Raw genomic sequence first — 72,089 nt, forward strand, 5'->3', positions numbered from 1 at the left:
CAATATCAGTGGTCAATTTGTACTAATGTAAATAAACATGGATGATGGAACATATTCCCTTTTGCTGATGTGATGAACCACTAAGGGGACATAAATATTTACCATCTAAACCATGTGTGACTTCTCACCTCTCTGGCTGTAGAAGTGTTCTTCCTAACCAGTCCCTCAACAGCTCTCTGACTGAGCTCCACCCTCACTGGGTCTTCAGACGAGAGGAAGGCTGAGGAGGGTTGAAAGGATGAATGGATCAGTCACTCAATAAAGTGTAGAGCTGCTGTCTGATAAAATCACAATTTTAGTAGTTCATTAAAATAAACAAGGCTTTATGACTGCTGAATACCAACTATCATTCACTTAGATTGTGTAATTTCAGGTAGCGAAACATCCTTGGGACGTCCCTAGCCCATTGAAGTTTACATTTAAAATGGTTAAGTTATGGATTAAGGTTAGGGTTTAGGGTAGGGATGTCCCAAGAATCCCAGATAGCATTGACCATTGTGCATTTGTAACCGATGTGAAATGGCTAGCTAGTTAACGTGCGCTAATAGCGATGGTAACGATGTTTCGTGGGAGGCAGTTGTTTATGTCCCTGGTTAGAGCCCAGGTAGGGGCGAGGAGAGGGACGGAAGCTATACTGTTACACATTCTTCAGTTTCTTTTACGTAGCAGGTGTAAAAGAAACACAGACAAGACAAGTAGGCGCTCAGGTCATTATGGTCATTGTAGTTTAAAAAAAAATTGCATCTGATTATGCGTAACTGTATGTGGGGTTGTTAGAGAAGAATGTGATTGTCAGCCCTAACAATCCATTCTAGCACCTCATCAGGCTCTGAAAAAGTCTTCATTAATGACGTGTTCCTTCTATTCCAAGGGACAGCAGAGGAACTTCATCGATTCCACTCCTTCATCAATACAGTACAAGCAGTGAACATCTGAAATTCACCCTCACCTTTGATGTGCATGAAACAAGTTACCCGATGGTTGGACGATACTTTTCTCATCAATCATCTTAAAAACTGGAAATCAACCAATCCTTACCTATGATGTTAACTACATCAGAAATAACTTAAAATGTATAACTTTAAATTAAACCAATCGTTTGCACTCATGACTTGAGTGATTAAAGTAAACCAACGTTTTGGAAATACATTATGCCATCTAACCAATCAAAAAATGTTAGCTATATGCAGTTATCTTAGCCAGCCAGCAAACGTTAGCTATTTAGCCAACTAGCTATTAGCCTAAACAGCATAACCAACCAGCGCGGTTGTGGTCAGCAGAGACCAACTACCGGAGACCAATTAGATCCCAACTAACAGTAAGCCAAGGTGGAAAAGGTTACAAAACTCCCGTAGTCTAATTCACAGAAAACATGCTGAAAAGTAGTGATGGGGAAACAAAGCTTCCTGAAGCATTGGCTCTTTCCAGATAATTGTTTTTTTTTAAAAATAGTTTCATTACTCAAGGCTTTGAGCGACACAGAATTTAGAACAGCCACATTTTGAAAGATGACGTCCCACACCGTAGCAGAGTAGCCTTCATGTCTTCTACGAAACCACTGGCCTTGATCGAGAGCATCAAGTCTATGCTGCATTGTGGGTAAACGGTGACTGGCTGACTGATTTATAAATAATAATGAGTAGTTATTTATGATGCAAGGTGATTTGTAAATTAGTGAGTCAGCAGCCACCTGCACTGTCGGCTGCAAAGTCGAACGAGCCCAATACCAAACCAATCAGGTGTTCGACGAAATGATTCTTCAGACGTCATTGATCACGTGCTGCTGATAAAGGGACACTGCTTTGAATTATACCGCTTAGCGACTTCAGTACATGCCTCATAGCTTCAGTCTCAAACTTAACCCCGTTCCTGCTGAAGAAGAGGAGGTCTGCTGGATGGAGAAGGAAGCTCTCGTGAAAGAGGAGGAGGCTGTTACAATATAAAAACAAGTAGAGGTTGAGGCTGTTACCGTGAAAGAATAAGAGAAAGACGTCTCAGTTAAAGAAGACTCGTTCAGAATGAAAGAGGGCGACGACGTTTCAGTGAAAGAAGTGGAGGGGGAGGTGACTGTGTCATCGAACAATGAAGAAGAGGAGGAAACTGGATATCTGGGCCCGGTTTCACAAACGCATCTTAAGGCGTCCGATGGATCTAACGATGAACAGGCCCTGATTAACACTAGTAAGTGCTGTCTTAAACAGAAGCACAAACTCTGCGGTTGTTGAACTGATGTGTGGTGTTAAAGGGGAAATTTGCAATTGCTACATCCATATTTTGACTTTCAATTATTTATTTATAGGCATTGATTCTTGAAGAATATAACTCATGCCTCATGAGCTTAGTTAAACTGTTTACCACATCAGAACCCCAAATAAGCTTTTTTTTAACTCCAATGTTTAGAAACAATGTAAACCAACACTGTATAGCCTCCACATGGTTAAAACTATACTGTTGATATCATGGATGGTCAGTCCTTGCATCCATAGGTCTGTCTATGAATTTGAGAGTAGTTACATTTCTCCAGCCCCATCCATCTTATTACCAAAATAGTGGTGTAATTACAGCTTTGTTATTGGTTGAACTGCAGATTGGTTGATTGAATGTTTGGCTTTTTTAAAGGGGCCACCTAGTTTTTAAACAATCAAAATGGCTGCCCAGAGACCTAAGCTGTGTTAGAATACTCATACTAACTGCACTATTTGTGATGTTAATTGAGTATATAGTTTGCTTATTATAGTATGATGTTAGTATGCCAAGTTCCCGGATGTCGTACTAAATTCGCCAAAATATGAAATATACACGCAGTACTTTACGGCCCATAATGCAATTCTTCAGGAAATGGGCGTGACTTCACATCGATTTCAGATTTTTAGAAAATGGAGGAAAATATTCAGCCAAAGTCCAACGAGAGCGGATACAAATGAACTGCTTTAAAAACCTGTTGGTACTAGGGGGCAGTATTTTCATTTTTGGAAAAATAACGTTCCCAAATTAAACGGGATATTTTGTCAGGACAAGATGCTACAATATGTATATAATTTACAGCTTAGGATAGAACACACTCTAAAGTTTCCAAAACTGTAAAAAATATTGTCTGTGAGTATAACATAACTGATGTTACAGGCGAAAGCCTGAGAAAAATCCAATCAAGAAGTGACTCATCTTTTGAAAGCCCTGCGTTCCGATGCGTCCCTATTGAGCTATGAATGCCCTATCAACCAGATTACGCTTTCTACGTATTCCTCAAGGTGTTTACAGCATTGTGACGTAGTTTTACGCATTTATGTTGAAAAATACCCGTAGGCGGCTTCATTGCGGAAGTGGTCACCTGATGCTCCCTGAGAAATTCTTGCATAAAATACAGAGGTAGCAATTATTCCAATCGCTTCTACTGAGAAACCAATTGTCCCGGTTGATATATTATCGAATAGATATTTGAAAAACACATTGAGGCTTGATTATTAACAACGTTTGCCATGTTTCTGTCGATATTATGAAGCTAATTTGGCGTTGTCGTGACCGCAATTTCCGGTCTATTTCTCAGCCAAACGTGAAGAACAAACAGAGCTATTTCGCCTACAAAAATAATATTTTGGGAAAAAATTAACTTTGGCTATCTATCTGGGAGTCTCGTGAGTGAAAACATCCGAAGTTCATCAAAGTTAAACGATTTGATTGCTTTTCTGATGTTTGTGACAAGGTTGCCTGCTGCTAGCAAGGCATAATGCTATGCTAGGCTATCGATAAACTTACACAAATGCTTGTCTAGTTTTGGCTGTAAAGCATATTTTGAAAATCTGAGATGACAGGGTTAACAAAAGGCTAAGCTGTGTTCCAATATATTTCACTTGTGATTTTCATGAATAGGAATATTTTCTTGGAAGATTTATGTCCGTTGTGTTATGCTAATTAGTGTCAGATGATGACAACTGTCCCGTTCACGGGATGGGGTGTCACTAGAGGTTAAATAATTATGACAAATGTTGAGCAATGTAATAAAGTAATGACTTTTCAAATAAGTTACGTTACACGTAATGTTAGCTACACTACCCTTACAAAACGCATAGCATATCTTTACAGCAGTATGTATCGGTATGTTAACTAGCTACCTAACGTTAGTTGGCTACTTATACTTCAAACATGCCAGTATAGTAACTATAAGTAAAATGGTAAGAGTGAGTGTTTCTCTGACTTGTGTCTAGCAAGCTATCCAACGTTAGCCAGTTAGCTTGGGTGCTTTACTGTCATTGTGAGGTCAGAACGCTTGGATCGACCCTACTCCTCAGCCATATAGTATTAGTTTACAAACAGTGGCGTTATACGAGCTTATGTTTTGGTTTCTGGTGGGGTAATACGGTTGAAACAGTTAAGGCATTTATAAGTTATATTCTTCAAGAATCAGTGGAATCAATGGTTATATAGTAAACGGGTCTTTCTATAATTGCCAGTGCAGATTTCCTGTTGGGGTCAAATTGTTAGAGCTGTTGATAAGTCATTGTATAATATTCTGGCAATTATTTTCATGCCATTACATTAAAAGCGAAAGATTGTCTTTTCTTAGCAAGGTGTTGCTCAAATAATGTTAGCTGCTAATCGCTAGTTATCAGGCTAGCTAGCTTGCTAAATGTATTAAGAGTCAGTGTAAACGTAGCTAGCTAATACTGCCTGGTAGACCTACTGAAAGGTGCCTATATTGGAGACCAAAAGTTGTCTGGCACACTGCTTAGGATTTCAACAACTTTAAAAATGTATTTTTTGCGTACAATCATCGATGTTACCACTAATGGGAAAACAAGACAAAATATGACTGTTCACTTGACTGTCTTAAGACGAATGTCAAATAATTAACATTCATTACAGATGTCATTGTTTGAACAACATAATGGCTACGCTGTTGGCATCACCTTTTTACAGTGTATTGTTGCTGTTGTGGGCCTTAAACCACCTGTCTGACTTTTTGTTCACACAGGAGAGAGACCTGACTATCGTGGATCCTCTGGGGGGCCTCAACAACCTCATGATGCTGACCGGGCAGAGAAGAGACTCTCCAAATCAAAACACCTCAAGAAACACCAGCAGAGACCCACAGGGAAGAAATCTCATTGCTGCTCTGACTGTGGGAAAGGTTGCAAATCTTCATCAGAACTTAAAATACACCAGAGAACACACACAGGAGAGAAACCTTATAGCTGTGATCAATGTGGGAGGAGTTTTGTTCAAGCTAGCCATCTGACTAAACACCAGAGAACACACACAGGAGAGAAACCTTATAGCTGTGATCAATGTGGGAGGAGTTTTAATACATCTAGCGGTCTGACAGTACACCAGAGAACACACACAGGAGAAAAACCTTATAGCTGTGGTCAATGTGGGAGGAGTTTTAATACATCTAGCGGTCTGACATTACACCAGAGAAAACACACAGGAGAGAAACCTTACATGTGTGATCAATGTGGGAGGAGTTTTGTTAAAGCTAGCCATCTGACTCAACACCAGAGAACACACACAGGAGAGAAATCTTATATGTGTGATCAATGTGGGAGGAGTTTTGTTCAAGCTAGCCATCTGACTCAACACCAGAGAACACACACAGGAGAAAAACCTTATAGCTGTGGTCAATGTGGTTGGAGTTTTACTACATCTAGCCAGCTAACTTCACACCAGAGAACACACACAGGAGAGAAACCTTTTAGCTGTGATCAATGTGACAAGAGATACTCTGATAAAAGATCTCTGATCAAACATCAGAAAATACATACATGAAGAAGTTGTTTCATGATATCTCTGAAATAATGTCACAATGTAAAATGTTTTAACATTGTAGTAGGAGTATTTTAATGATGTCACAATGTAGAATGTTTTAACATTGTAGTAGGAGTATTTTAATGATGTCACAATGTAGGATGTTTTAACATTGTAGTGGGAGTATTTTAATGATGTCACAATGTAGAATGTTTTAACATTGTAGTAGGAGTATTTTAATGATGTTCTACCTTATCGTTTACCCTGTTCAATTGATTGCAGCATGATATGGATATTAACCTCAGGGGGAAATCCAGGCTCTGAATTGAAAGAGTATTATTAAATAAAAAGTGACTAACAAAAAAAAACAGCTGTGTTACACTTACTGTGTTGGTGACCCACTTCAATCAACATGCAGCACTTCAATGTAGTGAGCTGTTTTCTTCAAGTGGAAAAAAAATGCATGTAATATGATAATTGTTGCAGATGTTTGTGTATATACACACATGAAAACACTATAATTGGTCTATAATCAATTTTATTAACAATCCGACATCACTCCAGTATTTCATGACAACATTTAAATTCTAATTGTCTTTATTCCCATACTGGGCAGTCAAATGTTTGCGTTTAGTCAGTGAGTTGCCATGGATCACAATTTATTTTGACTGCACGGTTTTCCTGTATTGGAGATTTAGTTTTGTTTGGGCTCGTTCCAAGGGCACGAGAGTTCTAGAAGCTAGTGAGTTTTAGGATTCTATAGAAAGAAAAATGAGAAAAGATACGATTGTATTTTACTATTTAGAAATACATAGCCAGACACGATGTTTATATTGGAGAAGGTGAAGCATTGTAGGTGATTATAATGTAAAATGGGAGTTGTTTTCTGGTGGTGAGCAAACTTGTCCAACACAAATATAGAATAGTAGTGGTGGAATGACAGATTTGTTATTGTTTGAACTGCAGATTGCTGGGTTGTGTGTTTTTTTTTAAACCGCAACAAAATGGCTGCCCAGAGGCTTGGTTTGGTTAACTGCTGAGGGATGGGGGAAGGAGAAGTGTTTCCGCTCTCACATTCTTATAGAAGGCTATTGTAGCAACCGTAACCCAACACCCAGCGACCTCGTCAAGAAGTTCAGAAATCTTGGCGTAACAGTTCTAAGGTGTTGGCTTGACAGTTGCTGGACCCAGGTTTGAGTTCAGCCCAGGGCTACCCCCTGAATTCACTACACTATGAATACAAGGACTGGCCATCCATGAGGTCAAAATTATTGTTTTGAACAGATTTTGAGGCTACATAATATGTTCTATAATTGCCAGTGTAGATTTCCTGTGAGGGCAAATTATTAGAGCTGTTGATAAGTCATTGTCAGCCATTGTTTTTCATGCCCTTACATTAAAGGCAAGACACCTAGATTCAATTACATTCATGAATTGGTTTGAAACCTTTGTTTTGGTGCCTTGAATGATTTGTAAAATATGGTTTGTCAATGAATAACTTTTAAAAAATGATTTAAATGTAACCTTTATTTAACTAGGCAGATCAGTTAAGAACAAAATCTTATTTACAATGACTGCGTTCCCTGGACGACGCTAGGCCAATTGTGCCCCGCCCTATGGGACTCCCAATCACGGCTGGTTATGATACAGCCTGGATTTGATCCACGGTCAACCAAGAGTCATCTGTAAATTCTATCAATCGCCCCACTTGTTTTTATAAAATCTATATGTACTGAACATATGATGCTTTAAGCTGTTTGATTAAATAAATAAGACACACTAGTGACTAGAGGGAGGCAGTCGCCAATATAATCTGACTAGGAGGGAGCCGGTCATCTACACAACCTGACTAGGAGGGAGCCGGTCGACGACACAACCTGACTAGGAGGGAGCCGGTCATCGACACAACCTGACTAGGAGGGAGCCGGTCATCGACACAACCTGACTAGAAGGGAGCCGGTCGACGACACAACCTGACTAGGAGGGAGCCGGTCGTCGACACAACCTGACTAGGAGGGAGCCGGTCGTCGACACAACCTGACTAGGAGGGAGCCGGTCGTCGACACAACCTGACTAGGAGGGAGCCGGTCATCGAGACACCCTGACTAGGAGGGAGCCGGTCGACGACACAACCTGACTAGGAAGGAGCCGGTCATCGACACAACCTGACTAGGAGGGAGCCGGTCTACGACACAACCTGACTAGGAGGGAGCCGGTCGTCGACACAACCTGACTAGGAGGGAGCCGGTCGTCGACACAACCTGACTAGGAGGGAGCGGGCCTTCGACACAACCTGACTAGGAGGGAGCCGGTCGTCAACACAATTTTTATATTTTATTTTTATTTGACTCGGCAAGGCAGTTAAGAACACATTCTTACTTTCAATGATGGCTTAGGAACAGTGGGTTAACTGCCTTGTTCAGGGGCAGGATGAACGATTTGTTCATCGGGGAACCGATCTTGCAACCTAAGGGTTTAGTATCCTGTTACCCTCTTCCTGTCAAACCAGAAGATGTAAGCATTGCAGAGGAGGATTGTCCAAAGTGGGGTATATATGTGGGGCATGCTGTCCGGTCCTCTGGCAGTCTCTATGGGGGTGCCACAGGGTTCAATTCTCGGACCGACTCTTTTCTCTGTATATATCAATGATGTTGCTCTTGCTGCGGGCGATTCCCTGATCCACCTCTACGCAGATGACACCATTCTATATACTTCTGGCCCGTCCTTGGACACTGTGCTATCTAACCTCCAAACGAGGTTCAATGCCATACAACACTCCTTCCGTGGCCTCCAACTGCTCTTAAACGCTAGTAAAACCAAATGCATGCTTTTCAACCGTTCGCTGCCTGCACCCGCACGCCTGACTAGCATCACCACCCTGGATGGTTCCGACCTTGAATATGTGGACATCTATAAGTACCTAGGTGTCTGGCTAGACTGTAAACTCTCCTTCCAGACTCATATCAAACATCTCCAATCTAAAATCAAATCTAGAGTCGGCTTTCTATTCTGCAACAAAGCCTCCTTCACTCACGCCGCCAAACTTACCCTAGTAAAACTGACTATCCTACCGATCCTTGACTTCGGCGATGTCATCTACAAAATTGCTTCCAACACTCTACTCAGCAAACTGGATGCAGTTTATCACAGTGCCATCCGTTTTGTCACTAAAGCACCTTATACCACCCACCACTGCGAACTGTATGCTCTAGTCGGCTGGCCCTCGCTACATATTCGTCGCCAGACCCACTGGCTCCAGGTCATCTACAAGTAAAATCAAATCAAATTTATTTATATAGCCCTTCGTACATCAGCTGATATCTCAAAGTGCTGTACAGAAACCCAGCCTAAAACCCCAAACAGCAAGCAATGCAGGTGTAGAAGCACGGTGGCTAGGAAAAACTCCCTAGAAAGGCCAAAACCTAGGAAGAAACCTAGAGAGGAACCAGGCTATGTGGGGTGGCCAGTCCTCTTCTGGCTGTGCCGGGTGGAGATTATAACAGAACATGGCCAAGATGTTCAAATGTTCATAAATGACCAGCATGTTTGAATAATAAGAAGGCAGAACAGTTGAAACTGGAGCAGCAGCACGGCCAGGTGGACTGGGGACAGCAAGGAGTCATCATGTCAGGTAATCCTGGGGCATGGTCCTAGGGCTCAGGACCTCCGAGAGAGAGAAAGAAAGAGAGAAGGAGAGAATTAGAGAACGCACACTTAGATTCACACAGGACACCGAATAGGACAGTAGAAGTACTCCAGATATAACAAACTGACCCTAGCCCCCCGACACATAAACTACTGCAGCATAAATACTGGAGGCTGAGACAGGAGGGGTCAGGAGACACTGTGGACCCATCCGAGGACTAACCCTGGACAGGGCCAAACAGGAAGGATATAACCCCACCCACGTTGCCAAAGCACAGCCCCCACACCACTAGAGGGATATCTTCAACCACCAACTTACCATCCTGAGACAGGGCCGAGTATAGCCCACAAAGATCTCCGCCATGGCACAACCCAAGGGGGGGCGCCAACCCAGACAGGATGACCACATCAGTGAATCAACCCACTCAGGTGACGCACCCCTTCCAGGGACGGCATGAGAGAGCCCCAGTAAGCCAGTGACTCAGCCCCTGTAATAGGGTTAGAGGCAGAGAATCCCAAGTCCATTATCTCCCTCACCAACTTCAAACATCTGCTATCTGAGCAGCTAACCGATCGCTGCCGCTGTACATAGTCTATCGGTAAATAGCCCACCCATTTTTACCTACCTCATCCCCATACTGTTTTTATTTATTTTATTTTATGCTCTTTTGCACACCAATATCTCTACCTGTACATGACCATCTGATCATTTATCACTCCAGTGTTAATCTGCAAAATTGTAATTATTCGCCTACCTCCTCATGCCTTTTGCACACAATGTATATAGACTCTCCTTTTTTCAACTGTATTATTGACTTGTTAATTGTTTGCTCCATGTGTAACTCTGTGTTGTCTGTTCACACTGCTATGCTTTATCTTGGCCGGGTCGCAGTTGCAAATGAGAACTTGTTCTCAACTAGCCTACCTGGTTAAATAAAGGTGAAATAAAAAAATAAAAGGAGGTGAAGCTTGAGTTAGATATCGACCTAGTGTGACCATCCTGGTCCCTCAAGTCAGTGAGTCAACACAGGAAGGAGCAATGAATGGATAGTTCATTTATTTCCAAAGCTGCAATGATGGGACACACACAGTATGGATGAATGATCAGTAGTGACAGGATATAAATACCACTCCCACAGCAATTCTACATTAATCTGCCCTGTAATTTACTAACAAAACTATTGAAATGTCTATCAAAGTCATTGTGATCGTATAGTGGATTTAACAATTCCTACTAATTCCTAATTTACTATAATAAAAATAAATACATTATTTCCATGTGTCTCATATTCACTACATCAGAATATCGCGTCATCCATTTTAGTATCAAAATATATCAAATTGACATGGAAAATTACTCAATGTCCCCCTCAGGTGGCGAAGAAGTATAATACACCTAAACTAACAAAACCGGGCTGATAAACTGGCTGGTGTTCATGAGTTTGTAAAACATATACTTTATACTTTTGTCATAAATGACCTGCATTGATGAGACACACAGTGTGGATGAATGATCAGTAGTCGACAGGGTAAAAATAGCACTCCAAAAGAAGATGCATTTTCCAGTTAGATACCAACTTGAAAGAGGGATCTTTAGCTTAAAACCCACATGGAAAACAGACATTTGGCAAATAACATATAAAGAGAGGCTGACTTGACGCCAAACCAACAACAGTAGTTACTAAAACATAAATTGCTAATGTATGATTTAAAACGTGGATTTTATGATGTAATGTCAATTTTATACATTTCTATCCCAGGACCACTCAATTTTCAAATTCTCTATAAATCTGCTGTGGATTACCCAGAATCCTATACCTTTATCACACGAGCGGGGCAGCGGTCTAAGGCACTGTTCTTAAATGAATTGCCTCGTTAAACCGTTACACTGGCAAACAAACTCAGCAGCACAGAGAAGATCATCCATATGACGTTGAGAAATACTGCATTGTGTGTAGTTTGGAAGAGTCACAAAATAAGTTAATGAATATGTAATAACGCAAAAACATTGTTTGTACTTATAGGTAACCATATCGTGATTACAATTAGCTTACTAAGTCTTTAACCACACTGTATTGTTACACTGGTGAGTTAAAACTCATGCTTCGTACACTTTAATTTGTTATCTGAAGATAAAATCTACATTTTACTCAACTGTGTTACCCACTCCAGTCAGCAGATGGCGGTCTGGGAATTTATGGTTATGCTGTAGGTGTGACGTATAATCTAGTGGACGGAACGCTTCTTTCAACAGCAGCAACAGTTAGTCAGGGAGCTTGATAGACAAATAGCCGAACCAATAAAGCTCTTTAGACGCTTTAGTGTATATTAGCCACTGTGTTTTAAACCCACTTCTGTCGTCTAGTTAGTTATCCGATTTAATTTAATATTTATGCTGTTGTTGTTATTATTCAGCTAGCGGGCTGGTTAAGTTAGCATTAGCCTAGCTAACATCTCCGACCATGAGTTCACCAAGCTACTCTCCTTCTAATGAAGAGAAGGATATCACAGTAAATCAAGAAGTAGGGAGTGGGGCCGTTACTGTGAAAGAAGAGGAGGACGCGTTCAGAGTGAAAGACGAGGAAGATATCACAGTAAAACAAGAAGTAGGGAGTGGGGCTGTTACTGTGAAAGAAGAGGAGGACGCGTTCAGAGTGAAAGAGGAGGCTGATGTCACAGTAAAAGGAGAGGAAGATGCAGTTTATGGCGTGAAAGAGGAGGGGGAGGAGATTACTTTTACATCGAAAAAGGAGGAGGAAGAAGAGGAGGAACCTGGGTATCTGGGCCCGGTTTCCCAAACGCATCTTAAGGCATCCAATGGTTCTAACGATGAATTTAGCCATAAGATGGTTTTTAGAAACCGTTCCCTGATTAACACTGGTAAGTACTGTCTTAACAACAGAGGCACAAACTCTGCAGTTGAACTGATGTTAGGTGTTAAGGTGGAAATCTGCAATTGCTACATCCATATTGTGACTTTTAAATTATTTATTTACAGCCATTGATTCTTGAAGAATATAACACATGCCTCATGAGTTGAGGTCAACTGTTGTACCCCATCAGAACCCCAAATAAGCTTTAATATAATGTTTAGAAACAATGTAAATCAACACTGTATAGCAGTTAAGAACAAATTCTTATTTTCAATAACGGACTAGGAACAGTGGGTAAATTGACAGATTTGTACCATGTCAGCTCGGGGATATGAACTTGCAACCTTCCGGTTACTAGTCCAACTCTCTAACCACTAGGCTACCCTGCCGCCTCAACATGGTTAAAACTATAATGTAGGTCTGTCTGTAGTTACATATCTCCAACCCCATAATCTTTTATTACCAAAATAGTGGTGGAATGACAGATTTGTTATTGTTTGAACTGCAGATGGCTGGGTTTTGTGTTTTTTTTAAACAGCAACAAAATGGCTGCCCAGAGACTTGGTTAACAGCTGAGGGATGGGGGAAGGAGAAGTGTAATCACTCTCAAATTCATAGAGAACGATATTGAAGAAACCTTAACCCAACACCTAGCGACCTCGTCAAGAAGTTCAGACATCTTGGCGTAACAGTTATAAGGTGTTGATTTGACAGTCGCTGGACCCAGGTTTGAGTTCAGCTCAGGGCTACCCCCTGAATTCAATACACTATGAATACAAGGACTGGCCATCCATGAGGTCATATTGATAATTTAACCAGTTTTCTAGGCTAAATAGTATATTCTAGAATTCATCCATGATGTCATAATGATAGTTTAACCAGGTTTCTAGGATATATAGTATATTCTAGAATTCATCCATGATGTCATAATGATAGTTTAACCAGGTTTCTAGGCTATATAGTATATTCTAGAATTCATCCATGATGTCATAATGATAGTTTAACCAGGTTTCTAGGATATATAGTATATTCTAGAATTCATCCATGATGTCATAATGATAGTTTAACCAGGTTTCTAGGCTATATAGTATATTCTAGAATTCATCCATGATGTCATAATGATAGTTTAACCAGGTTTCTAGGATATATAGTATATTCTAGAATTCATCTATGATGTCATAATGATAGTTTAACCAGGTTTCTAGGATATATAGTATATTCTAGAATTCATCCATGATGTCATAATGATAGTTTAACCAGGTTTCTAGGATATATAGTATATTCTAGAATTCATCCATGATGTCATAATGATAGTTTAACCAGGTTTCTAGGATGTACAGTGGGGCAAAAAAGTATTTAGTCAGCCACCAATTGTGCAAGTTCTCCCACTTAAAAAGATGAGGCCTGTAATTTTCATCATAGGTACACTTCAACTATGACAGACAAAATGAGAAAAAAAATCCAGAAAATCACATTGTATGATTTTTTTAATGAATTTATTTGCATATTATGGTGGATATGTATCTCCCTCATTTTTCAGAGTAAAAGCCTGAAACAATGCCTAAAGAATGACCACATGTAGAAGAAGCCATAGAGATCGTGACCTGGGTCCCTAGTCTTTGTATGGTGGATAGGCTTTCAATGGAAAAACAGCCTTTCAAAATAATAGTACTTCCTGGATGGATTTTCCTCAGGTTTTCGCCATATCAGTTCTGTTATACTCACAGACATTATTTTAACAGTTTTGGAAACTTTATATTTTCCATCCAAATCTACAAATTATATGCATGTCCTAGCTTCTCGGCCTGAGTAGCAGGTAGTTTAATTTAGGCACGCTTTTGATCCAAAATTCTGAATGCTGTCCCCTACCCTAGTGAAGTGAAGCATTCTATTTAATTAAATAATTAAGACACACAAATTACTCAACGTCATAACTAGAGGGAGCCGCTCGTCAACACAACCTGACCGGAGGGAGCCGCTCCTCAACATAACCTGACCGGAGGGGGCCGCTCGTCAACACAACCTGACCGGAGGGGGCCGCTCGTCAACACAACCTGACCGGAGGGGGCCGCTCGTCAACACAACCTGACCGGAGGGAGCCGCTCGTCAACATAACCTGACCGGAGGGAGCCGCTCGTCAACATAACCTGACCGGAGGGAGCCGCTCGTCAACATAACCTGACCGGAGGGAGCCGCTCGTCAACATAACCTGAACGGAGGGAGCCGCTCGTCAACATAACCTGACCGGAGGGAGCCGCTCGTCAACATAACCTGACCGGAGGGAGCCGCTCGTCAACATAACCTGACCGGAGGGGGCCGCTCGTCAACATAACCTGACCGGAGGGAGCCGCTCGTCAACATAACCTGACCGGAGGGGGCCGCTCGTCAACATAACCTGACCGGAGGGGGCCGCTCGTCAACATAACATTAAATTCAATTAAATATACCTTCCGGCAACCCGCCTCACCCAATGTGATACGGATCTGCTTTTTTTTTGGCCCTTATAGCTAGAACCTTCATCAGAAGCTAATTAGCTACTAGCTATTTAGTCATTGTTAGCCATTGCTAGCGGCCTTTACCTTTTTAGCTCAAACACCAGTCGCTTTTAGCCTGGATAATACCTGCCAGTCTGCACAGCGCGATATCAACCCTGAGCATACCTCTTTTGCCAATTGGCCTGGGCCCTTTGTCGACACGGAGCCCCGTTGTCGGGCTGATGGAAAAGCCAAAGAGCATTTTACTGGTTGAAGTGTTTTTTAAGTGCAAAGAGGTTGATTTGCGATGACGATACAAACATTATATTAAGTAGGACGTTCAAACGAGGCTTACAATTTTAATCCAAAGTAGTGTGACATGCTCTCATAAGCAACCTGGACATGGAGGTTACTCCCCTGAGGTTTCCCCCATTCACATTCAGAATACATTGTGAAAAAACAAAATCTTTGCTCACCATTTTTGCTCCAGGAAGATATACTACATCCAAAACTATCGGTTTCTTCATTAGGGGGAACGAGTTTCTACCAAATTGCATGTGCATCGCCCTCGTGCCGCAATTTTAGCAAACACAGAAAGGTGCCTATGTTGGAGACCAAAAGTCGTCTGGCACACTTCTTAGGATTTCAACAACTTTAATAACTTTTTTTCTAGCCTACAATCATCGATGTTACTACTAATGTGAAAACAAGACAAAATATGACTATTCTTGCTCATTTTTAAGACAATTGTCAAATAATCATTACAGACAACAATTGTTGTACAACATCATGGCTACGCTGTTGGCATCACCTTTTACAGTGGATTTCCGCTGTTGTGGGCCTTTAACCATCTGTCTGACTTTGTTGTTCACACAGGAGAGAGACGGGACTACCATGGGTCCTCTGGGGAGCCTCAACAACCTCATGATGCTGACGAGGCAGAGAAGAGTCTCTCCACATTAGAACACCCCAAGAAACACCTGCAGAGATCCACAGGGAAGATAACTCTCTGCTGCTCTGACTGTGGGAAGATATTCACCTCATCAGGCATTACAATTCATCAGCGAACACACACAGGAGAGAAATCTTATAGCTGTACTGAATGTGGGAAGAGTTTTACTACATTGAGCAATCTGACTCGTCACCAAAGAACACACACAGGAGAGAAACCTCATAGCTGTACTCAATGTCGGAAGAGTTTTACGCATTCATCAGGCCTGATATCACACCAGAGAACACACACAGGAGAGAAACCTTCTAGCTGTACTCAATGTGGGAAGAGCTTTACTCAACAGTGCAACCTGATATCACACCAGAGAACACACACAGGAGAGAAACCTTATAGCTGTACTCAATGTGGGAAGAGCTTTACTCAACAATGCAACCTGATATCACACCAGAGAACACACACAGGAGAGAAATCTCATAGCTGTGATCTGTGTAACAAGAGATACTCTGATAAAAGATCTCTGATCGAGCATCAGAAAATACATGGAGTTGTTTCATGATATCAATTAATTAATGTCACAATGTAGAATGTTTTAACATTGTAGAAGGAGTAATTTAATGATGTCACAATGTAGGACCCTAAATGTTTCTCCCCTGTTCTATTGATTTCAACATGACATGGATATTATCCTCAGGGGAAAGATCCAGGCTCTGAATTGAGAGAGTACTATTTATGTGATTTAACTAAAAGTGACCCACGTGAATCAAAGTGAAACACTTCAAAATGTAGCTAGCTGTTTTCTACAAATTGTCCTCTAACCAGGGATGTACACATTACTCCCAGATTCCGTGTGGTTTTTGAGCTGTTGGTTTTAACAGGACCTGCAACCACATCTCCCCTCTCTCGCTCAATTGATGTCAACGTGATATTGATGAGTGATGACAAATAAGTGCTGTTCCATTGTTTAGCGACCCCTAAATTTAAATGCAACAATCAAAAATGTAGCTGATTGTCTTCTGCAGGTTGTCCTCTAACCAGTGAGGTAAAATGTATCTCCCATTTCCATGTGTTTTTTGTTTTGTTTTACTTTCTAGAGCAGGTTCAACCTGATTTCCTCCCAAATCCATATGCGTTGCCATGGAACACAATTTATTTTGACTGCACGTTTTTCCGTATTGGAAATTAGTTTTGTTTGCGCTCGTTCCAAGGGGACGAGAGTTCTAGAAGCTAGTGGGTTTTAGGATTCTATTGAAAGAAAAATTAGAAAAAAATAATATGATTGTTTATTATTATTTAGGAATAGGTGTTTTTTCTTGTTTTTAATTGTTGACAGCCAGTAGACACCATGTTTATATTGGTGAAGGTGAAGCAGTGTAGTTGATTATAATGTGAAATTGAAGTTGTTTTCTGTTGGTGGTGAGCAAACTTGTCCAACAAAAATATAGGATAAATTTGTTGTCTTAAAGGGGAACAGGCTTTGGTTTTTCCATTTGTGTTTTGCGGTTGGACTTTAGCACGTATAGCTCGTTAGCATGTATAGCTCGTTAGCACGTTGGGCGCACAGATCGGTGTCACCTCGTTAGTCATTATGTGTTACACCTGTGCTGGCTTATTTCATCTCATTAGTGGTAAGCTGTTTCACCTGAGCTGGTCCAGGTTCTATTTAAGAGTGTCTGGCCCAGTCTTGTTACATGTGGAGAGTCAACACCTTTAGTTGCACCAACTTTTTGGTTTTTTGGTCTTTAAGTTTGGTGTGGGTTTTTCTTTTGTTTGCCTCTTCTTGGACAGAGTTAGTGGGTCTCATGGTGGGTGTCTTTTAGGTCCCAGTTGTTGTTACTAGTCAATTTTTAATCGACACCCTCAGTGTCTTTCAGAACCCCTCCAATGAACAAATATGTGCAAAAGCAAAACATATCTTAGTATGAAAAACAGTATCTTCCACTATGTTAAAATAGTGCATGGTATGTACGTTTAGTATCACTTTTCAACCAACCCAGTTCATTTGTTGAAACTGAAATGTTTTGAAATCAACAATACGTCAAAAGATTCAACTACTGGATCAATCCCACTTTTCCAGCCTGCTGAAGGCGTGGTGGAGAGGTAAACACCACCCCCGACTCTACCAGGGGCTTGAGGTGGTCTCCCACAGCTCTGCTTATGTCATGTTCTGTGAACTTGCTGTTCCATTTCTTGCCTGCCCTGTAACAAGGAAACACATTTAGTCAAATTATACAGATGCACAATCGAGTGCATCCTGTCGGGCTGTATCACCGCCTGGTACTACCTGCCCTCCAGGACACCTACACCACCCGATGTCACAGGAAGGCCATAAAGATCATCAAGGACAACAACCACCCGAGCCACTGCCTGTTCACCCCGCTATCATCCAGAAGGCGAGGTCAGTACAGGTTCATCAAAGCAGGGACCGAGAGACTGAAAAACAGCTTCTATCTCAAGGCCATCACTGTTCAACAGCCACCACTAATATTGAGTGGCTGTTGCCAACATACTGACAATGACACTGACTCAACTCCAGCCACTTTAATAATGTAAATTGATGTAAAATATATATCACTAGCCACTTTAAACAATGCTACTTAATATGTTTACATACCCTACATTACTCATCTCATGTATATACTGTACTCTATACCATCTACTGCATCTTGCCTATGCTGTTCTGTACCATCACTCATTCATATATCTTTATGTACATATTCTTTATCCCTTTACACTTGTGTGTGTATAAGGTAGTAGTTGTGGAATTGTTAGGTTAGATTACTCACTGGTTATTGCTGCATTGTCGAATCTAGAAGCACAAGCATTTCGCTACACTCGCATTAACATTGCTAACCATGTGTATGTGACAAATAACATTTGATTTATATACAACACTCAAAGTAGTGGATATGGAGCATCTACAGCCTCAGTTACACCTGGAACCTAAATGTGACTCCTGTCATCTGATCACTCCAAACTGCATTAGGTTCAGATCTACCAGGACGGACCTTTGACAGTCTGGATGCAGTCAGGCCACTGAATATAAATAAGCAAACTGGAGATTCCTTCAAAACGGTTGCCGACAGTTAACGTGTAGGGCATTGCAAGGTTGGGTGACCAGGGTCATCTGGGACTGCCTCCTGGAGGAATTCAGGTGTGTGAAGGCTACCTGTGTCCTGCGTAACGTCATGAGGATGGACACGAGGACCAGGAGGGGATCTGCAGCTCGCCGCCGTGTCCCAGAGGAGGTGTCTGCTGCTCTGCAGGATGTTTCAAAGATGGGGTCCAACAAGGAAGTGCAAAAACAAAACGGGCTGTTTTAAATCACCCATATTGACAAAATGTGGAACAATTGGACACCCTATAACCCACACCTACACACATGTATCGATCTGATTGTTGGATTGTGTTGTGCAGTAAGCAGGTTCAGGTGTATAACTGTGGCTCCTTCCACCGTCAAGAGAATAGGCAAGAGGGCCAACCATGGAGAATAGTAAGACACTTCATTATTTCTAAAACTATGCTATATTGTTTGTCTAGAGAAGAGACACTATTATGTAATTGTGATGAACTGAGAGAACATTTATGTAGCACTGTGATTCATTAATCATGTGCTGCATTCCCTGCTCCTATGTGTTTACCTCTTTCCCTTTCTGTCTTTAACACCTCTCTCTCCACCTCCTCTTTCTTCCTGTTTTTATAATTCACAACAGATGTGCATTGATGGACAGATTGAACTTGTATTTATAACACTTGGATAATGAGCTTTTCAATAAAGCATTTCACATTCTCTACTGGTTGAAATGAAGTGTAATGTGATGAAATACTCCACCTATCCTGTGTTTACCAGATCAATGCAGATGAAGGGCATTAGATGTTGAGATGAACCAGTGTTAGAGTATTTACATGATGCATAGGAAGTGTAGTGTAGTGTTTAAAAAATATATATTTCTGTATATATGAATTAACTAGTTAAATCCTGTTTCTAGTCTATTAGTTACAATGTGTAACCATTAATGTCCCAGGACCAAGATTGGTAAACACTGTTGAAGTGTATAATTGTAATACATACATGCAGACACGGCATCATTCAAAGACAGGAATTTGATCACCTCAAAGACATTCATACCTAAACTGCACATTAATTTGCCAAGGTAGAGTACATGATCAGTGAATATATTAAATGTACAGGCTACAATGTGGGGATCTCATGCATGGTAATAACTACATGTATATTTGACTTGAATCCTTGGCAAAACATGATATTATATTCTACTCAATCCATAGGCTTCATTAATGTCATTCAGGCTGTTTTGAAGTTGATACAACTGGCTATGATAGTTGAGGTTCATAGCTAGGTTCTGAACTAATATGTATACCAAACATTTGGGTCCATACACAGATCACCTAGATAGCTAGCTACACATCCATGGGCATACAGGGATTTTAAATCATCCACTGCACAGTCATCCACTGCACAATGACATACGTTATTTCATCTATCTGCATGGCAAATACAAATTTGTACATTCAATTTGCAGTAAATTCTTCAGCCAGCTAGATTCTATACATCCACTTTTTCACAAAACGACCGCCTGGTTTGTGGGTTGTTTAAGGTGTCCCTAAAACAACCAGAATGACAATTTCATACTCATGTCACAACACCCATAAAACTAGACCAGCTAGCTGGCTAAATCACGATTTTCGTAAATGAACTATGATTAAAAAAAGCATAATCCTTTGTCTCTCCATTAACTAACATTCCTATCAACTGTACATGTTTTTTGCATGATTCGTTATGACGTTATAATCCCTTACATTTGCTTCCACCCTAGTATTTCTGTCCGCCATCTTTGATCCATTTCAGGTCTGTGTAGAGGTACCCCTCTCTCCTAGTATTTCTGTCCGCCATCTTTGCTGAAAAAAGTCCAACAGTCACTTGTGCAGCAGCAGCCTGCCCCGGTCCTAGTGCCGAATCGATATGAAGTTTAAGATATGATGGAACGGTTCACGAAAAAAAGAAATCACACAAAAATATATTGACTGATATTGATTAATTTAGGGAGGGATAATTAATATTTTAGCACTAGCGTCGTCTCTGATTCCAACCCTTTAACTTTTTGTCTGAAAATTAAATAAACATTTTACTCAACTGCGTTACCCACTCCAGTCAGCAAATGGCGGTCTGGGAATTTATGGTTATGCTGTTGGTGTGACGTATAATCTAGTGGACGGAACGCTTCTTTCATCAGCAGCAACAGTTCGTCAGACACCTTGGTAGCTTGCTAGACAAATTAGCCGAACCAATATAGCTCTTTAGACGCTTTCGTGTATATTAGCTACTGTGTTTTAAAGCCATTTCTGTCGTCTACTTAGTTATCCGATTTAATTTCATATTTACGGTGTTGTTATTATTATTCAGCTAGCGGGGTGGTTAACTTAGCATTAGCCTAGCTAACATCCCCGACCATGCGCTCACTAAGCTATTCCCCAGTTTTAAACCCACTTCTGTCGTCTAGTTAGTTATCCGATTTAATTTCATATTTACGGTGTTGTTATTATTCAGCTAGCGGGCTGGATAAGTTAGCATTAGCCTAGCTAACATCCCCGACCATGCGGTCACTAAGCTACTCTCCTTCTAATGAAGAGAAGGATATCACAGTAAATCAAGAAGTAGGGAGTGGGGCCGTTACTGTGAAAGAAGAGGAGGACGCGTTCAGAGTGAAAGACGAGGAAGGTATCACAGTAAAACAAGAAGTAGAGAGTGGAGCCTTTACTGTGAAAGAAGAGGAGGACGCGTTCAGAGTGAAAGAGGAGGATGGTGTTACAGTGAAAGGAGAGCATGTAGTTTATGGCGTGAAAGAGGAGGGGGAGGAGATGACTGTTACATCGAAAAAGGAGGAAGAGGAGGAACCTGGATATCTGGTTCCGGTTTCCCAAACGCATCTTCAGGCATCCAATGGTTCTAACGATGAACTCAACCGTAAGATGGTTTTTAGAAACCATTCCCTGATTAACACTAGTAAGTACTGTCTTAACAACAGAGGCACAAACTCTGCAGTTGAACTGATGTTTGGTGTTAAGGTGGAAATCTGCAATCGCTACATCCATATTTTGACTTTTAAATTATTTATTTACAGCCATTGATTCTTGAAGAATATAACACATGCCTCATGAGCTGAGTTCAACTGTTGTACCCCATCAGAACCCCAAATAATATTTTTTTACTATAATGTTTAGAAACAATGTAAATCAACACTGTATAGCAGTTAAGACAGATTTGTACCATGTCAGCTCGGGGATGTGAACTTGCAAACGGTTACTAGTCCAACGTTCTAAGCATGAGGATACCCTTCTGCCTCAACATGGTTAAAACTATAATGTTGATATCATGGATGGTCAGTCCTTGCATCCATAGGTCTGTCTAGTTACATTTATCCAAACCCATAATTTTATTACCAAAATAGTGGTGGAATGACATTTGTTATTGTTTGAACTGCAGATTGCTGGGTTGTGTGGGGTTTTTAAAAAGCAACAAAATGGCTGCCCAGAGACTTGGTTAACAGCTGAGGGATGGGGGAAGGAGAAGTAACCACTCTCAAATTCATAGAGAACGATATTGTAGAAACCTTAACCCAACACCTAGCTGCCTCGTCAAGAAGTTCAGACATCTTGGCGTAACAGTTGTTGACTTGACAGTCGCTGGACCCAAGTTTGAGTTCAGCTCAGGGCTACCCCCTGAATTCAATACACTATGAATACAAGGACTGGCCATCCATGATGTCATAATGATAATTTAACCAGTTTTCTAGGCTATATAGTATATTCTAGAATTAATCCATGATGTCATAATGATAGTTGCTGACTTTTGCCTTATACCTGCAGCAAATGCCTCTACCCCGTCCTCTGGCTAGGCAGAGGACTTTAGGATTTTAGTTACTGCGGTGTAACAAGGGCCTAACCCTTCTATTTCTGCGTAATGGCCCTTCGCGTGAGTTTGGTTTGTTCCTTCGTTCACGTTGTCACTCCCTTATTTTCCGGTCTAGTATGAGGTCTTGGATAGATATACTCCTATTTAAATATTCTGAGTGTTATGGATTCCTCCTGTATTTCCTTACCTTCAAGTCTCTTTTACCTCTGTATATATCAATACCTAATAACTTATTCTATTGGTTATTATGCTCGTCAGCTAGTAGTCACTTGGAAACTAGTATTGGTATATATTTTGACACAAAATGAATATTTTTTACTTTTTATTTTACTAGGCAAGTCAGTTAAGAACAAATTCTTATATTCAATGACGGCCTAGGAACAGTGGGTTAACTGCCTGTTCAGGGGCAGCTCGGGGATTCGAACTTGCAACCTTTCGGTTACTAGTCCAACGCTCTAACCACTAGGCTATCCTGCCGCCCCAAATATTCTTTAGTGCAATCACTTTAACCTATAACCAGGGTCACTTTCTGTTCAGTGAGAGTGTTGAAGGCATTTTCTCTCCAGATCTGGCCTAGTTGTCAAATTTTGGCAAGTTGTCAAAATTTGTTGTCAAAGCTTTTATTAAGTCACTCTGTTTTTTGTCTTATACACATTATTACAATTCAATGGTTCTACAGTTTCCTAATACATCAATAATGCTCAATCAATCCTTAATGCTTTAAGCTATGCCAGATAATATTGCAAAACTTTAAATGCGTTAACACTTCTAACAATATTGACTAAATAGCAAAAATAGTTCAATTACCTTAAATGCTCAGCCCCTTGGTCACTTTCCTGTAATTGGTATTCTCACAGCACTAACGCTAGATTCCGAATTCCAATATCCTAATACACTTCCAACTCTGTGTATGGACTCAATATATTGTAACCGGTACTTGGCTGTGTCCTTGTATTGCTAATCACATCTGTACCTGATGTCTCACTGTGTGACTGCTGCTTTGTCTGTGATCAAGAGGTGTCTAGACCCCTGTGTTTCAAATATGGTTCTCGTCTAACAAAAAGCGTATAGTGTGTTTCGGAGACTCAGTTTCGGGTTCACAAAGTTCAACCAAGTAGCTTCAGATATTGATCCAATAAGTACTTAGGCAAATTATCCGGTTCTCAAATATTGTTCTAGTCTAACAAAAAGCATATATCCTACTACTATTCACTTCTAACTCTATGCATAGACTCAATATATTGTAACTGGTACTTGGCTGTTTCCTTGTATTGCTAATCACATCTGTACCTGATGTCTCACTGTTTGACTGCCGCTTTGTCTGTGATCAAGAGGTGTCAAGACCCCTGTGTTTCAAATATTGTTCTAGTCTAACAAAAAGCGTATAGTGCAATAGTAAATGTACCTATGATGATTCTCCATATTAAGTCTGTCTCATATGTCAGTGAGGATCATGCCTCTCTTATGATCTCTGTTCTCTTTATATACCTTTTTACAGGGGAAGTTCGCAAGTTTCTGGAGCTGTGGCTAAACCACACTTTCACACTGACACTGTCCTGCTGCTTGCAACGGCCGCTTACTCGGGGACTGTAGATTGCTTACACTGAGTGCTTACTCGGGGACTGTAGATTGCTTACACTGAGTGCTTACTCAGGGACTGTAGATTGCTTACACTGAGTGCTTACTCGGGGACTGTAGATTTCTTAATATGTCATCTTAGACCTGTGTCTAAATGGAAGCTTCTTATTCTAAATCTAGGTCATGCACTACTAACTCCCATTCTGCTGCTTCCGTGTTACTGTTGGCTGATTCTACTTAATGATACCAGCTGGTTGTTTCTACCACTTGAGGCGGCGTAGGTGGCATGTCAAGCGTCAGCTGGGAGAAGTCTATGATAGGTATCTCCTCTGCTTCCCCCTGTTGTCCAGTTTCTGCAGGTGTGGTCCATGGTTCCATGAGGTCCCGTGAATGCCCTGTGTTGCTGTCCCCATTGCTTGATGGAGTGGGCAGATTCTTTTCATCTCTTGTCACACCAGATATACGACATCCATAACTAGTGGTTTCGTCATTAGCATGGAGGAGTTTATGCAATCAAATTGCCCTCATGCCGCAATTTTAGAAAACACAAAGTACCTGTATTGTAGACCAAAAGTCTTCTACCACACTGCTTAGAGTTTCAACAACATGAATAACTTATTTCTAATCTACAATCTTAGATGTTACTACTAATGTGAAAACAAGACAAAATATGACTTCTTGCTCATTTTAAGACAATAATTTTAACATTCATTACAGACATCAATTGTTGTACAACAATCATGGCTATGCTGTTGGCATCAACTTTTACACTGGATTACTGCTGTTGTGGGCCTTTAATCATCTGTCTGACTTTGTTGTTCACACAGGAGAGAGACGTGACTATCGTGGATCCTCTGGGGAGCCTCAACAACCTCATGATGCTGAGGAGACAGAGAAGAGTCTCTCCAGATCAGAACACCTCAATAAACACCCGCAGAGACCCACAGGGAAGAGAACTCACTGCTGCTCTGACTGTGGGAAGAGATTCACCTCATCAGGCATTAAAATTCATCAGAGAACACACACAGGAGAGAAACGTTATAGCTGTGATCAATGTGGAAAGAGTTTTACTTCATCTGGCAATCTGACTCAACACCAAAGAACACACACAGGAGAGAAACCTTATAGTTGTGGTCAATGTGGGAGGAGTTTTAGTCGATCTGGAGATCTGACAGTGCACAAGAGAATACACACAGGAGAGAAACCTTATAGCTGTGGTCAATGTGGGAGGAGTTTTAGTCGATCTGGAGATCTGACAGTGCACGAGAGAATACACACAGGAGAGAAATCTTATAGCTGTGGTCAATGTGGGAAGAGATTTGCTACACCTGGCCACCTGACTCTACACCAGAGAACACACACAGGAGAGAATCCGTATAGCTGTGATCAATGTGGGAAGAGATTTGCAACATCTGGCTCTCTGACTCTACACCAGAGAACACACACAGGAGAGAAACCTTATAGCTGTGGTCAATGTGGGAGGAGTTTTAGTCGATCTGGAGATCTGACAGTGCACAAGAGAATACACACAGGAGAGAAACCTTATAGCTGTGAACAGTGTGGGAAGAGATTTACTCAGTCACACAGCCTGATACACCACCAGAGAATACACACAGGAGAGAAACCTTATAGCTGTGATCAATGTGGGAAGAGATTTGTGACACCTGGCCACCTGACTCTACACCAGAGAACACACACAGGAGAGAATCCGTATAGCTGTGATCAATGTGGGAAGCGATTTGCAACATCTGGCCACCTGACTCTACACCAGAGAACACACACAGGAGAGAAACCTTATAGCTGTGGTCAATGTGGGAGGAGCTTTAGTCGATCTGGAGATCTGACAGTGCACAAGAGAATACACACAGGAGAGAAACCTTATAGCTGTGATCAATGTGGGAAGGGATTTGCTACATCGGGCAACCTGACTCTACACCAGAGAACCCACACAGGAGAGAAACCTTATAGCTGTGGTCAATGTGGGAGGAGCTTTAGTCGATCTGGAGATCTGACAGTGCACAAGAGAATACACACAGGAGAGAAACCTTATAGCTGTGATCAATGTGGGAAGAGATTTGCTACACCTGGCCACCTGACTCTACACCAGAGAACACACACAGGAGAGAAACCGTATTGCTGTGATCAATGTGGGAAGAGTTTTAGTCGATCTGGAGATCTGACAGTGCACAAGAGAATACACACAGGAGAGAAATCTTATAGCTGTGATCAGTGTGGGAATAGATTTACTCAGTCACACAGCCTGATACACCACCAGAGAATACACACAGGAGAGAAACCTTGTAGCTGTGGTCAATGTGGGAAGAGTTTTGTTCAAGCTTGCCATCTGACTCAACACCAGAGAACACACAGGATTGAAATCTCATAGCTGTGACCAGAGATAATCTGATAAAAGATCTCTGATCAAATATTAGGAAATACATACATGAAGTAGTTGTTTCATGTGCCCACTTATGAATTGATATCAACGTGTTATGGATATTAGCCTCATGGGGAAAAATCCAGGCTCTGAAATGGAAGAGTACTATTTATGTGATTTAACAAAATTGACAAACAAAAAAAGAGTTTGGATCAAATCAAATGTATTTATAAAGCCCTTCTTATATCAGCTGATATCTCAAAATGCTGTACAGAAACCCAGCCTAAAGCCTAAAACCCCAAACAGAAAGCAATGCAGGTGTAGAAGCACGGTGTCTAGGAAAAACTCCCTAGAAAGGCCAAAACCTAGGAAGAAACCTAGAGAAGAACAAGGCTATGAGGGGTGGCCAGCCCTTTTCTGGCTGTGCCGGGTGGAGATTATAACAGAACATGGCCAAGATGTTCATAAATGACCAACCAGCATGGTCAAATAATAATAATCACAGTAGTTGTCGAGGGTGCAACAGATCAACACCTCAGGAGTAAATGTCAGTTGGCTTTTCATAGCCGATCATTAAGAGTATCTCTTCCGTTCCTGCTGTCTCTAGAGAGTTGAAAACAGCAGGTTTGGGACTAGTAGCACATCCGGTGAACAGGTCAGGGTTCCATAGCCGCAGGCAGAACAGTTGAAACTGGAGCAGCAACACGGCCAGCTGGACTGGGGACAGCAAGGAGTCATCATGCCAGGTAGTCCTGAGGCCTGGTCCTAGGGCTCAGGTCCTCCGAGAGTGAGAAAGAAAGAATTAGAGAGAGCATACTTAAATTCACACAGGACACCGGATAAGACAGGAGAAGTACTCCAGATATATCAAACTGACCCTAGCCCCCTGACACACAAACTACTGCAGCATAAATACTGGAGGCTGAGACATGAGGGGTCAGGAGACACAGTGGCCCCATCCGATGATAACCCCGGACAGGGCCAAACAGGAAGGATATAACCCCACCCACTTTGCCAAAGCACAGCCCCCACACCACTAGAGGGATATCTTCAACCACCAAATTTTTAAGTTTGTTGTGGGTTTTTCTTTTGTTTGCCTCTTGGGCAGATTTAGTGGGTCTCATGGTGGGTGTCTTTTAGGTCCCCGTTGTTGTTACTAGTCAACTTTCAGAGGACACAGAGCAAAACTGCAACATTATGTTATTGTACTTTTATTGTATCACATGGTTGTTTTATGTAACAGAATAGAGGGTTCTTAGAACTATTGTCTGTGTGTTCTACTGAGGATGTGCCTCTGGGAGAAAACACTGACAAGAGATTTACAATGCATTTTGGGTGATAAAACCTAAAGAGACAGTATTCCAGACTATGAGTTAATGTTTCTGTTCTATATGTTACCAGGGAGAGATGACCTCAGGGCCAGACCCTGGTTTCTACACAAAGAGTACTGTTTTTACAGAGGACACTGTCTGCTGTGAATTATAAGTATCTTTCATACAAATCTGAACCTTGTGACCCATTCTATACATCTGTTGTTGGTCATGTAGGTTGAAAGGGGTGTATCTTAGCTATAAAAGACCTTTGTACTTTTGTCTCGTGGCTCTCAACGAATCATCTGGGGGTGATTTGTTGACCAGACAATATTATTGTAGAGCACTCAATTGATTCACTTTATATGTGTGTGTTGTATTGACCTGCTCCCTTATTAATAAGTGAATAAAGATTTAGTTTAAGAATAAATCTGACTTGTGTGATAAGTTTGTTTCTCATTTGATATTAAAGAAATTAACAACCACATTTGGCAATGTGAATCTTGACTTGGTGACCGCTCCTGACGACCTGGGTAAATCGTCCTCGAGGGATCCCTCAAACTTGGAATCTCATGGAGACCACACTTCGGGAACGGAGCAGATGGACCCACCTTAGACCTGAGATGCAGCGAGCAGATTCTATACACCTAGTTTTAAAGTATGTGAAAATATTCCTGCAGGTAAAAATATTGTTGAAAAACTAATTGATTAGGTATGTTTGGGAATAGCATTGTGTGACTGATATGAGAGTTGTGTGAATGTGGAAATGAGTCTTAATCTGACGTTTGGATAGTAAAAAATATGCTTACTCAGATTATTGAAAATTAGATAATAAACGGGATGATATTTTAGAAAGCAGCGGAAGGTCTATAGTTCCTGGGAGGCTTGATTTTGCCGTGGTCTCTGAAAGGTTAGAGAACTGTTGAGGATCCTATGGTCATTGTCTGGGAAACAAAAGTGTATTTTTTTATTCTGCTGGGAGTATGTTTGGAGAGCTGCTGTGTAGCTATGGAGAGTCCTTGAAAAAGCAAATGGAATGGTTGTCGCAAGTCGCTGAGAATTTCTTACGTTTTATATGGATTCTGTGAATATGAAAATATGATGAATTGTATGTGGGTATATTGATTACTAGAGATTTGATGAAGTATTACTGGCATAATCATTAGATACAATTTAAACAACCCATATGTAGATGAACGTAGGTTTTGCGTTGGTATCTTTAATGGATAATTGGATAAAGATGAGGTTTAAGCATTATTAAACAGTCTACAAAGTCTGGGCAGTTGTCCCAGAAACTGATGGGAGTGTGTCCATTTTAGGATAAGTTATCCTAACGAGGTGACTATAAAACGCTAACTGGATTTTCTCCATCCCGGTACTACAATTGAGATAAAACTGCCCTTAAGGCCTGAAAATTCAGGGGGGGTGGTGTCTTCCCAGTATGAGAGGAGTTGCTATTGCAACAGTATAGCTTCCATCCCTCTCCTCGCCCCGACCTGGGCTCGAACCAGGGATCCTCTGCACACATCAACAACAGCCAACCTCAAGGCATCGTTTCCCATCGCTCCACAAAAGCCGCGACCTACTTCAAGGTCTCAGAGCGAGTGACGTCGCCGATTGAAACGCTAACTGGCTAGCCATTTCACATCGGTTACACTATATTTAATGAATACACATTTTTCCATAAAGTTAGAGTGAACCAAAGTGTCTGACTAAGTGTTGATGTTGAAGAAGCGTCCCATCCACTATATTATACGTCACAGTGGCAGAATCACCTGAAAGACGTACATCGTCATCTGCTGACTGGAGTCGGTATCGCAGTTGAGAAAATACTTTCAGACAAAAAGCTAAAAAGCGACTGCCCCTAAAAACCAACGACTCCCTTTGAAAAAGGGCTATGTGTCATCAGAAACATTTATAATTGTGTAAAAATGTACTACAAAGTGTAGCTAAATATAATATCTTTGGTCAGACCCCCTCAGCACGTGACGTCCAAGGACTATAGGGCGATATCAGGCCTGTCTGTTGTGGCCGCTATTTCACCCCATAATAGTCATCCCAAATGGGGCTGTGTATAACTACGTAAATGTCTCTCGGACAAGGTGACTTTCATCAATATACACTCTAAAAGGTAAAGGTTCCTGCAGTATCCTTTAGGGGTTCTTCAATTTGAAACTGTGGGGGAACCCCTAAAAAGTTATTTGAAAAACCTTTTGTGAGAACGTCTAAGTTCTTTGAAGAACCCCTTATCATGGTTCCTCAAAGAACCTTTTGGGGTTTATTTTTTAACTCCCTGTCCACCCTCCCTCCATTATAAAAACATATTTTAATAATATTGACAATATTGACAATATTGTTTATTTAGTGGCACAACAAATGTGAATATTTACAAAACTATTTACCAAACAAAACACATTACAAAATTGCAACATTTCTGCGGACATGTCAGACCATAATAAATAATACATTTACCTCATATAGTGCTTTTCATGACATTTAAAAAATATATACAAATAATGATGTACAATAAAAACAACATACATTAAAAATGAATCATAGGTAAACTAACAACATTGTAGACTTGATGCTAAATACAGATTTTTCAGCTTTAGTGTGTATATCATATTCACTTAGTTATGTTAGGAAGTTTGCCATCTTTATGACTGGCCCTGGTAACTTCACCCAACTTCTCTTACCCCCAGAACACAGTAACTTAACAACATAAGTGTTTTTCTGACATTTTGGGGAAATTTAAGGGAAAATTAAAAAAATACAGCCGAAGCAGAGCCCCAAGTCCCATGGAGACGTCCTCGAGGGCGTGGATGTTCTCCCCATCAAAGGCCAGCGGGATTTCACTCTCTTGGTGAAATGGATTTCCACCGATGTGCAGTAAAGGAGTGAAGAGCGGTGAAATCTGTGTCAACAAAAGTAAGAAAAGATGAACACACATACAATTAACAAAGAACATAACAAATGTTCAGCTGTAGTTTTATATAAGCATGCACACCTATGTTTATGAAGAAACAGATGATTGGTAAATTTGTATACCATGTCACGCACATAAAGGCCACTCGGGTCCTCTTTGAAGAGGTTGGGCAAGAGCAGGATCGCTGCTGTGGTCTCCAGTCCTAGTAAAGTAAAGCAATGATCTTACTACACTTGCTAATTTTATTACAAAATACATTAGAGAAAGGGAAGGAATAAGAGCAAATCCCTCTTCTGCATTGTCCTTCATGGACTGTCAAAATAGCAGGATGGTGTTCTCACCCCTGCCTCGCCTCTCTACCTCTGCTAGTCCTTCAATTCTCTTTTTGTCTATATCCATTCCACGCACTTGAATAATTTCTGAGAAGATCTGAAAAGATCATTTGCACACATTTGTATGCTAATAGATTTCAGTTTGTATTGACTGCTATGTAGGTTAAATGTACACTTCAAATGCAGCTGTCCTACAACATATCTGTACCTTCTTGATCCCAATTGCATTGTGTCCATGTTCTGTCCTATAAGAATTTCAAAGGAAGACAAAATGTGTCAAAGAATAGTTTACAAGCATAAAAAATATATACAGTGGGGAGAACAAGTATTTGATACACTGCCGATTTTGCAGGTTTTCTTACTTACAAAGCATGTAGAGGTCTGCAATTTTTATCATAGGTACACTTCAACTGTGAGAGATGGAATCTAAAACAAAAATCCAGAAAATCACATTGTATGATTTTTAAGTAAGTTGCTCTAGCAACTAGAAGTATTATGTTCAACAACTGACATTTTCAGATATTATTTTGACAAACACACTTTGGTGTTTACAATTCATTCTCTTTTGGGCACTGACATCTGTGATATGACTCTTTAAGCAGGTACTGATAAAACTGTCACTTAATATTTTTTTCTTGAAGTCTACAAACGCTCTACATTTATTCACTTTGTGAGGGTTGGATCCTATATGCTACTTGTATTATTGTCCTGTAAATGGTTCAGTGCCTATAATTTAGTCTGTGTGTAGAATGGGGCATAAAGGAAGTGACCTCTACTAATAAATGACTACTAGATTATAGTGAAAACAGCATACACATTTGGGTTGTGTATTCATTTGCCTATAACTAATCAGACTTCCATTATGTTTACATTAAAAAGAGAATACTTCAAAATGAGAAGATCCTGCCATGGAAAAGACGACTGGGTGGACCTAAAGTGGAAAGGAGGGGAAATAACTCCCACCATGCAGCAGGACACCTTCGGCTGTGGGGTCTTTGTAATGTAGGTTTGATAGTTATATTTTCAATAATGAATGGTTAGCTGTTATGTGACAATTAGGTCAAAAACTCTATTATATTTTTTTGGTGTAGATGGCCAAGGAAGTTGCACAGAACTTCCCCAACATCCCAAATTGATATGGAACCTTCAAAAAACACATGGAGCAACTGCAGAAAAAAATGGCTGAGGATATACAAAAAATGTCTGGTATGTAATGACATTTAATTCAAAGTAAATGTAAATTCTTTATGTTTATGTAGTTGTGTGGGACAGCCATATGTTCAGTTCATGCCTATGATTTCAGAGTTTAAAAAAACCTGCTTCATGTGTGCCACTGATGAAGAACCTGGAAGTGGCCCAGACTGACTGGGTTAGTAACTTCATTTAACATGTTTATAATCTTTTGACAACAGTGACGGCATGTAAGACAATTTATGATATAACACAATGGATGGCTAATTCGTCATACTGCATTGATATTTGATATTACTTATAACGTGTTCCGCTTTGTTTTAGATTGAATGTTTTGCCAACGGGGGTTCCATGTGCTGTGCCTCGGAATGAAGACCAAAGAGTTCACCAGAGTAAAGAACACAAACTGGAAGTGCAGTCTTTGTTGTTGAAAATGTCTGCTCTACCCCATCCACACTGAAGAGGCTCTGACATGTACATCAACCAGGGATAAAGAGGAAGTTAACACTGACATGTACATCAACCAGGGATAAAGAGGAAGTTAACACTGACATGTACATCAACCAGGGATAAAGAGGAAGTTAACACTGACATGTACATCAACCAGGGATAAAGAGGAAGTTAACACTGACATGTACATCAACCAGGGATAAAGAGGAAGTTAACACTGACATGTACATCAACCAGGGATAAAGAGGAAGTTAACACTGACATGTACATCAACCAGGGATAAAGAGGAAGTTAACACTGACATGTACATCAACCAGGGATAAAGAGGAAGTTAACACTGACATGTACATCAACCAGGGATAAAGAGGAAGTTAACACTGACATGTACATCAACCAGGGATAAAGAGGAAGTTAACACTGACATGTACATCAACCAGGGATAAAGAGGAAGTTAACACTGACATGTACATCAACCAGGGATAAAGAGGAAGTTAACACTGACATGTACATCAACCAGGGATAAAGAGGAAGTTAACACTGACATGTACATCAACCAGGGATAAAGAGGAAGTTAACACTGACATGTACATCAACCAGGGATAAAGAGGAAGTTAACATAGTGAAATGTTTCATACTTATTTGAAGTTAAGTGTCTGTTGACATGTTGGAAAAGATTAAAGGTCTACATTTTCTGTTTAATTTGTCAATGTTACATTTTTAATCATTGATTTTCTGGCCACCATTACTGTGGTTACATGTTCAGTATTTGTAATGGCCAGTAAACCCACTGCAGCCCACCTCACCAGCTAACTCTCCATCCCTGTTCAGTATATGTATTGACCAGCCTACCTCACCAGCTAACTCTCCATCCCTGTTCAGTATATGTATTGACCAGCAAACCCACTGCAGCCTACCTCACCAGCTAACTCTCCATCCCTGTTCAGTATTTGTATTGTCCAGCAAACCCACTGCAGCCTACCTCACCAGCTAACTCTCCATCCCTGTTCAGTATTTGTATTGTCCAGCAAACCCACTGCAGCCCACCTCACCAGCTAACTCTCCATCCCTGCTTTGAACAATTAATAGCATGACTCTCGTACTTTGGCATTTTCTTTTATGGTTGATATTAATTATCTGTCTCTCTCTCCTATCGCTGTGAAATACTGTGGGAAATAGAAAAAAAACAGGGAAAATAAGTATTAGAACTACCAATTTTTGTAGATGAACATTAAAGAAAAGGGTAAACACAACACTGGACTGAACCCCATAACTGTCAAACTAATATTAATGTGCAACAATATAGAAGAGACATGACTAGAGGTTATGCAATGTGGGTGTATATCCACTGCACGCTTCTTAGGTGTGTAATTGACATGACCAAAGAGCTATTGTAAATTTGAAACTATGAAAAATGTACGTTACACCTTGTGATTTTACACTACACAAACCAGACTGTGCAATATGGAAGGGTAGTCAGCAGACAATAGGTCACACGACCAAGGAGCTATTGAATTTTTAATTTTTAATTTAAAACCATGTGAGATGAAAATGGACAAACTAAAGTGTGTGCAATATAGAAGGGTAGTCAGTGGACATTCTGAACCTTGTTTGAAGTCAGTAGATCACATGACCAAGGACCTATTGAAATTTGAATGTAAAAAAAGTTTGTACTTTGTTTACGGTCCCTAACTAATTCAACAAGGAATACAAAATATTGCTCACATTTCCACATGTTTATTAGCTTTGGAAAGAAAATTAATGTCCAAATCGTGAAAATAAGAACTGTGCAATGTTGTGCGCAATATTTCCAACATCATGACACTTATTTGGAGCCTGTGGCTCAAGTGGTTTGAAAGCGCGAATATCTGTCTAATATCCAACTTCAAACTGTCTTTACTTCGGTCGTTACACTGGCATACAAACTCGGTAGCACAGAGTTGATCATCCATATGATGTTGGGATATTAGTGCATTGTGGGTAGTTTAGAAGATTTCCCGAAATAAGTTAATAAATATGTAATAACGCAAAAACATAACTGTTTGTTCTTATAGGTAACCATAAAGTGACTACAACTAGCTTACTAAGTCTTTAACCACACTGTATTGTTACACTGGTGAGTAAAAACTCATGCTTCCTACACTTTAACTTGTTGTCTGAAGATAAAATATAAATTTTACTCAACTGCGTTACCCACTCCAGTCAGCAGATGGCGGGGAATCTGGGAATTTAAGGCGATGCTGTTGGTGGGACGTATAATCTAGTGGACGGAACGCTTCTTTCAACAGCAGCAACAGTTAGTCAGATACCTCCGTAGCTTGCTAGACAAAATAGACGAACCAATAAAGCTCTTTAGACGCTTTCGTGTTTATTAGCCACTGTATTTTAAACTCACTACTGTCGTCTAGTTAGTTATCCGATTTATTTACGGTGTTGTTATTAGTCAGCTAGCGGGCTGGTTAAGTTAGCATTAGCCTAGCTAGCTAACATCTCTGACCATGAGTTCACTAAGCTGCTCTCCTCCTGATAAAGAAGAGGACGTCTGCTGGACGGAGAAAGAAGCTCTGGTGAAAGAGGATGAGGAAGTTACAATACAAATACAAGTAGAGGGTGAGGCTGTTACGGTGAAAGAAGAAGAGGAAGACGTCTCAGTTAAAGAAGAGGAAAATACGTTCAGAGTGAAAGAGGAGGAGGATGTTACAGTAAAAGAAGAGGAGGAAGAGAAAGAGGAGGATGCGGTTTTTGGAGTGAAAGAGGAGGAGGAAGAGGTGACTGTCACATCCAAAAAGGACGAGGAAGAAGACGAGGAAACTGGATATCTGTGCCCGGTTTCCCAAAAGCATATTCAGGCGTCCAATGGTTCTAACAATGTACTTAGCCGTAAGATGGTTTTGAGAAACCGGTCCCTGATTAACACTAGTAAGTACTGTCACAAACTCTGCAGTTGTTGGACTGATGTTTGGTGTTAAAGGGGAAATCTGCAATGCTACATCCATTTTTTTTTACTTTTAAATGATTTATTTATAGTCATTGATTCTTGAAGAATATAACACATGCCTCAAGAGCTTAGTTCAACTGTTGTACCCCATCAGGACCCTAATAATACAAAGAGGTCAAAATTGTAGTTTAATTTCGAGGCTATATAGTATATTCTAGAATTCATCCATGATGTCATAATAATAGTTTAACCACGTTTCTAGGATATATAGTATATTCTAGAATTCATCTATGATGTCATAATGATAGTTTAACCAGGGTTATAGGCTATATAGTATATTCTAGAATGACCAGTGTAGATTTCCTGTGGAGGTCAAATTGTTAGAGCTGTTGATAAGTTATTGTATAATATTCAGCCAGTTTATTTTCATGCCATTACATCAATATAGTCTAACCAGAAGAGAAAAGACTAACCGAACCACTTACTCCTGGAGGCCTTTGTAAATTCTGACATTGCCGGTAATAGGCAACACAAGTAGTCGGCAACCTACATTTGCACTCCAAATGTATCTGACCATTTCTACCAATCTGCGTGCCAGTTATGATTTTCATATGCACATTTTCGTGGAACAGTTTCATTTAATTTATAATAGTATCTCAAAATCATTGTCTGTGATTAATCTACATTCTATCTAAATTAAAATTATAAGTAACTTTTATTGCCATTGCCAACTATGTAAAAACAAATAGTCTACATAAAGCCAACAAATAAAAGAATTGCAAATAAATATACTATAAATCACATGGCCTGTCTACAATGAACTTGAAACATTGTATAAAATATTCTGGGCTCTCAGTTTCCCGTGCCAGTGAGTTCTGGACAGACACAGTTGTCGGCTATTTGTGAAAGGGGCTAAGAAGTAATCAGGTATTTTATGACATTTCCACTGGATCAGAGCATTACATTTTTCCCTTTCATGCCGAGTGGTTATCGAAAGGGCGAGAGCTGGAAATATTGTACAAATACTTTGAGGAACTATTCTCATTTGCAATTGATTTTGATTAGACTTTGTTTACTTGCTGTTTGAGGTGAAGATACATTTGCTTTGAGAAGCTCCACAACTCATTAGTGTTGGTGCGTTAAGACAATCAGAAATACTATCAGACATCCCCAAGTGGGCACATTTATAGGCCTACATTTGTGCGCAGGCCAGGTAGACTCGTCCTACTTCTATATGCCTAATTAGGTGTGCGTCCTTACTCAACATTGGCAGGAGTGTTTCAAACGAAAGACAATGAATAAATTGACAAAACTGACTCATCTTGCGGGGTCAGGTCTGGGTGGTCTGCCATGGGCGTTTTCATTTAGTATCCGTTTGCGTCGGCATGGGGAATGATTGTATTTCCCCGTGGTATGTTCAGTAAGTAGAGGGAACATTAGTTATAGTCATAACGTTAAGCTTGTCATGTGAGGAACTTAAATACTGGATCTTGCTGTCGGACAGTTTTTTGTATTCAGATCTCTGAAATGCACTCTACCTACGTAACATTTAGTGTCTCCTTATGTTACGCTGGGAAAACAGTTTTCATTGGCACAGATCCTAAATAATTTCAGAGTTTGCTCAATCCAATGATTCTAACCGAGAGTCACCTTAACTTTATTGACAACACCCAAATCAATACTGTCATTAATGTGGTTCTTCAATAATTACAAATCATTCTTAATACTGTAGCTGTTTAGTTACAGTCACATGTTCATCTATCATCAGCTGGTCCAGGAAATCATTTTCTGAATGACAGTCAAATGACAAACATCACAACATGCAACAACAAGCAAAGTGCTTCTTCATTCATTACTCTGGTAATGACAGTTATGACGTGCTCCACTTTGGATCCAACATCCCTAACAAATTGATGTTTATAATGTGTTATTGTCTGCTTGATTTACTGTAGGGTCTCGTTAGTCTGTTTGGACACAGAGATACTTAGCTCATAATTTGTGGAGAACTGTTCCTTGATGGATAGGCTATTGTACAACACACACGTGCTCCAGTATGTCTGTAGTTATTGTGGTTCGGGGAAGTTATGGGTCCTACAGTAGGTCTATGTTGTTGTTAGGTGAAGTTATGGGCCAATTTGTTAAACACTTAATGTACAAACCCTCATTGCCAGGCTGATGGCAAAGCTAGCTAAAGAGCATTTTACTGGTTGAAGTGTTTTATAAGTATAAAGCAGTTTATTTGCGACGATAACACAAACATATTAACTGAGCTAAACGACTACCGTCATCATGAAGTGCTTTGAGAGACTAGTCAAGGACCATATCACCTCCACCCTACCTGACACCCTAGACCCACTCCAATTTGCTTACCGCCCAAATAGGTCCACAAACGATGCAATCTCAACCACACTGCACACTGCCCTAACCCATCTGGACATGAGGAATACCTATGTGAGAATGCTGTTCATCGACTACAGCTCGGCATTTAACACCATAGTACCCTCCAAGCTCGTCATCAAGCTCGAGACCCTGGGTCTCGAACCCGCCCTGTGCAACTGGGTACTGGACTTCCTGACGGGCCGCCCCCAGGTGGTGAGGGTAGGCAACAACATCTCCACCCCGCTGATCCTCAACACTGGGGCCCCACAAGGGTGCGTTCTGAGCCCTCTTCTGTACTCCCTGTTCACCCACGACTGCGTGGCCACGCACGCCTCCAACTCAATCATCAAGTTTGCGGACGACACAACAGTGGTAGGCTTGATTACCAACAATGACGAGACGGCCTACAGGGAGGAGGTGAGGGCCCTCGGAGTGTGGTGTCAGGAAAATAACCTCACGCTCAACGTCAACAAAACTAAGGAGATGATTGTGGACTTCAGGAAACAGCAGAGGGAACACCCCCCTATCCACATCGATGGAACAGTAGTGGAGAGGGTAGTAAGTTTTAAGTTCCTCAGCATACACATCACAGACAAACTGAATTGGTCCACCCACACAGACAGCATCGTGAAGAAGGCGCAGCAGCGCCTCTTCAACCTCAGGAGGCTGAAGAAATTTGGCTTGTCACCAAAAGCACTCACAAACTTCTACAGATGCACAATCGAGAGCATCCTGGCTGTATCCCCGCCTGGTACGGCAACTGCTCCGCCCACAACCGTAAGGCTCTCCAGAGGGTAGTGAGGTCTGCATAACGCATCACCGGGGGCAAACTACCTGCCCTCCAGGACACCTACACCACCCGATGTCACAGGAAGGCCATAAAGATCATCAAGGACAACAACCACCCGAGCCACTGCCTGTTCACCCCGCTATCATCCAGAAGGTGAGGTCAGTACAGGTGCATCAAAGCTGGGACCGAGAGACTGAAAAACAGCTTCTATCTCAAGGCCATCAGACTGTTAAACAGCCACCACTAACCTTGAGTGGCTGCTGCCAACACACTGACTCAACTCCAGCCACTTTAATAATGGGAATTGATGGGAAATTATGTAAAATATATCACTAGCCACTTTAAACAATGCTACCTAATATAATGTTTACATACCTTACATTATTCATCTCATATGTATACGTATATACTGTACTCTACATCATCTACTGCATCTTTATGTAACACATGTATCACTAGCCACTTTAACTATGCCACTTTATTTACATACTCATCTCATATCTTTATACTGTACTCGATACCATCTACTGTATCTTGCCTATGCCGCTCTATACCATCACTCATGCATATATCTTTATGTACATATTCTTTATCCCCTTACACTTGTGTGTATAAGGTAGTAGTTTTGGAATTGTTAGTTAGATTACTTGTTGGTTATTACTGCATTGTCGGAACTAGTATGGGAGAATGATGTACATATATAGAGGAACATAATACTGTAACACAAGAGAGAGACACACTTATAGAGTGCATTTGCCATTCTGGTAAAATGCATTGTCTATTGTATAGGAGAGGAGACCAGAGGAGGCCATGAGAGTATGGAACAGCTGAGCACGCTAAAAACAGACCACACGAAGGGAAGGTGACACATAGGCGCCTAGGGCAACTGGACACACTAAAGATGGAGACACATAGTCTGCTGACCCTAGATAACACACAAACAGATAACATAGAGGAATGTATAGTATTTTTAGTATAGCTGAACACGCTAAAAACAGAGGAGACACAGTCTGCTGACCCTAGATAACACACAAACAGAAGAAGGAATTAAGCTGAGTGCAGGGAAAAAGCAAGGGTCTTGTCATCATTATAATCTGACGGAAAGCAGATATGGGCATTATTGGGCTGAACAAGCAGGATGCACAGATTGGGATGTAACTTCATTTGCATGTGGGATGGACTCATATGTTGTATGTGTATAAATCAGAGCGAGTGCTCTGAAAAAGTGTGTGTGTTCCGCGGACCACTCCGGCTTGCAATACATTGTATTAAAAGTCTATTATTGAATTCACAGGTTCTTGCAAGTGTCATATTTTGAAATGATTAGCCACGACACTAGAAGCACAAGCATTTCGCTACACTCGCATTAATATCTGCTAACCATGTGTATGTGACAAATAAATTTGATTTGATTTTTGATTCAAGCGAGCCTTACAATTATATTCCAAAAGTAATGGGAAATGCATTTATAAGCAACCTGTAAATGGAGGCTATTTTTGCTGTCAGCCTATGAGAACTCCCCTGAGTTTTCCCCCACGGTGGTGAATTAGTGAATAGACACAGAGCTTAATGTGAGTTTCCTTCAGTAGCTCTCCTGATCTTGCACTGTAATCTTCAGAATACATTGTGAAAAAGAAAATCTGCTCACCATTTTTGCTCCAGGCAGATATACTACATCGGTTTCCTCATTAGCATGGAGGAGCTTCTGCAATCAAATTGTGTGTGCGTCGCCCTCATGCCGCACTTTTCGCAAACACAGAAAGGGGCCTTTTTTGGAGACCAAAGGTCATCTGCTTTTGACTGTCTTAAGACAATTGTAAAATAATTTAACAGACGTCAATTGTTGTACAACTTCATGGGGATGCTCTGGGCATCACCTTTTACCTCAAATAAACAGTGGAGTTCTGGTGTTGTGGGCCTTTGACCATCTGTCTGACCTTGTTGTTCACACAGGAGAGAGATGTGACTATCGTGGATCCTCTTGGGAGCCTCAACAACATCGTGAGGCAGAGAAAAGTCTCTCCAGATCAGAACTCCTCAAGAAACACCAGCAGAGAACCACAGGGAAGAAATCTCACTTCTGCTCTAACTGTGGGAAAGGTTGCAAATCTTCATCAGAACTTAAAATACACCAGCGAGTACACACAGGAGAGAAATCTCACTGCTGCTCTGACTACGGTAAAAGATTAAACTCTTCAGTAAAACTTAAAATACATCAAAGATTACACAAAAGAGACAAACCATATGGCTGTGCTCAATGTGGGAAGAGTTTTTCTTCATCTAGCTATCTCATTGTACACAAGAGAACACACACAGGAGAGAAACCTTATAGCTGTGATCAATGTGGGAAGAGTTTTACTTCATCTGGCCAGCTGACTTTACACCAGAGAACACACACAGGAGAGAAATTGTATAGCTGTGATCAATGTGGGAAGAGTTTTACTAGATCTGACCATCTGACTTTACACCAGAGAATACACACAGGAGAGAAGTCTTATAGCTGTGAACAATGTGGGAAGAGTTTTACTAGATCTGACCATCTGACTTTACACAAGAGAATACACACAGGAGAGAAATCTTATAGCTGTGATCAATGTGGGAAGCGTTTTACTAGATCTGACCATCTGACTATACACCAGAGAATACACACAGGAGAGAAACCGTTTAGCTGTGCTCAATGTGGGAAGAGTTTTACCACATCTAGCTATCTCACTATACACCAGCGGACACACACAGGAGAGAAACCTTATAGCTGTAATCAATGTGGGAAGAAGTACTCTGATAAAAGATCTCTGATTAAACATCAGAAAATACATGAAGGAGTTGTTTCATGATATCGATGAAATAATGTCACAATGTAGAATGTTTTAACATGGTTGGATTATTTTAATGATGTCACAATGTAGAACCCTAAATGTTTCTCCCCTGTTCTATTCATTTCAACATTAAATGGATATTATCCTCAGGGGAAAAATCTAGGTTCTGAATTGAAAGAGTAAAATTTATGAGATTTAACAAAAAGTGACAAAAAAAAGAGTTGTGTTACACTTACCACGTTGGCCACCCACTTGAATCAAAATGTAGCCAGCTGTTTTCTACAAGTTGTCCTCTAACCAGTGATGTACACATTATTCCCAGATTCCGTGTGGTTTTTGCTGCGTTAGTTTTAACAGGACGTGCAACCTCATCTCCCTCCTTTCGCACAATTGATATCAACATGATATTGATGAGTGATGACAAATAAGTGTTGCGTTCCTTTGTTTAGCGACCCCTACATTTGAATGCATCACTCCAAAATGTAGCTGACTGTCTTCTGCAGGTTGTCCTCTAACCAGTGAGTTGAAATATATCACCCATTTCCATTTGTTTTTTTAGTTGTGTTCGTTTCAACAGCACGTACAACCGGATTTCCCCCCTAATCGATATCATTGATTTATTGCTACTTGTCAAAACAACAGTGTTTCTGGTGCTTGTGCAGTTTATTTCAGGTGCTTGTTTAAGAAAAATTCAAGTAATATGATTATTGTGGCAGATGTTTGTGTATATAGCACATTTTATGTTTAGGCTTTCAATATATCACAAACTGTTTCTGCATATTGGTTATTGAAAATGGAATTTATGTTTAAGGTAATGACTAAAGGATTCCACCCTGAAACGTATAACTGTGTAAAGAATTAGAATTAATCGACTGTAATTCTCTAATGTGTGTGCGTAGGACAAGTTAAGACTTTACTATTTAGCAATTCAAGTGAGACATTCAAGGAAAAGAGGAACTGTTAACAGACAGCTTGTGACAGACAACTTGTGACCACTGTAAAACTGATAACAGGAAGGAGGTCTCCCCACCCAGGGAGGGGAGAAACCGTTAGGCTTGCAGTAGACTATGTAACATGTTTCAGGATATGATAAGCAATGTATGTGTTGGAGAAGACTTGTAACCAGCATTGACAGTGTTTGAGAAGAGTAGGGGTATGTATATGACCAAATGTGAGGTATAAAAGGCTGTGTGCTTGTATGATTTTCGGAGCTCTCTGAATAAAGAACTTACCCTTTGCAGAAATTCTGGGACTTTGTCCAATTCATCTATGAAAGGGCCTTACAACCCCCAGCAGTCTGACTGGGGAATTGGTCAAAGTAGATTGTGAGTTTTGAGTTCATATCATTGGAACTAGACATTCTTGTGACAGTTATTGATTTGGAAACTTGGAGAAAATAAATGTAATTGGAAAGACATTGAAAAGGAGGCTATGCCCAACGTCCAATATGCTTTCGGTTGTAGTTGAATGTGAAAGTTGAAAATGTTGTTTTGGGTTGTTTTTTTCAACGACTTTAAAACAACTTAATTTCAAGGTACTTGCAGCCTATACACATGGTCGCAGTATAATACCATGGTCTATAATCAATTTTATTAACAATCCTACATCACTCCAGCATTTCTTGACAACACTCAAGTGCTAATTGTCTTTATTCCACTACTGAAGAAGCATGACTCAAATCACCTCGTATTTCAAACATTCAGCCTGACAAAAGATACATGTTTTATTATTCCATGCCTCACCATTATGTTAATTATTACATATTAACAAAGGGGTGTACATTTGGTTTTCATATTTATAATTAATGTAACATTTAGTATTCATAATTATTTATGCAACCAACTGACAATTTTTGGGTACAATTATATTGACATTGTTGCCCTGCTTTTATAATATCAGGGATCATTCTCAGATGTGCCAACCCAAATGTACTAGAGAATGATATTGGAGACTGGGCCCCGATCCTACAATATGCCTATCGAGTGAACCCTGAGAAGAGAGAGAGAGAAGCTCTGCAGTGAGGTAGAAAGTTACTACGGATATTACAGGAGTTTCCTCTTGAACTCAGACATGTCGGTGGTAAGGACAACTTGGTTGCTGATTGTTTCAAGGGTGGGCAGTCAAAAATATTTGTGTTTTGCGTTAAGCCAGTGCTTTTCCATGGATCACAATTTATTTTGACACGTTTTTCTGTATTGGAGATGAGTTTTGTTTGGACTCGTTCTAAGGGGACAAGAGTTCTAGAAGGTAGTGAGTTTTAGGAAGATGAGAGCTCTAGAAGCTAGTAGGTTTTAGGAAGATGAGAGTTCTAGAAGCTAGTGAGTTTTAGGAAGACGAGAGTTCTAGGAGCTAGTGAGTTTTAGGAAGATGAGAGTTCTAGAAGCTAGTGGGTTTTTAGGAAGACGAGAGTTCTAGAAGCTAGTGTGTTTTTAGGAAGACGGGAGTTCTAGAAGCTTGTGGGGAAAAATACTTGTATTTTTCTTGTTTTTAATTGTTGACAGCCAGTCTACACCATGTTTATATTGTAGAAGGTGAAGCATTGTAGTTGATTATTATGTTAAATGGAAGTTGTTTTCTTTTGGTGGTAAGCAAACTTGTCCATCAAAATTATAGGACATAAACTCAGCAAAAAAAGAAACATCCTCTCACCATCAACTGCATTTATTTTCAGCAAACTTAACATGTGTAAATATTTGTATGAACATAAGATTCAACAACTGATACAAACTGAACAATATCCCCAGACATGTGACTAACAGAAATGGAATAATATGTCCATGAACAAAGAGGGGGTCAAAATCAAAAGTAACAGTCAGTATCTGGTGTGGCCACCAGCAGTGCATCTGCAGTGCATCTCCTCCTCATGGATTGCACCAAATTTGCCAGTTCTTGCTGTGAGATATTACCCCACTCTTCCACCAAGGCACCTGCAAGTTCCCAGACATTTCTGGGGGGAATGGCCCTAGCCCTCACCCTCCAATCGAAACAGGTCCCAGGCGTGCTCAATGGGATTGAGATCCGGGCCCTTCGCTGGCCATGGCAGAACACTGACATTCCTGTCTTGCAGGAAATCATGCACAGAACGAGCAGTATGGCTGGTGGAATTGTCATGTCAGGATGACTGGCAGAGATGCAAGGAAAAAGCTATATCTCAGACTGGCCAGTAAAGAGAAAAGTTTAAGATGGGCAAAATAACAGACACTGGACAGAGGAACTTTGCCTAGATGGCCAGCATCTCGGAGTCTCCTCTTCACTGTTGATGTTGAGACTGGTGTTTTGCGGGTACTATTTCATGAACGCTGCCAGTTGAGGACTTGTCTGTTTCTCAAAAAAGGTTAACGGTTCTGAATACTCTCCAAAATATATGACCAAGCTGGAAGTGGAAACGCCAGCCCAGCCACAATCCTAGAGGTTCACTGATGATCAACCTCCTCCTTCACATCTGACTCCTGATGATCAACCTCCCCCTTCACATCTGACCCCAGTGATCAATCCAGAGCGTCTTCTTTCTTCGGGGGAATCCCGATGGACGACATCATCTAATAGGCCGTCATCACCACCACCACCCACAAGTTAATTGTCATTCAGGTTATCAATGGGAAGAGCATTAGCAATACGTCCTGTCTGGTAACTTGTCTCATTTAATGGATTTACATTGGCAGGTGCACAGGGAGAATCCCCATGAATTAAAACGCAGTTGATCTTAAACTGCGAAACACTTTTGGAAGTCTTTATCAAGCCCGTTGCCTGTGATGTTGAGACAAAATTCAGAAATTCTACAGGACAACGGCAGTCATGTCTGAAGTGTAAAACTAACAATGACTCAATAATCCTTCTGGGAATGTTATGACGTCATAAAGTTATGGGTGGAGTTAGAATGTTGGCTGTCAGAAGTACAGTTATACAATGTAAAATTACTTTTAATCCGTCTGTCTGCATATTTCAAGACATGGAATATGAGGGTGTGTTGAGATACCCGGTGGTTGGATGATACTTTTCTCATCAATCATCTTAAATATTAAAAACTGGAAATCAACCAATCTTCCACTGTTAACTCAATGGAAAGGTCACATTCTTTATTATCTAAAAATGTAAAGTTCTGGGCGATGGAGAGAAATAAAATGGTGCAGTTTGAGGCCATGTGGCGGAGAGTGATGCAGGAGCTGGAGATGGGGGTGTGTCAGTGGCGACCTGTCATTCAGGGCAGAGCCCCAGATTTTTTTGCCCCAAGAAATCAAATATATATAAACATGTGGGGGGGCTTGCCTGTTTTGCATGTTATTTTGGCATTAATAAGTGTTGCACATCAGTTACAAACAATGTCAAAAAATATATATATATCATTGAGTTAATACATTTGCATACACACATGGTATATTTTTGTTTTCTTGAGTAAGGCAGCTCCAAATTGCAGGTGTTTCAGCTTAGCTCAGTGCTTTCTGTGGTGTTGGGGCGAGCCAGCAAAAAATAGGAGCATTGCGCTGTAATTGGCTCAGTGTTCTGTCACTCATGGGGACACTACGTCATGGTGAAGTTTATGTCCTTAGTAAAGGTAGACATCCAAAATGTCAGCCCTTTGCATCCTGCCATAGAGTTAATATGACAAGTGGCCTTCCAAGAAGGCTCAAGGTCATTAGCCACAGATAAAATTACGTCAAATCACGTTATATGTACGGTAGCTTTGATTGGACTGATCATGCCAACATTACTGTTGTGTTGTGTCTTGCAGGCATGCATCTAAAACAATATTGAGGAGACCCCACCAAGATTGACATGCTAAAATCGCCACTGGGGTGTGTTCTAGTGGGTCTGGGCAGGTGTGATGTAGTTAATGGAGATGGAGGTGTGTTCTAGTGGGTCTGGGCAGGTGTGATGTAGTTAATGGAGATGGAGGTGTGTTCTAGTGGGTCTGGGCAGGTGTGATGTAGTTAATGGAGATGGAGGTGTGTTCTAGTGGGTCTGGGCAGGTGTGATGGAGTTAATAGAGAATGAGATGTGTTCTAGTGGGTCTGGGCAGGTGTGATGTAGTTAATGGAGATGGAGATGTGTTCTAGTGGGTCTGGGCAGGTGTGATGTCATCGTTTGTATGTTTTGTATTGTTTATAAAAGATCAACATTTCTTTTTAAAGTCCCAATTCAAAGTTACACCTCACTGTTCTATTTTTGGAGTTGTTACATAAAACCAATCAGAATTCATTAGAATGATAAAGTCAGGAGTGATATCATATGGAGGACCAGCCTATTCCCTATGATGGTGTGAAGTAATATGGAGGACCAGCCTATTCCCTATGATGGTGTGAAGTAAAATGGAGGACCAGCCTATTACCTATGATGGTGTGAAGTAATATGGAGGACAAGCCTATTACCTATGATGGTGTGATGTAATATGGAGGACCATCCTATTACCTATGATGGTGTGATGTAATATGGAGGACCATCCTATTACCTATATTGGTGTGATGTAATATGGAGGACCAGCCTATTACCTATGATGGTGTGATGTAATATGGAGGACCAGCCTATTACCTATGATGGTGTGATGTAATATGGAGGACCAGCCTATTACCTATGATGGTGTGATGTAATATGGAGGACCAGCCTATTACCTATGATGGTGTGATGTAATATGGAGGACCAGCCTATTACCTATGATGGTGTGATGTAATATGGAGGACCAGCCTATTACCTATGATGGTGTGATGTAATATGGAGGACCAGCCTATTACCTATGATGGTGTGATGTAATATGGAGGACCAGCCTATTCCCTATGATGGTGTGAAGTAAAATGGAGGACCAGCCTATTACCTATGATGGTGTGAAGTAATATGGAGGACCAGCCTATTACCTATGATGGTGTGATGTAATATGGAGGACCAGCCTATTACCTATGATGTAAACTACAACAGAAATATCTTCAAATGTTTTACTTCAAATTGAACCAATCGTTTGCAATCATGACTTGAGTGATTAAAGTAAACCAATGTTTTGGAAATACATAACGCCATCTAACCAAATAATCAAAGAATGGTAGCTATACAGTATGCAGTTATCTCAGCCAGCCAGCTAACGTTAGCTATTTAGCCAAATAGCAATTAGCCTAACCAGTGTAGCCAACCAGCACGGAGACCATTTACAACCAAACTAACAAAACCTAAACGTGTTTGCAGATCAAAAGATCAGAGACATAGAGAATGATGGACAAAATTAATCTTCAGACGTCATTGATCACGTGCTGCTGATAAAGTGATACAGGCATCGGCACACTGCTTTGAAGTTTACTGTTTAGCGATTTGGACACGTGCCTCGTAGCTCCGGTATCAAACGTAACATCCCTACCGAAAAGTTGACAAAACAAAAAGGAGCAACCATGTTAATTTCCTCTGTTGTTTTGTGCCCACGGCAAGAAGGCACCAGAGCCTACCCTGCTATCGGGTTCCCACTAGATAACACAACTACACAGTTCATGAAAAGCATGAGGTGAAGCTTGAGTTAGATATCGACCTAGTGTGACCATCCTGGTCCCTCAAGTCAGTCAGTCAACACAGGAAGGAGCAATGAATGGATAGTTCATTTATTTTCCAAAGCTGCAATGATGGGACACACACAGTATGGATGAATGATCAGTAGTGACGGGATATAAATACCACTCCCACAGCAATTCTACATTCTTCTGCCCTGTAATATACTAACAAAAAAACTATTGAAATGTCTATCAAAGTTATTGTGATCGTATAGTGGATTTAACAATTCCTACTAATTCCTAATTTACTATAATAAATATAAATACATTATTTCCATGTGTCTCATATTCACTACATCAGAATAAACTGTCATCCATTTTAGTATAAAAAAAATATCAAATTAACCTGAAATATTACTCAAAATCCCCCTCTGGTGGCGAAGAAGTATAATACACCTAAACTAACAAAACCGGGCTGATAAACTGGCTGGTGTTCATGAGTTTATAAAACATATACTTTATACCTTTGTCTTAAATGACCCTTGTCAGCTCGGGGATTTGAACTTGCAACCTTTCGGTTACTAGTCCAATGCTCTAACCACTAGGCTACACTGCTGCCCCCACACTTTAGCATAAAACCCACATGGAAAACAGAGATTTGGCAAATAACATATAAAGAGAGGCTGACTTGACGCCAAACAAACAACAGTAATTACTAAAACATAAATTGCTAATGTATGATTTAAAACGTGGATTTTATGATGTAATGTCAATTTTATACATTTCTAACCCAGGACCACTCAATTTTCAAGTTCTCCATAAATCTGCTGTGGATTACCCAGAATCCCACACCTTTATCACATGAGCGGCGCAGCGGTCTAAGGCACTGCATCTCGCTGGAGGCGTCACTACAGATCCTGGTTCAAATCCAGGCTGTATCATAACAGGCCGTGATTGGGAGTCCCTTAGGGCAGCGCACAATTGGCCCAGCATCGTCTCTGGGTTAGGGTTTGGCAGGGGCAGGCCGTCAATGTAAATAAGAATTTGTTCTTAACTGATTTGCCTAGTTAAATAAAGGATAAATATATTTAAGAAATACTGCATTGTGGGTAGTGTGGGAAGAGTTCACAAAATAAGTTAATAAATATGTAATAACGCAAAAACATAACTGTTTGTTCTTATAACCATAAAGTGACGACAACTAGCTTACTAAGTCTTTAATAACCACACTGTATTGTTACACTGGTGAGTAAAAACTCATGCTTCGTACACTTTATCTTGTTGTCTGAAGATAAAATCTACATTTTACTCAACTGCGTTACCCACTCCAATCAGCAGATGGCGGTCTGGGAATTTAAAGTTAATCTGCTGGTGTGACGTATAATCTAGTGGACGGAACGCTTCTTTCATCATCAGCAACAGTTCGTCAGACACCTCGGTAGCTTGCTAGACAAAATAGCCGAAACAATACATTATTTTAGAGGCTTTAGTGTATATTAGCCACTGTGTTTTAAACCCACTTCTATCGTCTAGTTAGTTATCCGATTTAATTTCATATTTACGGTGTTGTTATTATTCAGCTAGCGGGCTGGTTAAATTAGCATTAGCCTAGCTAGCTAACATCCCCGACCATGCGGTCACCAAGCTACTCTCCTTCTAATGAAGAGAAGGATATCACAGTAAATCAAGAAGTAGGGAGTGGGGCCGTTACTGTGAAAGAAGAGGAGGACGCGTTCAGAGTGAAAGACGAGGAGGATATCACAGTAAAACAAGAAGGGAGTGGGGCTGTTACTGTGAAAGAAGAAGAGGACGAGTTCAGAGTGAAAGAGGAGGCTGATGTCACAGTAAAAGGAGAGGAAGATGCAGTTTATGGCGTGAAAGAGGAGGGGGAGGAGATTACTTTCACATCGAAAAAGGAGGAGGAGGAACCTGGATATCTGGGCCCGGTTTCCCAAACGCATCTTAAGGCATCCAATGGTTCTAACGATGAATTTAGCCATAAGATGGTTATGAGAAACCGTTCCCTGATTAACACTAGTAAGTACTGTCTTAACAACAGAGGCACAAACTGCAGTTGAACTGATGTTTGGTGTTAAGGTGGAAATCTGCAATTGCTAAATTATTTATTATTATTATTTACTCATGAGCTGAGTTCAACTGTTGTACCCCATCAGAACCCCAAATAAGCTTTTTTTTACTATAATGTTTAGAAACAATGTAAATCAACACTGTATAGCAGTTAAGAACTAATTCTTATTTTCAATAACGGACTAGGAACAGTGGGTTAATTGACAGATTTGTACCATGTCAGCCCGGGCCCGGTTACTAGTCCAACGCTCTAACCACTAGGCTACCCTGCCGCCTCAACATGGTTAAAACTATAATGTTGATATCATGGATGGTCAGTCCTTGCATCCATAGGTCTGTCTGTAGTTACATTTCTCCAACCCCATAATCTTTTATTACCAAAATAGTGGTGGAATGACAGATTTGTTATTGTTTGAACTGCAGATGGCTGGGTTTTGTGTCTTTTTTAAACAGCAACTAAATGGCTGCCCAGAGACTTGGTTAACCGCTGAGGGATGGCGGAAGGAGAAGTGTAACCACTCTCAAATTCATAGAGAACGATATTGAAGAAACCTTAACCCAACACCTAGCGACCTCGTCAAGAAGTTCAGACATCTTGGCGTAACAGTTATAAGGTGTTGATTTGACAGTCGCTGGACCCAGGTTTGAGTTCAGCTCAGGGCTACCCCCTGAATTCAATACACTATGAATACAAGGACTGGCCATCCATGAGGTCATAATGATAATTTAACCAGTTTTCTAGGCTATATAGTATATTCTAGAATTCATCCATGATGTCATAATGATAGTTTAACCAGGTTTCTAGGATATATGGTATATTCTAGAATTCATCCATGATGTCATAATGATGGTTTAACCAGGTTTCTAGGATGTACAAAAGTGGGGCAAAAAAGTATTTAGTCAGCCACCAATTGTGCAAGTTCGGCCACTTAAAAAGATGAGGCCTGTAATTTTCATCATAGGTAGACTTCAACTATGACAGACAAAATGAGAAGAAAAAAAATCCAGAAAATCACATTGTAGGATTTTTTATGAATTTATTTGCAAATTATGGTGAAACGCCACTAGCGCGCACCACCGCTAACTAGTTAGCCATTTCACATTGGCTACACGCGCTCTCAACATCAGACAATTTTTTTTATAAAAGTACAATAAAAGTTCGTAGAAACATGTCAAACGGTGTTTAAAATCAATCCTCATGTTGTTCTTGTCATAAATATTCAATAATATTTCAACCACACAAAAGCTTCGCGCTGGGCTCATGGCTGAAAATGTCCGCTGTCCACTCATTGAAAGTGCTGTATCTCCCTCATTTTTCAGAGTAAAAACCTGAAACAATGCCTAAAGAATGACCACATGTAGAAGAAGCCATAGAGATCGTGACCTGGGTCCTAAGTCTTTGTATGGTGGATAGGCTTTCAATGGAAAAACAGCCTTTCATATCAGTTCTGTTATACTCACAGACATTATTTTAACAGTTTTGGAAACTTTATTTTTGGCACGCTTTTGATCCAAAATTCTGAATGCTGTCCCCTACCCTAGTGAAGTGAAGCATTCTGTTTAATTAAATAATTAAGACACACAAATTACTCGACGTCATAACTAGAGGGAGCCGCTCCTCAACATAACCTGACCGGAGGGAGCCGCTCGTCAACACAACCTGACCGGAGGGAGCCGCTCGTCAACATAGCATTAAATTCAATTAAATATACCTTCCGGCAACCCGCCTCACTCAATGTGATACGGATCTGCTTTTTTTTGGGCCCTTATAGCTAGAACCTCCATCAGAAGCTAACCAGCTAATTAGCTACTAGCTATTTAGTCATTGTTAGCCACTGCTAGCAGCCTTTACCTTTTTAGCTCAAACACCGGCCGCTTTTAGCCTGGATAATACCTGCCAGTCTGCACAGCGCGATATCAACCCTGAGCATATCAGACTGTTTTTCTCCACTACATCACTGTATTCCTGCCGTAAGCTCTGGACCATTACACCAGATAATCGCAGCTGGCTAGCTGCCACCGAGTGGCCCAGCCCCGAAGCTAGCCTTGAGCCAGGCCCATCTCCCGGCCTGCTCGGTGGACCCTATGATCACTCGGCTACACAGCTGATGCCTCCCAGACTCTTCACTAAGACGACTAGAAGCCACTACATCACCGGATTCCTGCCGTAAGCTCTAGACCTTTGCACCGGATTGGCTATAGTGGCCAACGCCCTTGTCCTGAAGCTAGCACCAGTTAGCCTCAAGCCAGGTGCATCTCCCAGCTAGCAAACAAAATTACGCCAGCTACAGTACCTCTTTTGCCAATTGGCCTGTACCCTTTGTCGACACGGAGCCCCGCCGGTCCATCACAACTGGTCTGCCGACGCAATTCCGTCTGATGTGCCCTCAACCTTGGCTACATAGCTGATGCCTCCTGGACTGTTCATTAATCACGGTACTCCATTTAGTTTATCTGTCTCGAACTCTGGCCCTGTGTGTAGTTAACTGACCCTCTCTGCCCATTCATCGCCATTTTACCTGTTGTTGTCTTAGCTAGCTCTCCCAATCAACACCTTGCTTTATGCCTCGCTTTATGGCTCTCTAATGTCAATATGCCTTGTATACTGTTGTTTAGGGTAGTTATCATTGTTTTGTTTTACTGCGGAGGCCCTAGTCCCACTCAACATGCCTCAGAGAACTCTCTTGTCCTACCTCCCACACATGCAGTGACCTCACCTAGCATAACTGGTGCCTCCAGAGATGCAACCTCTCTTATCGTCACTCAATGCCTAGGCTTACCTCCACTGTACCTGCACCCTACCATACCCCTGTCTTTACATTATGCCTTGAATCTATCCTACCACGCCCAGAAACCTGCTCCTTTTATTCTCTGTTCCCAACGCACTAGACAACCAGTTCTGATAGCCTTTAGCCCTACCCTCATCTTACTACTCTGTTCCTCGGGTGATGTAGAGGTTAACCCAGGCCCCGTGTGTCCCCAGGCGCTCTCATTTGTTGACTTCTGTAACTGTAAAAGCCTTGGTTTCATGCATGTTAACATCAGAAGCCTCCTCCCTAAGTTTGTTTTACTCACTGCTTTAGCACACTCCACCAACCTTAATGTCCTTGCCGTATCTGAATCCTGGCTTAGGAAGGCCACCAAACATTCAGAAATGTCCATCCCCAATTACAACATTTTCCATCAAGATAGAACTGCCGAAGGGGGAGGAGTTGCAATCTACTAAATTCTAAGTTCTATCATACTTTCCAGGTCTATCAAATCACATTTATTTATATAGCCCTTCGTACATCAGCTGATATCTCAAAGTGCTGTACAGAAACCCAGCCTAAAACCCCAAACAGCAAGCAATGCAGGTGTAGAAGCACGGTGGCTAGGAAAAACTCCCTAGAAAGGCCAATACCTAGGAAGAAACCTAGAGAGGAACCAGGCTATGTGGGGTGGCCAGTCCTCTTCTGGCTGTGCCGGGTGGAGATTATAACAGAACATGGCCAAGATGTTCAAATGTTCATAAATGACCAGCATGGTCGAATAATAATAAGGCAGAACAGTTGAAACTGGAGCAGCAGCATGGCCAGGTGGACTGGGGACAGCAAGGAGTCATCATGTCAGGTAGTCCTGGGGCATGGTCCTAGGGCTCAGGTCAGTTGAAACTGGAACAGCAGCATGGCCAGGTGGACTGGGGACAGCAAGGAGTCATCATGTCAGGTAGTCCTGGGGCATGGTCCTAGGGCTCAGGTCCTCCGAGAGAGAGAAAGAAAGAGAGAAGGAGAGAATTAGAGAACGCACACTTAGATTCACACAGGACACCGAATAGGACAGGAGAAGTACTCCAGATATAACAAACTGACCCCAGCCCCCCGACACATAAACTACTGCAGCATAAATACTGGAGGCTGAGACAGGAGGGGTCAGGAGACACTGTGGCCCCATCCGAGGACACCCCCGGACAGGGCCAAACAGGAAGGATATAACCCCACCCACTTTGCCAAAGCACAGCCCCCACACCACTAGAGGGATATCTTCATGCCCAAACAGTTCGAGCTTCTAATTTAAAAAATGTATCTCTCCAGAAATAAGTCTCTCACTGTTGCTGCCTGTTACTAACCCCCGTCAGCTCCCAGCTGTGCCCTGGACACCATATGTGAATTGCCCCCCATCTATCTTCAGAGTTCGTTCTATTATGGCCAACATCCAGTGAAATTGCAGAGTGCCAAATTCAAAAACAGAAATACTCATTATAAAAATTCATAAAACATACAAGTGTTACACATCGGTTTAAAGATGAACTTCTTGTTCATCCAACCACGGTGTCAGATTTCAAAAAAGCTTTACAGCGAAAGCATACCGTGCGATTATCTGAGAACAGCGTCCAGCAGACAAATCATTACAAACAGTTACCAGCCAAGTAGAGGAGTTACACAAGTCAGAAATAGCAATAAAATGAATCGCTTACCTTTTATGATCTTCATATCGTTGCACTCACAATACTCCCATTTACTCAATAAATGTTAGTTTTGTTCGATAAAGTCTCTTTATAATCAAAAACCTCCGTTTTGTTCACGTGTTTTGATCAGTTATCCTACCGATCCTTGACTTTGGCGATGTCATTTTCAAAATAGCCTCCAACACTCTACTCAGCAAACTGGATGCAGTCTATCACAGTGCCATCCGTTTTGTTACCAAAGCCCCATATACCACCCTCCACTAGGACCTGTATGCTCTCGTCGGCTGGCCCTCACTACATATTCGTCTCCAAACCCACTGGCTACAGGTCATCTATAAGTCTTTGCTAGGCCACCTTAACTCAGCTCACTGGTCACCATAGCAACACCCACCCATAGCACGTGCTCCAGGAAGTATATCTCACTGGTCATCCCCAAAGCCAACACCTACTTTGGCCGCCTTTCCTTCCAGTTCTCTGCTGCCAATGACTGGAACGAATTGCAAAAATCACTGAAGCTGGAGACATATCTCCCTCACTAACATTAAGCATCAGCTATCTGAGCAGCTTACCGGTCGCTGCAGCTGTACACAGCCCATCTGTAAATAGCCCATCCAACTGCCTACCTCATCCCCGTGTTTTTATTTCCTTTTTTGCTCTTTTGCACACCAGTATTTCTACTTGCACATCATCTGCTCATCTATCACTCCAGTGTTAATTTGTTAAATTGTAATTACTTTGCTACTCTGGCCTATTTATTGCCTTACCTCCTTACTCAATTTGCACACACTGTATATAGATGTTTCTTTTGTGTTATTGACTGTATGTTTGTTTACTCCATGTGTAACTCTGTTGTTTTTTTGTCACACTGCTTTGCTTTATCTTGGCCAGGTCGCAGTTGTAAATGAGAACTTGTTCTCAACTGGCCTACCTGGTTAAATAAAGTTGAAAAATAAAAAAATGTATGAATTGTTCATGATGTCATCTGGTGATTCATTTTTTTTCTTCCTGTTGTAAAGTAGAAACACACTGAAGGGAAACAAATACATGTTTTGAGCAAAATAGTTTTTTTTTTTAGACAACTGCAAACTAGAAGGAGTGAGTGATGTCATAGTAAGGCATTCAAGGAGTTGGCTTGATGGGAAGTCATGATGTCATCCAATAGGCGACTGATCTTCATGTGAAATTCATTTTTCTTTTTTAAATCCTTCCTGTTCTGTCAAGTTGGTTGTTGATCATTGCTAGAAAGCCATTTCAAGTCTTGCTATAGACTTTCAAGACGATTTAAGTCCAAACTGTAACTAGGCCACTCAGGAACATTCAATGTCATCTTGGTAAGCTCCTCCAGTGTAGATTTGGCCTTGTGGTTTAGATTATTGTCCTGTTAGGACCGTTTTTTGTATTCGGGTCTCTGAAATGCACTCTACCTACGTAACATTTAGTTTCCTTATATTACGCTGGGAAAACAGTTTTCATGGGCACAGAAATTCAAAATAATTTCAGAGTTTGCAAAATCCAGTGATTCTGAGAGTCACCTTAACTTTATTGACAACACCCAAATGGATACTGTCATTAATGCGGTTCTTCAATAATTACACATAATATTTAATTCTGTAGCTGTTTAGAGTCACATGTTCAACTATCATCAGCTGGTCCAGGAAATCATTTTCTGAATGACAGTCACATGACAAACATCACGACATACAACAACAACCAAAGTGCTTCTTCATTCATTACATAGGTCTATGTAATTGTTAGGTGAAGTTATGGGCCAATTTGGCAAACAGTGTATAAACCCTCATTGTCAGGCTGATGGAAAAGCCAAAGAGCATTTTACTGGTTGAAGTGTTTTTTTAAGTACAAAGAGGTTGATTTGCGATGACGACACAAACATTATATTAAGCAGGACGTTCAAACGAGCATTACAATTAAGCAACCTGGACATGGAGGTTACTCCCCTGAGTTTTCCCCCATTCACATTCAGAATACATTGTGAAAAAACAAAATCTTTGCTCACCATTTTTGCTCCAGGCAGATATACTTCATCCAAAACTATCGGTTTCCTCATTAGGGGGACGAGTTTCTACCACCAAATTGCATGTGCATCGCCCTCGTGACGCAATTTTAGCAAACACAGAAAGGTGCCTATGTTGGAGACCAAAAGTCGTCTGGCACACTTCTTAGGATTTCAACAATTTTAATAACTTTTTTCTAGCCTACAATCATTGATGTTACTACTAATGTGAAAACAAGACAAAATAGGACTATTCTTGCTCATTTTAAGACAATTGTCAAATAATCAGTACATTCATTACAGAAAACAATTGTTGTACAACATCATGGCTACGCTGTTGGCATCACCTTTTACAGTGGATTACCGCTGTTGTGGGCCTTTAATCATTTGTCTGACTTTGTTGTTCACACAGGAGAGAGACGGGACTACCGTGGATCCTCTGGGGAGCCTCAACAACCTCATGATGCTGACAAGGCAGAGAAGAGTCTCTCCAGATCAGAACCCCCCAAGAAACACCTGCAGAGATCCACAGGGAAGAGAACTCACTGCTGCTCTGACTGTGGGAAGAGATTCACCTCATCAGGCATTACAATTCATCAGCGAACACACACAGGGGAGAAATCTTATAGCTGTGATCAATGTGGGAAGAGTTTTACTACATCTGGCTCTGACTTTACACCAGAGAACACACACAGGAGAGAAACCTTATAGCTGTACTCAATGTGGGAAGTGTTTTACTCAGCTCAGCAGCCTAATAACACACCAGAGAATACACACAGGAGAGAAACCTTATAGCTGTACTCAATGTCGGAAGAGTTTTAATAATCCATCCGGCCTGATATCACACCAGAGAACACACACAGGAGAGAAACCTTATAGCTGTACTCAATGTGGGAAGAGGTTTACTCAACAATGCAACCTGATATCACACCAGAGAACACACACAGGAGAGAAACCTTATAGCTGTGATGAATGTGGGAAGAGTTTTGCCCAATCTGGAGCGCTGACAGTGCACCAGAGAATACACACAGGAGAGAAACCTTATAGCTGTGGTCAATGTGAGAAGAGTTTTGGTCAATCTGGAGATCTGAGAGTTCACCAGAGAACACACACAGGAGAGAAACCTTATAGCTGTGGTCAATGTGGGAAGAGTTTTGGTCAATCTGGAGATCTGAGAGTGCACCAGAGAACACACACAGGAGAGAGACCTTATAGCTGTGATCAATGTGGGAAGAGTTTTGCCCAATCTGGAGCGCTGACAGTGCACCAGAGAATACACACAGGAGAGAGACCTTATAGCTGTAGTCAATGTGGGAACAGTTTTGCTGCATCAAGAACTCTGACTCAACACCAGAGAATACACACAAGAGAGAAATCTTTTGTCTGTGAATAATGTGGGAAGATTTTTGGTCAATCTGGCCATCTGGTATCACACCAGAGAGCACACACAGGAGAGAAATCTTATAGCTGTGATCAGTGTGCCAAGAGATACTTTAATAAAATATCTCTGATCAAACATCAGAAAATACATACATGAATGAGTTATTTCATGATATCAATGAAAAAATGTCACAATGTAGAATGTTTTAACATTGTAGTAGGAGTGTTTTAATGACGTCACAATGTAGAATGTTTTAACATTGTAGTAGGAGTATTTTAATGACGTCACAATGTAGAACCCTAAACATTTGTCCCCTGTTCTATTGATTTCAACATGATATGGATATTAGCCTCAGGGGGAAAATCCAGGCTCTGAAATGGAAGAGTATTATTTAACAAAAAGTGATTAACAATTTTTTTTTTTCCTCTTACCACGTTCGTGATCCACTTGAACCTAAATGCAACACTTCAAAATGTATCAAGCTGTTTTCTGCAAGTTGTCCTCTAACCAGGGATGTACACATTACTCCCAGATTCAGTGTGGTTTTTGAGCTGTTAGCTTTAACAGGACGTGCAACCCCATCTCTCTCCTCTTGCACAAATTATTTTTGATTTCAACATGATATCGATGAGTTATAACAAATAAGTGTTGTGTTCCTTTGTTTAGTGACTCCTAAATGTAAATGCATCACTCCAAAAAGTAGCTGACTGTCTTCTGCAGGTTGTCCTCTAACCAGTGAGGTAAAAGATATCTCCCATTTCCATGTGTTTTTTTAGTTGTGTTAGTTTCAACAGCACATTCAACCTAATTTCCCCTCTAATCGATATCAATGATTTATTGCTTCTTGTCAAAACAACAGCGTTTTTGGTGCTTGTGCAGTTTATAAGGAGCTTGTTTTAAAAAATATGATTATTGTGGCAGATGTTTGTCTATATAGCACATTTTATGTTTAGGTTTTCAATTTATCCCAAACTGTTTCTGCATATTGGTTATTGATTTGGAGACGTTAAAACTGTGTTTTGACATTGGGGATATCACACCTAGCAAAATGTCATTGAAAAGACGTTGAAAATAAGACTATTTAACCGAATATTTCATATTTACATTTCATGTAACATTTAGTAATCATAATTATTTATGCAACCAACTGAACATTTTTGGTTACAATTATATTGACGTTGTTGCCCTGCTTTTAAAATATTAGGGTTCATTTTCCAGCCTGCTGAAGGTGTGGTGGAGTGGTAAACACAGCGTCTATGGCCTCAGTTACACCTGGCACCTAAATGTGACTTATGTCATCTGATCACTCCAAACTGCATTAGGTTCAGATCTACCAGGATGGGCCTTTGACAGTCTGGATGCAGTCAGGCCACTGAATATAAATAAGCAACGTAAAGAGGTGGGGTGAATGAGTGGGGAAAAGTACATTCTGCACAAATGACCATAATAGCAAAGAACAAATGTGTGTGCCTGAGACCTCCTATCTCAGCCTCCAGTATTTATGCTGCAGTGGTTTATGTGTCGGGGGGCTAGGGTCAGTTTGTTAAATCTGGAGTACTTCTCCTGTCCTATTCGGTGTCCTGTGTGAATTTAAGTGTGCTCTCTCTAATTCTCTCTTTCTCTCTCGGAGGAGGACCTGAGCCCTAGGACCATGCCTCAGGACTACCTGACATGATGACTCCTTCCTGTCCCCAGTCCACCTGGCCGTGCTGCTGTTCCAGTTTCAACTGCCTTATTATTATTGGACCATGCTGGTCATTTATGAACATTTGAACATCTTGGCCATGTTCTGTTATAATCTCCACCCGGCACAGCCAGAAGAGGACTGACCACCCCACATAGCCTGGTTCCTCTCTAGGTTTCTTCCTAGGTATTGGCCTTTCTAGGGAGTTTTTCCTTTTTCCTTCTACACCTGCATTGTTTGGGGTTTTAGGCTGGGTTTCTGTACAGCACTTTGAGATATCAGTTGATGTACGAAGGGCTATATAAATAAATTTGATTTGATTTTGATTTGAAATTAACTTTCTTACAGCCAAAAGGGGTGGGAAATTACACCAATATCAGTGGTCAATTTGCACTAATGTAAATAAACATGGATGATGGAACATATTCCCTTTTGCTGATGTGATGAACCACTAAGGGGACATAAATATTTACCATCTAAACCATGTGTGACTTCTCACCTCTCTGGCTGTAGAAGTGTTCTTCCTAACCAGTCCCTCAACAGCTCTCTGACTGAGCTCCACCCTCACTGGGTCTTCAGAGGAGAGGAAGGCTGAGGAGGGTTGAAAGGATGAATGGATCAGTCACTCAATAAAGTGTAGAGCTGCTGTCTGATAAAATCACAATTTTAGTAGTTCATTAAAATAAACAAGGCTTTATGACTGCTGAATACCAACTATCATTCACTTAGATTGTGTAATTTCAGGTAGCGAAACATCCTTGGGACGTCCCTAGCCCATTGAAGTTTACATTTAAAATGGTTAAGTTATGGATTAAGGTTAGGGTTTAGGGTAGGGATGTCCCAAGAATCCCAGATAGCATTGACCATTGTGCATTTGTAACCGATGTGAAATGGCTAGCTAGTTAACGTGCGCTAATAGCGATGGTAACGATGTTTCGTGGGAGGCAGTTGTTTATGTCCCTGGTTAGAGCCCAGGTAGGGGCGAGGAGAGGGACGGAAGCTATACTGTTACACATTCTTCAGTTTCTTTTACGTAGCAGGTGTAAAAGAAACACAGACAAGACAAGTAGGCACTCAGGTCATTATGGTCATTGTAGTTTAAAAAAAAATTGCATCTGATTATGCGTAACTGTATGTGGGGTTGTTAGAGAAGAATGTGATTGTCAGCCCTAACAATCCATTCTAGCACCTCATCAGGCTCTGAAAAAGTCTTCATTAATGACGTGTTCCTTCTATTCCAAGGGACAGCAGAGGAACTTCATCGATTCCACTCCTTCATCAATACAGTACAAGCAGTGAACATCTGAAATTCACCCTCACCTTTGATGTGCATGAAACAAGTTACCCGATGGTTGGACGATACTTTTCTCATCAATCATCTTATAAACTGGAAATCAACCAATCCTTACCTATGATGTTAACTACATCAGAAATAACTTAAAATGTATAACTTTAAATTAAACCAATCGTTTGCACTCATGACTTGAGTGATTAAAGTAAACCAACGTTTTGGAAATACATTATGCCATCTAACCAATCAAAAAATGTTAGCTATATGCAGTTATCTTAGCCAGCCAGCAAACGTTAGCTATTTAGCCAACTAGCTATTAGCCTAAACAGCATAACCAACCAGCGCGGTTGTGGTCAGCAGAGACCAACTACCGGAGACCAATTAGATCCCAACTATCAGTAAGCCAAGGTGGAAAAGGTTACAAAACTCCCGTAGTCTAATTCACAGAAAACATGCTGAAAAGTAGTGATGGGGAAACAAAGCTTCCTGAAGCATTGGCTCTTTCCAGATAATTGTTTTTTTTGTTAAATAGTTTCATTACTCAAGGCTTTGAGCGACACAGAATTTAGAACAGCCACATTTTGAAAGATGACGTCCCACACCGTAGCAGAGTAGCCTTCATGTCTTCTACGAAACCACTGGCCTTGATCGAGAGCATCAAGTCTATGCTGCATTGTGGGTAAACGGTGACTGGCTGACTGATTTATAAATAATAATGAGTAGTTATTTATGATGCAAGGTGATTTGTAAATTAGTGAGTCAGCAGCCACCTGCACTGTCGGCTGCAAAGTCGAACGAGCCCAATACCAAACCAATCAGGTGTTCGACGAAATGATTCTTCAGACGTCATTGATCACGTGCTGCTGATAAAGGGACACTGCTTTGAATTATACCGCTTAGCGACTTCAGTACATGCCTCATAGCTTCAGTCTCAAACTTAACCCCGTTCCTGCTGAAGAAGAGGAGGTCTGCTGGATGGAGAAGGAAGCTCTCGTGAAAGAGGAGGAGGCTGTTACAATACAAAAACAAGTAGAGGTTGAGGCTGTTACCGTGAAAGAATAAGAGAAAGACGTCTCAGTTAAAGAAGACTCGTTCAGAATGAAAGAGGGCGACGACGTTTCAGTGAAAGAAGTGGAGGGGGAGGTGACTGTGTCATCGAACAATGAAGAAGAGGAGGAAACTGGATATCTGGGCCCGGTTTCACAAACGCATCTTAAGGCGTCCGATGGATCTAACGATGAACAGGCCCTGATTAACACTAGTAAGTGCTGTCTTAAACAGAAGCACAAACTCTGCGGTTGTTGAACTGATGTGTGGTGTTAAAGGGGAAATTTGCAATTGCTACATCCATATTTTGACTTTCAATTATTTATTTATAGGCATTGATTCTTGTAGAATATAACTCATGCCTCATGAGCTTAGTTCAACTGTTTACCACATCAGAACCCCAAATAAGCTTTTTTTAACTCCAATGTTTAGAAACAATGTAAACCAACACTGTATAGCCTCCACATGGTTAAAACTATACTGTTGATATCATGGATGGTCAGTCCTTGCATCCATAGGTCTGTCTATGAATTTGAGTAGTTACATTTCTCCAGCCCCATCCATCTTATTACCAAAATAGTGGTGTAATTACAGCTTTGTTATTGGTTGAACTGCAGATTGGTTGATTGAATGTTTGGCTTTTTTAAAGGGGCCACCTAGTTTTTAAACAATCAAAATGGCTGCCCAGAGACCTAAGCTGTGTTAGAATACTCATACTAACTGCACTATTTGTGATGTTAATTGAGTATATAGTTTGCTTATTATAGTATGATGTTAGTATGCCAAAAGTTCCCGGATGTCGTACTAAATTCGCCAAAATATGAAATATACACGCAGTACTTTACGGCCCATAATGCAATTCTTCAGGAAATGGGCGTGACTTCACATCGATTTCAGATTTTTAGAAAATGGAGGAAAATATTCAGCCAAAGTCCAACGAGAGCGGATACGAATGAACCTTAAAAACCTGTTGGTACTAGGGGGCAGTATTTTCATTTTTGGAAAAATAACGTTCCCAAATTAAACGGGATATTTTGTCAGGACAAGATGCTACAATATGTATATAATTTACAGCTTAGGATAGAACACACTCTAAAGTTTCCAAAACTGTAAAAAATATTGTCTGTGAGTATAACATAACTGATGTTACAGGCGAAAGCCTGAGAAAAATCCAATCAAGAAGTGACTCATCTTTTGAAAGCCCTGCGTTCCGATGCGTCCCTATTGAGCTATGAATGCCCTATCAACCAGATTACGCTTTCTACGTGTTCCTCAAGGTGTTTACAGCATTGTGACGTAGTTTTACGCATTTATGTTGAAAAATACCCGTAGGCGGCTTCATTGCGGAAGTGGTCACCTGATGCTCCCTGAGAAATTCTTGCATAAAATACAGAGGTAGCAATTATTCCAATCGCTTCTACTGAGAAACCAATTGTCCCGGTCGATATATTATCGAATAGATATTTGAAAAACACATTGAGGATTGATTATTAACAACGTTTGCCATGTTTCTGTCGATATTATGAAGCTAATTTGGCGTTGTCGTGACCGCAATTTCCGGTCGATTTCTCAGCCAAACGTGAAGAACAAACAGAGCTATTTCGCCTACAAAAATAATATTTTGGGAAAAAATTAACTTTGGCTATCTATCTGGGAGTCTCGTGAGTGAAAACATCCGAAGTTCATCAAAGTTAAACGATTTGATTGCTTTTCTGATTTTTGTGACAAGGTTGCCTGCTGCTAGCAAGGCATAATGCTATGCTAGGCTATCGATAAACTTACACAAATGCTTGTCTAGTTTTGGCTGTAAAGCATATTTTGAAAATCTGAGATGACAGGGTTAACAAAAGGCTAAGCTGTGTTCCAATATATTTCACTTGTGATTTTCATGAATAGGAATATTTTCTAGGAAGATTTATGTCCGTTGTGTTATGCTAATTAGTGTCAGATGATGACAACGGTCCCGTTCACGGGATGGGGTGTCACTAGAGGTTAAATAATTATGACAAATGTTGAGCAATGTAATAAAGTAATGACTTTTCAAATAAGTTACGTTACACGTAATGTTAGCTACACTACCCTTACAAAACGCATAGAATATCTTTACAGCAGTATGTATCGGTATGTTAACTAGCTACCTAACGTTAGTTGGCTACTTATACTTCAAACTTGCCAGTATAGTAACTATAAGTAAAATGGTAAGAGTGAGTGTTTCTCTGACTTGTGTCTAGCAAGCTATCCAACGTTAGCCAGTTAGCTTGGGTGCTTTACTGTCATTGCGAGGTCAGAACGCTTGGATCGACCCTACTCCTCAGCCATATAGTATTAGTTTACAAACAGTGGCGTTATACGAGCTTATGTTTTGGTTTCTGGTGGGGTAATACGGTTGAAACAGTTAAGGCATTTATAAGTTATATTCTTCAAGAATCAGTGGAATCAATGGTTATATAGTAAACGGGTCTTTCTATAATTGCCAGTGCAGATTTCCTGTTGGGGTCAAATTGTTAGAGCTGTTGATAAGTCATTGTATAATATTCTGGCAATTATTTTCATGCCATTACATTAAAAGCGAAAGATTGTCTTTTCTTAGCAAGGTGTTGCTCAAATATTGTTAGCTGCTAATCGCTAGTTATCAGGCTAGCTAGCTTGCTAAATGTATTAAGAGTCAGTGTAAACGTAGCTAGCTAATACTGCCTGGTAGACCTACTGAAAGGTGCCTATATTGGAGACCAAAAGTTGTCTGGCACACTGCTTAGGATTTCAACAACTTTAAAAATGTATTTTTTGCGTACAATCATCGATGTTACCACTAATGGGAAAACAAGACAAAATATGACTGTTCACTTGACTGTCTTAAGACGAATGTCAAATAATTAACATTCATTACAGATGTCATTGTTTGAACAACATAATGGCTACGCTGTTGGCATCACCTTTTTACAGTGTATTGTTGCTGTTGTGGGCCTTAAACCACCTGTCTGACTTTTTGTTCACACAGGAGAGAGACCTGACTATCGTGGATCCTCTGGGGGGCCTCAACAACCTCATGATGCTGACCGGGCAGAGAAGAGACTCTCCAAATCAAAACACCTCAAGAAACACCAGCAGAGACCCACAGGGAAGAAATCTCATTGCTGCTCTGACTGTGGGAAAGGTTGCAAATCTTCATCAGAACTTAAAATACACCAGAGAACACACACAGGAGAGAAACCTTATAGCTGTGATCAATGTGGGAGGAGTTTTACTACATCTAGCGGTCTGACAGTACACCAGAGAACACACACAGGAGAAAAACCTTATAGCTGTGGTCAATGTGGGAGGAGTTTTAATACATCTAGCGGTCTGACATTACACCAGAGAAAACACACAGGAGAGAAACCTTACATGTGTGATCAATGTGGGAGGAGTTTTGTTAAAGCTAGCCATCTGACTCAACACCAGAGAACACACACAGGAGAGAAATCTTATATGTGTGATCAATGTGGGAGGAGTTTTGTTCAAGCTAGCCATCTGACTCAACACCAGAGAACACACACAGGAGAAAAACCTTATAGCTGTGGTCAATGTGGTTGGAGTTTTACTACATCTAGTGATCTGACATTACACCAGAGAAAACACACAGGAGAGAAACCTTATATGTGTGATCAATGTGGGAGGAGTTTTGTTAAAGCTAGCCATCTGACACAACACCAGAGAACACACACAGGAGAGAAGCCTTATAGCTGTGATCAATGTGGGAGGAGTTTTACTACATCTAGCCAGCTAACTTCACACCAGAGAACACACACAGGAGAGAAACCTTTTAGCTGTGATCAATGTGACAAGAGATACTCTGATAAAAGATCTCTGATCAAACATCAGAAAATACATACATGAAGAAGTTGTTTCATGATATCAATGAAATAATGTCACAATGTAAAATGTTTTAACATTGTAGTAGGAGTGTTTTAATGATGTCACAATGTAGAATGTTTTAACATTGTAGTAGGAGTATTTTAATGATGTCACAATGTAGAATGTTTTAACATTGTAGTAGGAGTATTTTAATGATGTCACAATGTAGGATGTTTTAACATTGTAGTAGGAGTGTTTTAATGATGTCACAATGTAGAATGTTTTAACATTGTAGTAGGAGTGTTTTAATGATGTCACAATGTAGAATGTTTTAATGATGTCACAATGTGGAGTGTTTTAATGATGTCACAATGTAGGATGTTTTAACATTGTAGTAGGAGTGTTTTAATGATGTCACAATGTAGGATGTTTTAACATTGTAGTAGGAGTGTTTTAATGATGTTCTACCTTATTGTTTGCCCTGTTCAATTGATTGCAGCATGATATGGATATTAACCTCGGGGGGAAATCCAGGCTCTGAATTGAAAGAGTATTATTAAATAAAAAGTGACTAACAAAAAAAACAGCTGTGTTACACTTACTGCGTTGGTGACCCACTTCAATCAACATGCAGCACTTCAATGTAGTGAGCTGTTTTCTTCAAGTGGAAAAAAAATGCATGTAATATGATAATTGTTGCAGATGTTTGTGTATATACACACATGAAAACACTATAATTGGTCTATAATCAATTTTATTAACAATCCGACATCACTCCAGTATTTCTTGACAACATTTAAATTCTAATTGTCTTTATTCCCATACTGGGCAGTCAAATGTTTGCGTTTAGTCAGTGAGTTGCCATGGATCACAATTTATTTTGACTGCACGGTTTTCCTGTATTGGAGATTTAGTTTTGTTTGGGCTCGTTCCAAGGGCACGAGAGTTCTAGAAGCTAGTGACTTTTAGGATTCTATAGAAAGAAAAATGAGAAAAGATACGATTGTATTTTACTATTTAGAAATACATAGCCAGACACGATGTTTATATTGGAGAAGGTGAAGCATTGTAGGTGATTATAATGTAAAATGGGAGTTGTTTTCTGGTGGTGAGCAAACTTGTCCAACACAAATATAGAATAGTAGTGGTGGAATGACAGATTTGTTATTGTTTGAACTGCAGATTGCTGGGTTGTGTGTTTTTTTTTTAACCGCAACAAAATGGCTGCCCAGAGGCTTGGTTTGGTTAACTGCTGAGGGATGGGGGAAGGAGAAGTGTTTCCGCTCTCACATTCTTATAGAAGGCTATTGTAGCAACCGTAACCCAACACCCAGCGACCTCGTCAAGAAGTTCAGAAATCTTGGCGTAACAGTTCTAAGGTGTTGGCTTGACAGTTGCTGGACCCAGGTTTGAGTTCAGCCCAGGGCTACCCCCTGAATTCACTACACTATGAATACAAGGACTGGCCATCCATGAGGTCAAAATTATTGTTTTAAACAGATTGTGAGGCTACATAATATGTTCTATAATTGCCAGTGTAGATTTCCTGTGAGGGCAAATTATTAGAGCTGTTGATAAGTCATTGTCAGCCATTGTTTTTCATGCCCTTACATTAAAGGCAAGACACCTAGATTCAATTACATTCATGAATTGGTTTGAAACCTTTGTTTTGGTGCCTTGACGGATTTGTAAAATATGGTTTGTCAATGAATAACTTTTAAAAAATGATTTAAATGTAACCTTTATTTAACTAGGCAGATCAGTTAAGAACAAAATCTTATTTACAATGACTGCGTTCCCTGGACGACGCTAGGCCAATTGTGCCCCGCCCTATGGGACTCCCAATCACGGCTGGTTATGATACAGCCTGGATTTGATCCACGGTCAACCAAGAGTAATCTGTAAATTCTATCAATCGCCCCACTTGTTTTTATAAAATCTATATGTACTGAACATATGATGCTTTAAGCTGTTTGATTAAATAAATAAGACACACTAGTGACTAGAGGGAGGCAGTCGCCAATATAATCTGACTAGGAGGGAGCCGGTCATCGACACAACCTGACTAGGAGGGAGCCGGTCGACGACACAACCTGACTAGGAGGGAGCCGGTCGACGACACAACCTGACTAGGAGGGAGCCGGTCGACGACACAACCTGACTAGGAGGGAGCCGGTCGTCGACACAGCCTGACTAGGAGGGAGCCGGTCGTCGACACAACCTGACTAGGAGGGAGCCGGTCGTCGACACAACCTGACTAGGAGGGAGCCGGTCGACGACACAACCTGACTAGGAGGGAGCACGGTCGACGACACAACCTGACTAGGAGGGAGCCGGTCGACGACACAACCTGACTAGGAGGGAGCCGGTCGTCGACACAGCCTGACTAGGAGGGAGCCGGTCGTCGACACAGCCTGACTAGGAGGGAGCCGGTCGACGACACAACCTGACTAGGAGGGAGCCGGTCGTCGACACAACCTTACTAGGAGGGAGCCGGTCGTCGACACAACCTTACTAGGAGGGAGCCGGTCGTCGACACAACCTGACTAGGAGGGAGCGGGCCGTCGACACAACCTGACTAGGAGGGAGCCGGTCGTCAACACAATTTTTATTTATTTATTTTTATTTGACTCGGCAAGGCAGTTAAGAACACATTCTTACTTTCAATGATGGCTTAGGAACAGTGGGTTAACTGCCTTGTTCAGGGGCAGGACGAACGATTTGTACCTTGTCAGCTCGGGGAACCGATCTTGCAACCTAAGGGTTTAGTATCCTGTTACCCTCTTCCTGTCAAACCAGAAGATGTAAGCATTGCAGAGGAGGATTGTCCAAAGTGGGGTATATATGTGGGGCATGCTGTCCGGTCCTCTGGCAGTCTCTATGGGAGTGCCACAGGGTTCAATTCTCGGGCCGACTCTTTTCTCTGTATATATCAATGATGTTGCTCTTGCTGCGGGCGATTCCCTGATCCACCTCTACGCAGACGACACCATTCTATATACTTCTGGCCCGTCCTTGGACACTGTGCTATCTAACCTCCAAACGAGCTTCAATGCCATACAACACTCCTTCCGTGGCCTCCAACTGCTCTTAAACGCTAGTAACACCAAATGCATGCTTTTCAACTGTTCGCTGCCTGCACCCGCACGCCTGACTAGCATCACCACCCTGGATGGTTCCGACCTTGAATATGTGGACATCTATAAGTACCTAGGTGTCTGGCTAGACTGTAAACTCTCCTTCCAGACTCATATCAAACATCTCCAATCTAAAATCAAATCTAGAGTCGGCTTTCTATTCTGCAACAAAGCCTCCTTCACTCACGCCGCCAAACTTACCCTAGTAAAACTGACTATCCTACCGATCCTCGACTTCGGCGATGTCATCTACAAAATTGCTTCCAACACTCTACTCAGCAAACTGGATGCAGTTTATCACAGTGCCATCCGTTTTGTCACTAAAGCACCTTATACCACCCACCACTGCGACCTGTATGCTCTAGTCGGCTGGCCCTCGCTACATATTCGTCGCCAGACCCACTGGCTCCAGGTCATCTACAAGTCAAATCAAATCAAATCCAATCAAATCAAATGTATTTATATAGCCCTTCGTACATCAGTTGATATTTCAAAGTGCTGTACAGAAACCCAGCCTAAAACCCCAAACAGCAAGCAATGCAGGTGTAGAAGCACGGTGGCTAGGAAAAACTCCCTAGAAAGGCCAAAACCTAGGAAGAAACCTAGAGAGGAACCAGGCTATGTGGGGTGGCCAGTCCTCTTCTGGCTGTGCCGGGTGGAGATTATAACAGAACATGGCCAAGATGTTCAAATGTTCATAAATGACCAGCATGGTCGTATAATAAGAAGGCAGAACAGTTGAAACTGGAGCAGCAGCACGGCCAGGTGGACTGGGGACAGCAAGGAGTCATCATGTCAGGTAATCCTGGGGCATGGTCCTAGGGCTCAGGTCCTCCGAGAGAGAGAAAGAAAGAGAGGAGAGAATTAGAGAACGCACACTTAGATTCACACAGGACACCGAATAGGACAGTAGAAGTACTCCAGATATAACAAACTGACCCTAGCCCCCCGACACATAAACTACTGCAGCATAAATACTGGAGGCTGAGACAGGAGGGGTCAGGAGACACTGTGGACCCATCCGAGGACTAACTCCGGACAGGGCCAAACAGGAAGGGTATAATCCCACCCACTTTGCCAAAACACAGCCCCCACACCACTAGAGGGATATCTTCAACCACCAACTTACCATCCTGAGACAGGGCCGAGTATAGCCCACAAAGATCTCCGCCATGGCACAACCCAAGGGGGGGCGCCAACCCAGACAGGATGACCACATCAGTGAATCAACCCACTCAGGTGACGCACCCCTTCCAGGGACGGCATGAGAGAGCCCCAGTAAGCCAGTGACTCAGAACCCCTGTAATAGGGTTAGAGGCAGAGAATCCCAAGTCCATGCTAGGTAAAGCTCCGCCTTATCTCAGTTCACTGGTCACGATGGCAACACCCATCCGTAGCACGCGCTCCAGCAGGTGTATCTCACTGATCATCCCTAAAGCCAACACCTCATTTGGCCGCCTTTCGTTCCAGTTCTGCTGCCTGTGACTGGAACGAATTGCAAAAATCGCTGAAGTTGGAGACTTTTATCTCCCTCACCAACTTCAAACATCTGCTATCTGAGCAGCTAACCGATCGCTGCCGCTGTACATAGTCTATTGGTAAATAGCCCACCCATTTTCACCTACCTCATCCCCATACTGTTTTTATTTATTTACTTTTCTGCTCTTTTGCACACCAATATCTCTACCTGTACATGACCATCTGATCATTCATCACTCCAGTGTTAATCTGCAAAATTGTAATTATTCGCCTACCTCCTCATGCCTTTTGCACACAATGTATATAGACTCTCCTTTTTTCTACTGTATTATTGACTTGTTAATTGTTTACTCCATGTGTAACTCTGTGTTGTCTGTTCACACTGCTATGCTTTATCTTGGCCAGGTCGCAGTTGCAAATGAGAACTTGTTCTCAACTAGCCTACCTGGTTAAATAAAGGTGAAATAAAAAAATAAAAGGAGGTGAAGCTTGAGTTAGATATCGACCTAGTGTGACCATCCTGGTCCCTCAAGTCAGTGAGTCAACACAGGAAGGAGCAATGAATGGATAGTTCATTTATTTCCAAAGCTGCAATGATGGGACACACACAGTATGGATGAATGATCAGTAGTGACAGGATATAAATACCACTCCCACAGCAATTCTACATTAATCTGCCCTGTAATATACTAACAAAACTATTGAAATGTCTATCAAAGTCATTGTGATCGTATAGTGGATTTAACAATTCCTACTAATTCCTAATTTACTATAATAAAAATAAATACATTATTTCCATGTGTCTCATATTCACTACATCAGAATATCGCGTCATCCATTTTAGTATCAAAATATATCAAATTGACATGGAAAATTACTCAATGTCCCCCTCAGGTGGCGAAGAAGTATAATACACCTAAACTAACAAAACCGGGCTGATAAACTGGCTGGTGTTCATGAGTTTGTAAAACATAGACTTTATACTTTTGTCATAAATGACCTGCATTGATGAGACACACAGTGTGGATGAATGATCAGTAGTCGACAGGGTAAAAATAGCACTCCAAAAGAAGATGCATTTTCCAGTTAGATACCAACTTGAAAGAGGGATCTTTAGCATAAAACCCACATGGAAAACAGACATTTGGCAAATAACATATAAAGAGAGGCTGACTTGACGCCAAACAAACAACAGTAATTACTAAAACATAAATTGCTAATGTATGATTTAAAACGTGGATTTTATGATGTAATGTCAATTTTATACATTTCTAACCCAGGACCACTCAATTTTCAAGTTCTCCATAAATCTGCTGTGGATTACCCAGAATCCCACACCTTTATCACACGAGCGGTGCAGCGGTCTAAGGCACTGCATCTCGCTGGAGGCGTCACTACAGATCCTGGTTCAAATCCTGGCTGTATCATAACAGGCCGTGATTGGGAGTCCCTTAGGGCAGCGCACAATTGGCCCAGCATCGTCTCTGGGTTAGGGTTTGGCAGGGGCAGGCCGTCAATGTAAATAAGAATT

The 72,089-nt window shown here is 41.0% G+C and overlaps 4 protein-coding genes and 1 long non-coding RNA gene across 5 annotated transcripts; all 5 read left to right on the plus strand.

Annotated features, from left to right (window-relative positions):
* Positions 1-1,377: 1,377 nt before the first annotated feature.
* Positions 1,378-6,086, plus strand: LOC116365167 (uncharacterized). The gene is made up of 2 exons (XR_004208069.1): positions 1,378-2,181; positions 4,970-6,086. It is a non-coding gene; the product is annotated as an uncharacterized LOC116365167 (long non-coding RNA).
* A 15,210-nt stretch (positions 6,087-21,296) lies between these two features.
* LOC116365165 (gastrula zinc finger protein XlCGF57.1-like) lies at positions 21,297-26,796 on the plus strand. The gene is made up of 3 exons (XM_031817866.1): positions 21,297-21,420; positions 24,543-24,616; positions 25,130-26,796. The coding sequence occupies exons 1-3, from the start codon at positions 21,297-21,299 to the stop codon at positions 26,576-26,578; spliced, it is 1,647 nt and encodes a 548-aa protein (XP_031673726.1). The 3' UTR covers positions 26,579-26,796.
* Positions 26,797-35,016: 8,220 nt separating this feature from the next.
* LOC109886148 (zinc finger protein 664-like) lies at positions 35,017-42,934 on the plus strand. The gene is made up of 2 exons (XM_020477889.2): positions 35,017-35,694; positions 40,836-42,934. Exons 1-2 carry the CDS (start codon positions 35,274-35,276, stop codon positions 41,714-41,716), a joined length of 1,302 nt encoding a protein of 433 aa, XP_020333478.2. The 5' UTR covers positions 35,017-35,273; the 3' UTR covers positions 41,717-42,934.
* Positions 42,935-56,634: 13,700 nt separating this feature from the next.
* LOC116365166 (zinc finger protein 239-like) lies at positions 56,635-58,243 on the plus strand. The gene is made up of 2 exons (XM_031817867.1): positions 56,635-56,640; positions 57,118-58,243. The coding sequence occupies exons 1-2, from the start codon at positions 56,635-56,637 to the stop codon at positions 58,096-58,098; spliced, it is 987 nt and encodes a 328-aa protein (XP_031673727.1). The 3' UTR covers positions 58,099-58,243.
* Positions 58,244-61,771: 3,528 nt separating this feature from the next.
* On the plus strand, positions 61,772-65,984 carry LOC116365168 (zinc finger protein 239-like). Its single transcript, XM_031817868.1, has 2 exons — positions 61,772-62,322; positions 65,107-65,984. The coding sequence occupies exons 1-2, from the start codon at positions 62,160-62,162 to the stop codon at positions 65,982-65,984; spliced, it is 1,041 nt and encodes a 346-aa protein (XP_031673728.1). The 5' UTR covers positions 61,772-62,159.
* Positions 65,985-72,089: the final 6,105 nt, after the last annotated feature.

The sequence above is a fragment of the Oncorhynchus kisutch genome, unplaced genomic scaffold, assembly GCF_002021735.2.
Source record: "Oncorhynchus kisutch isolate 150728-3 unplaced genomic scaffold, Okis_V2 scaffold1178, whole genome shotgun sequence".
Taxonomy (NCBI): domain Eukaryota; kingdom Metazoa; phylum Chordata; class Actinopteri; order Salmoniformes; family Salmonidae; genus Oncorhynchus; species Oncorhynchus kisutch.

What these genes read in the sequence shown, in the direction of transcription:
- LOC116365165 (XM_031817866.1), top strand. Translation starts at nt 21,297, where the DNA reads ATGCGGTCACTAAGCTACTCTCCTTCTAATGAAGAGAAGGATATCACA. An exon ending in CAGAGTGAAAGACGAGGAAG is followed by an intron (nt 21,421 to 24,542) that starts GTATCACAGTAA and finishes CCTGTTGTCCAG; the next exon opens with TTTCTGCAGGTGTGGTCCAT. An exon ending in TGTCCCCATTGCTTGATGGA is followed by an intron (nt 24,617 to 25,129) that starts GTGGGCAGATTC and finishes AAACACCCGCAG; the next exon opens with AGACCCACAGGGAAGAGAAC.
- LOC109886148 (XM_020477889.2), top strand. Translation starts at nt 35,274, where the DNA reads ATGAGTTCACTAAGCTGCTCTCCTCCTGATAAAGAAGAGGACGTCTGC. An exon ending in CCGGTCCCTGATTAACACTA is followed by an intron (nt 35,695 to 40,835) that starts GTAAGTACTGTC and finishes TTGTTCACACAG; the next exon opens with GAGAGAGATGTGACTATCGT.
- LOC116365168 (XM_031817868.1), top strand. Translation starts at nt 62,160, where the DNA reads ATGAAAGAGGGCGACGACGTTTCAGTGAAAGAAGTGGAGGGGGAGGTG. An exon ending in ACAGGCCCTGATTAACACTA is followed by an intron (nt 62,323 to 65,106) that starts GTAAGTGCTGTC and finishes TTGTTCACACAG; the next exon opens with GAGAGAGACCTGACTATCGT.